We start from the raw sequence: 72,089 nt of genomic DNA, 5'->3' as shown, positions 1-72,089 counted from the left end.
ACCTTAGAATACGATTAGTGGTGGGGTAAAAGAATCAATGACAATGTCCCTTCATCAAGTCAAGAAAGTACCCGACCTAAAAAGGGAATTTCCAAGATGCTCGAGTTCGAGAGGATGCTCTAAAAAGGGAATTGATAAAAAGCCAAGATGAAAAGGTTAGATTAAGAGCCAGGGTAGAGGAGTTGGAAAAGTCTCTACATCAACATTGTAGTCGTAACTCTGTGACTGAGTTAAAAGCAAGCCTAACTAAGATTGAGGAGTTGAAGAGAAAGATTGAAGAGCTTGAGCTTGGGGTTGCACTGCAAAATTGTGAACTTCGAGTTGAGCTTCTTGAAATGAAAAATGAGCATTGGAAAGAGCAACTCCAACGCTCTTAGGGTCATATTAGGGATAGAGATCACATCATGAGCGAAGCTTTGACTCAAGTACCGAAAGTAGCCAACCATTTGCAAACTCTAGCGGTTCAAGCTGACATACTAAGCTTGAGATACGAATTAGAATCAGATTGGGGCCAAGAATTAGCTTGGCTTCTTAGGAAAGTTAAGGCTTTGAGTATTAGGGCAAGGCCATATATGTAAAATGTATCTGTTTTATGTAAAGAAACTTGTTTTCTAGTAAAGTTGTTCTAATGGAGTTGAACCAGAATCAATGCCTTTTTTTTGTATCAATTTTTCATTCATTAGCATTACATGCATTAAATTTCATAAAAAAAGACCCTTATTAATAAAAATTATGATAGTTACCCTAGAAACAATCGCTATGGTAAAGTCAAAGCCATGAATCAAAGGTTAGAGAGACTAGAACAAATTTAGAAAGACATGTAAGACCAGCTGCAAGGGCAGCTGCAGGACCAATTAGCTAATGTACAACAAGACATGAATGACCAAATAGAGGAGTCCCATAAACGCATAATAAACCAGTTGACCCAGTTACTAGCTGGAGGGATTGAAAAAGGGAAGAGTGCTATGATTAACTCTAAGGATGATAATAAATACCCTACATACCCTTCAGGCTTTACCCCAGTGCACATTCAAACTCAACTAGATACATATTCACGAAAAGTACTTGTCACTATAAGACCATAACAATACCATGCTAGCACCTCAAGACTAGCGAATTACCCAATAGGCTCAGGTTCCAACCTTGGAGATATTCCAACCAACCCTGTTGTTCCAGATTTGGACGACATGGTAGAAATAGAGAAAGCAAGAGTAGAACTTCCAAAATAGTTGGAAGATCGTTGCAAGTGGTTGGAGGAGAAATTCAAAGCTATGGAGAGCACTAACTGCCTTTGTGGAGTTAATGCCAAGGAATTGAGTTTAGTCCTTGATCTAATGCTCTCACCAAAATTTAAAACTTCAGAATTTGGCAAATACAATGGGACCAACTGCCCTGAGGCCCATATCACAATGTTCGACCAAAAAATGATGGGGTACATTAATAACGACCAATTGTTAATCCATTGTTTCTTGGATAGTTTGATCAGGTCGGCTGCCAAATGGTACAATCAATTGAGCTGTGCCAAGATTAATTCATTGAAAGATTTCGCACAGGCTTTCATGAAGCAGTACAACCATGTGGCTGATATGACACGCAATAGAATTACGCTACAAAACATGTAGAAGAAGCAAAATGAAAGCTTTAGGTAATATGCTCAAAGGTGGAGGGATGTGGCAACACAAGTTCAGCCACCTCTTCTGGAAAAAGAAATGACAATGCTTTTTGCCAACACCTTGAAATCCCCGTTCATCAACCATATGCTAGGTAGTGTTACCAGTAGCTTCTCAGATATAGTTATGTTTAGAGAAATGATTGAAAATGCAATAAGGAGTGGAAAAATAGATGTAGGGAAAAGTGCTAAAAGGTCTACCCCGACAAAGAAAGAGAACGAAGTAAATACCGCGAGTGTGTACAATAAGGGTTATTCAAAACCGGTCATAATGGCATAACCTAGGACCATGACGACCAACCATCAATGCCCTTCGACGTAAGAACTTAATTCAAGGCCAAACATAGAAAAAGTCCAATTCACGCCTATCTCAGTGATATATCGAGAATTATATCAAAATATGTTTAACACGTATGTAGTATCGTTGTTTTATTTAAAACCCGTGTAATCTCCATTCCCAAAGTGGTATGATGTGAATGCTCAGTGCGAATACCAAGCAGGGATAATGGGACACTCGATCGAGAACTGCACCGCATTCAAGAAATTGATCGAGAGATTTATCAAGATGGGTATCCGTGCGGCTATAGAACACAAGATCAAAGTGCTGGAGGTATTTGGGAATTCTGTACTAGTAATCTATCAACTCAAAGGTGAATGAGAAACGAGAGATCCAAAGCTAATTGATTATTAAAAGCCAATTCTTGAGCTAATTAAGGAGTTTGATGACATCACCTTCTGCTACCTCCCGTGAGGTGAAAATCAGATGGCTGATGCCTTGGCTACCTTAACCTCTATGATTAAAGTGAACAAACAAGAGGATGCAAAACCTATCTGGATGAGCATTTATGACGCCCCAGTTCATTGTTACAATATCGAGGAAAAAGAAAGGGATGATCACCCTTGGTACAATGACATATTGCAATATGTAAAGAACCATGAATACCCTGAGTAGGCAACCGAAAATGATAAAAGGACGCTGAGAAGGCTGGCTAATGAGTACACCCTAGATGGGGAGATCCTATATAAAAGAAGAAAGGACCAAGTGTTACTAAGGTGTGTAGATGTTGAGGCCAAGAAAATACTGGAAGAAGTCTATGAGGGTATTTGCAAAACACATGCTAATGGTTTTTCAATGGCCAGGAAAATCATGATATTCAGATATTATTGGTCCACCATGTAAGGGGATTGTATCAATTATTCTAAGAGATGTCATAAATGTCAAATTTATGGAGACAAAATTCATGTGTCTCTTTCACCTCTTCATGTTATGATTTCTACATGGCCTTTCTCTATATGGGCCATGGATGTCATTAGGTCGATCTCACCAAAAGCTTCCAATGGGCATCGATTACTTCACCAAATGGGTAGAAGCCGCTTCTTATGCACATGTCACAAAGTCGATAGTTAGCAAATTTTTGAAGAAAGAAATCATATATCGGTATGGAATGTCAGAAAGGATCATATTTAACAATGCATTAAATTTGGACAACAGCACGATAGCGAAGTTTTGTAGTCAATTCAAGATCAAACATCACAACTTGTCACCATATCACCCAAAAATGAATGGTGCAATAGAGGCAGCCAATAAGAACATTAGAAATATTGTGGGGAAAATGACAGAGACTTATAAAGATTGGCATGAGAAGTTACCATTTTCCCTCTATGCTTATCGAACGTCTATCAGAACCTCCACTGGGGCAACACCTTTCTCATTGGTTTATGGAATGGAGGCAGTCTTGCCCATTGAAGTCGAGATTCATTCTCTTTGAGTTTTATCAGAGTTGAAGTTAGATGAAGCATAATGGATCCAATCTCGATATGATCAGTTGAACTTGATCAATCAAAGAGAAGAGGTTTAAAGCTATCCGTCATAGTCAGATGTACCAAAAATAAATAATGCGAGCTTATGACAAAACAGTCCGCCCTATAGAGTTCAATGAGGGGAACCTGGTGTTGAAAATGATCCTTTTGATACGAAAGAACTTCAGAGAAAAATGGATGCCGAATTGAGAAAAACCTTATATGGTAAAGAAAGTCTTTTCTGGAGGAGCATTGATTTTGTCTGAGATGGATGGTAAAAACCTGCCCAATCCCGTGAATTCGGTTTCAGTCAAGAAATACTTCACCTAAAAAAATAAAAAAGGGAGAGGGCAAGATGAAAACTCGCAAAGGGCGTTTTGAGACCAAAGGAGTTTTAAGTTGAAAACCCGAAAAGGGTGACTCAAATTTTGGTCGAAGAATGGGTGTGTAATACTCGTTTCCCCTCAAAGGTAACAAGGAAAAACTTTACATCTTAGGGCATCAACAAAGTACTCTAGATCTCCTAAACACATATCAGGCTCAGAGTGGTCTTTAATAAGTTTGCTCAGAGAAGCTCATACTGCGATATCTGGGGCACCTAATTTCACCTTACTCATTTTGAGTTCTTGCAACGTTTACCACTTTGATTAATCTTTTCATTAAGAGCTTTGCCCTCAATAAATTTCAGTCTTGTCCATTTTTAAGACCTTTATCAAACATTTTTTACATTGAAATAATGATTAATGGACTAACAATATTAAAATAAAAGGATTTCTACATGTTGCTCTGAAAGATTTCCAAATAGTACAGGGACCTGAAACAGGATTACTAGTTAGAACTAACCAAATTTGAAGGTTGGAAAGATCTTGGAACAAATATTAAAGATTGTGATTACCTCTTCAAGTTTCTTGTTAAAGATTCCAGACCTAAACATGAGGGCATGGTAACATATTAGTGATAAACCTTGACAAACAACGAGCAATGTCAGCCTAAGCACTAAAAGGGGGACCATTCTCGAAAATGACATTTTGCATTCATATCATTCATATACATCTAGTTAAGAGCATTTGGTTTATTCCGATCATAACATCCTAATCATTTGGCATAAAATATAGGCCTATAAAATGGATTCTGCAGATCCTATTTCCCAGAGAGCGGTGTAACAGATCAGTGAAACCTCAAATCTTATACCCTTAAAGTTTTAGTGGGTTGGATTGAAGCTACAATAGTGAATCTTATCTTCCTGAAGTTGTAATGGAGCAAGATGAAGCTACAAATCCTATACCCTTAAAGTTGCAATGGAGCAAGATGAAGCTACAGGGATCTCTTTCGCAGCCCAGTTTCGTTCGGCCCAAGAGAAATAAACATACAACAAAAACAAAAATAATAAAAAGTCCATTAACAGTCCAAATTACAATCCCATGAACCAAATTGCTAACCTAAACCCTAAAGCCCAAATACACTGGCCCAATAGCCCAAAACCTAAAGAAAAAAAGAAAACCCTAGAACCCTAAAAGCTTCGGCATCACTCATTTTCACATCAGCAGGTACGTCACCCAAGGTTTGTCCCTCTGCCATCGTTTTAGAGGAAAAAATTGAAACAGAAACAAAAACTCAAGAAAAAAAGTAATAAAATATTGTAATCAATTCTGTTATAAAAGCCTAACAAACACATTATAATTTTTTACACTAGAAATCGAAAAGAAATAGAACAAAAAAAAGTTAAAAAAAGGTAATGCATCTCTTATTTGTTTTAAAATTTTTTAAAAAGAAAACATAAAACTAAGAAAAATAGTAAAGGTTTTTGCCTATTTTTGCAGTCACCACCATCGCGGTGGCCCTCGCTGATCTGAAGGGTCTTTGAATCCAGTGGGATTCGATGAGAGCCTCGTTGGAAAAGGTTAAAACCGAAGAGTTCCATCATCTTTTTTTCGAAACCAAAGGTTTCATCTTTTTTCTTTTGAAGGTCAACTTTTTTTGGGGGGGGTTTGATCTCAAATTCGGGTTCTACGCGTTGTGGGGCTAAAAGGGAAATTTTTTTGAGTACTCCGGCCACCGGAGGCGGTGATCTCCGTCAACGATGACCGGTGGTCATGGCGGAGACCCATCGGCCCATGGCCAGACCTAAGGATGGCTTGAGAGAAAAAAGAAAGAAATAAAGTTTTTTTTTTAAATAGGTTGCAAATGAATTTTTTTTAAATATTTTTTTACTTATATAGCTCACTTGAAACGACGTCATTTTGGGCTTAGTTTCAGATGTCCAAAACGATGTTGTTTTAAGAACTGACCTGATGACCCGATCCAAATCCATCTAGGATCTGAGTGTTTTCAAGGGAAAGGTCTAATTACCATTTTGGTCCTTCCACTTTTTTGCTCCTTTTTAATTTCGTCCTATTTCCTTTTTATTTTATTTTATTTTTACCTCTTTTATTTTATTCTTGTTGATCCACTATTGACCCACTAAGAGAAGGACACGTGTAATATGGGTGGGATAATACCCCTTTCGGTCCCTGTTCATTTCTACATATTATAATTTAGCCTTTTTTTGTTTTTTGCAATTCGGATTTTAACTTTTTTAATTTTAATTTAGTCCTTCACCTTTCTTAAATTCAAACCCTCTATTTACCATTATTTAATTTCCAACACGTTAATTTCATTATTTATATTTTCGCCTTTAAGTTATATATAATTTACATTTTACTCTCGAATTTCTCGATTATTTTATTTTGGTAATTTATTTTAATTATTGATACTATTAATACTATTAAGTGATTATTGTTGTTAATTAATATTTTTTGTTAAAATTTGCTCAAATATCAATATTTTATGAATGTAATTAGACTATTATCACACTTTTTTTATATTATTTCATTATTATTATCATTATTATCATATAGTGTTATTAATTGAATATGTTGTTGTTGTTGTAGTTATTATTATTATTATTATTATTATTATTATTATTATTATTATTATTATTATTATTATAGTATTCATTATAGTATTGTCATTTCATTTCATTATTTATGTGGGTATTTTGTTAATATCATATTTTCGCCATCATCGTACATGGTAAATATTGCTACATACATTCATCCATTTTTCGGCATATTTTTGCCATCATCGTACATTGTAAATATTGTCACATACATTCATCCATTTTTCGGCGAAAACACATAAGAAATAATTAAAACCAACGCAATATTCGTTATTTTTGGGATTTTAGGAGCCGTACTCCTAACTTACGGAGTATGATCTCTTATTTTAAAATGAAAGCACATAGGATTTAGGTAATAATCAAATGGCAATTATTCTTGTTTTCGGGGATTCGAGACATCGTGCCCTAACTTACGGGCATGATCTTTCCTTTTCAATTAACTCAAAATAAGGCCTTCTCCATAAAATTTAATTTAGTTAGCGATATTTCAATCAAGTCATGCAAGAAGAGGATTGTATTTTAAATTTTCCTTGAATTCTCAACTCTCGACACTAAGACATCAAGTAATCAACTAGGTACCAATTTTGGGCGTTATGAGGGTGTTAATCCTTCTTCATATGTAACCAACTCCCGAACCCATTTCTTGGATTTTGTAGATCAAAAATCATCATTTTAGTAAATCTAAAATTTTATTAAAATGATCAAGTTGAGGTGATCCGATCACACCTAATTAAAAAAGATTGGTAGTGACTCTATTTTCATTTTTTAAAATAAAAAATCAATTTTCAAAAAGGTTTTGAATATATTGATAGTTTCTAATGTTATTGTCGAAACCATTTTTTTTGAAAAAACAAAAATTTTAGGTTGTCGACTTTTAAAAACAAAAATTTGGGAGCCGCCACCAATCTTTTATTGAGGTGTGATTGGATCACCTAGAAATAGCTTTGGTCTATAAGTTTTAGAAAAAAACGGATCCGGGAATCGGATACGTACGAGGAAGGGTTAGCACCCTCATAACGCCCAAAAAATTGGTACCAAATTGATTAACTAATGTCTTGAAGTCGAGAGTTAAAAAACGCGATCCTTAATTAAATCATTTATTAGGACCTTCCCATTTTGAAAAGAAAAACATCACACCCAATGTATTAGAGCACAACATTTTACTCTCTCCACAATGAGTTGGTTAAAAAATTCGTGTAATAGCATTTAAGAAAATATCTAATTGTTTAAAATTTATAGAGAAATCGCGGCCCAATACGTTAGGGCACAATTCCTTAAAATCCCAAACATTCGATATTTCATTTATTTCTTTAAAAAATCTTTATCTCGATAAATCAACGTGTCACATCCAATACGTTAGGACACAACACATTAAATTCTCAATGATAAGTTTTATTTTATTTGATCTAAAGAGCAATCCTCGATTGTTAGATTTTTAAAAAAATCGGAACCCAATACGTTAAGGCTCAATTTTCTTAAGAAATCCTAAATACGAGTATTATCTTTATTTTGAAACGTTTTATTTCAAAATTAAATAAAAAGATAGTGTAACGCTATGTTGAATATGTGAACAAATGCCCTTTAAACAAATATCAATAATAAATACAACAATTTCATAGAAATAACATGAATAAATAAGTAAATAAATAAGATAGTGACATGCAAAATATCAAATAAATGGGCAAGATAATAATAAAAATATGCAAACATAAATTAATAAGCAAATGATTGAAATAAACAAAAAAGATATATACATGTACACATAAAAATATATAAGTTTAAAATAATTAAAATAATATCAAAATTAATTAAATAAATAAAACAAGTATATATATATATAAGTATGCGAAAAATATTAGTTTTTTTAAAAAAGGGCATAAATACAAGCTTAAAAATATATATATATATAAAATAATAATAATTACATATGAGAATTATAAAATAAAAATAAAAAAAATACAATTACTTTATCAAAAATATTGATTTTTAAAGAAAATATGAAAAAAGGACTAAATTGGATCGCTAGTAAAGATTTGGGGTAAATTCGCAAATAAATAAAGTCTAGAGGACTAAATTGAACGCTCAAATTACATAGAGGGGCTGGAAGGGCAATTTTCCCTTCTCATCTAAAACGATGCCGTTCAAAAGGATTAAATTGGAATTTAAAATAAATTAAAGGCCGAATTAAAAAAACAGATAAACTTAATTGTAAAAGTGTTAAAAGGCGAAGGGGCTAAAAGCGCAATTTTCCCCTCCGCTCGAAAACACGCGGATCCTAGGCTGGGTCGGGTCGGAGTCGGTCGGCCTCCCCAAAACGACGCCGTTTTGCGCGTTTGGAGGCCCTCCAAAATGGCACCGTTTTGGTACTGTATATAAGCCTCCCTTCCTCTAAAAAAATCATTTTAAAACATTTTTAAAAAAAAGCACAAATCCCTTTTTAAGAATGCTCTCAGCCCCTCAGTCCTCCAGCCATCGGTCGGTCATCGGCCGGTCGTCGGCCACCGCGTCGGCCATTGGTCTCCGGTGCTGGCACCACAGTGTGCGGTGGCCGAAAAAGGGGAAAATTCCCCTTTTGGCCTTCTCAACCCCCTTTTGCCCAAATCTGGGCTTAAATCCCTCAAAATATTAGTAAAAATGTTCGAAACAACTCAAAACCTTTCGATTTTCAACCACCGATCCTCGGGGGTGGTTCCCTCAAACGCCTCAGCCTGCTTCGGAGTCTAAAGAAAGGTAGTTTCCTTCTTTTTATTTTGTTTTATTTATATACAAATAAAAAAATAAAAACAACAGTAGATTAAAGTAAAAACGAATTTAAAAAAAAATAGATGTAAACCTTAGGACTGATTTGCTCTATACTGTATTCTCTCTTTTGTTGTGAATATAATCGTGCCCTCTTTATTGATTTCAAAAATCCGGATCCCTATTACAATATTACAATGGCTATTTTATAGCCATATGAAATAAATCTAAAAAGGAAACAAATATTTTTTTTTGATTTGATTTACCAATATTTTGATTCACTTTCCATTATCATTTTTCCTTGATGCACAGGTGAAGACCGAGGACGCTCGTGGCTGCGGGGCAAAGGCTTCCTCAGAAACCCTAAGGTTTCTGCAAATGATTTGGGCCACTGAGCTTTGGGCCCCTGTTGTATTTCGGGTTTTGGGCCACATAAGCCCATTTGCAATTCTGGCCCTTTAGATCCGGGCCGAAATAGGGTGTTACAGCTGCCCCTCTTTGCTCGTTATCGTGTAACAGGAACGGAGCAAAGACTTTAAAATGCCCAATTTTGCCCGGTCGTGCCGGGCTTTGGTACTCTTCTTTTTCAAGTAGCCTTGCTCCTTCCCACTGCATCTGCAAAGGTGTAAGAATTAGTGCTTCAATCTACTTTATTGCAACTTTTATAGCTTCAACTTGATTTAGTCCACTCCTGGTGCAACTTCAGGGAGATAAGACTAAATCCGATTACTCTTTGCAACTTCAGAGAGATAAAATCCAAGGTTTTAATCCACTCCACTGTAACTTTAGGAAGATAGGATTATCGGCTTTAATCTGCTCCACTGCAACTTTAGGGAGATAAGACTAAATACGATATGCTCTCTGCAACTTCAGAGAGATAAGATCCAAGGTTTTAATCCACTCCACTTACAACTTCAGGAAGATAGGATTATCGGCTTTAATCTGCTCCACTGCAACTTCAGGGAGATAAGATTTGCCATCTTCAGTCTGCCTCACTGCAACTTCAGGAGGATAAGACTAGATGCGATCTGCTCTCTGCAACTTCAGAGAGATAAGATCTAAGGTTTTAATCCGCTCACTGCAAATTCAGCGAGATAGGATTACCGGCTTTAATCTGCTCCACTGCAACTTCAGGGAGATAAGATTTGCCATCTTCAGTCTGCCTCACTGCAGCTTCAGGAGGATAAGACTAGATGCGATCTGCTCTCTGCAACTTCAGAGAGATAAGATCTAAGGTTTTAATCCGCTCACTACAACTTCAGCGAGATAGGATTACCGGCTTTAATCTGCTCCACTGCAACTTCAGGGAGATAAGATTTGCCATCTTCAGTCTGCCTCACTACAACTTCAGGAGGATAAGACTAGATGCGATCTGCTCTCTGCAACTTTAGAGAGATAAGATCTAAGGTTTTAATCTGCTCACTGCAACTTCAGCGAGATAGGATTACCGGCTTTAATCTGCTTCACTGCAACTTTAGGGAGATAAGATTTGCCATCTTCAGTCTGCCTCACTGCAACTTCAGGAGGATAAGACTTGCCTACTTAGTCTGCTCCACTGCAACTTCAGGGAGATAAGACTCGATATGTTATTTTCACTGATCTGCTCTCTGGGGAACATGACCTGTATAGTTAACCTCATTATGCCTAATAATTAGGATGGCATCAAATGCATCAAATGCTCCTAACTAGACATGTGTGAATGACATTTGAATGAATGCAGAATGTTGTTTTTCAAGAATTATCATTTCTTGAAGTTTATTAAGGTTTTGTCGCTGACGTCTTTTGCTTGGCTTATATCTTCGAAAAAACACTCAATCAAACTGCCCCCCATTGTGCACTTCAAAGCTCAACCCTCTAGGACACAGAATTTGTACTATATTTCTTCCACCGTGACTTAAGAGTAGGAAAATTTGACTCTTCTCAGTCTTCTCCTATCGTAATTCAAGGATACAGATTATGAAATTTGTTTACACCACTCTCAGGGTGTCTTATCAAATGCTTATGCCTAAATGAGGAGCTTTCTTTCCATAGGGGACTTCTTCCTACCCCATCAAGACTTCTTGCTGTCTCATTCACTATTTAGACAACCAAATCCGAAAAAGCAGTCTTAATTTAGACTTTTTCCTTCTTAGGCTCTTTATCTTTTGAACTCGAGGTGTTTTAAACAATAGTCCTGTTTTAGGTTACCAAATTATTTAGAAATTCCCAGAGTTATATACCAAACTTCTTTTGTGAAAGTTTATTAGTCCATCAATCATTATTCTAATGCGACATGCTTGCGCAAAGATCAAAAATACTGAGTAAGAGATGAATTAATTCAAAAATTTATTGATAGTAAGTGTCCTGAAAAGAAAAAGTATTCAAGAACAGCAAAGAATGAAGTATTTACAAGAACCAACAAATTTGGTACAAATAATATGAAGACTAGGTGCTTTGGATATCGCCGCTTGAACTTCTCCGTGCAAGCCAAGAACCATGCTGAATTTAACATGTGTTTAGGGGATCTACAGTACTCTGTCAATGCCCCAAGATGTCGAATCTTTTATTTGTTGTCTTAAGTGAAGCAAGATCACTATATGCCCTAATCTGTTAATGTTTGAGCTGTCCTTTCTGGGTTTTCAACTCAAACCCCCTTTCCGGGTTTTCGAGTCTCAAGGCGCCCTTTTCGGGTTTTCACCTTGGCCTCTCCTTTTTTTCTTTTTTTTTAGGAAATCAGAGCGCCCTTTGCGGTTTTTCACTTTGATTCCTCTCTTCTTTTAAGTGAAATATTTCTTGACCGAATATGAATTTACAAGATTTAGAAGATTTTTGCCATCCATTTCACTCAAAATCAAAGCGCCTCCAGAAAAAGTCTTTTTCACAACATAAGGTCCTTCCCAGTTTGGCATCCATCTCCCTCTGAAATCCTTTTATAAAGGTAGGATCTTTTTCAAAAACAAATCCCCTTCATGAAATTCTATGGGACGAACCTTCTTATTATAAGCTCGCATCATTTGCTTTTGATACATTTGACCATGACAAATGGCTTTTAATCTTTTCTCTTCAATCAGGTTCAGTTGATCATACCGAGATTGGATCCATTCGACCTCATCCAATTTTAACTCAGCTAATACCCGGAGAGAAGGAATTTCAACCTCAATGGGTAAAACTACCTCCATTCCATAAACCAACGAAAAAGGTGCTGCCCCAGTTGAAGTCCTGACAGATGTTCGGTAAGCCAAAAGAGCGAATGGTAACTTCTCATGTCAATCCTTGTAAGTTTCAGCCATTTTCGCCACAATCTTCTTAATATTTTTGTTGGCCGCCTCTACTGCACCATTCATTTTTGGACGATATGGTGACGAATTATGGTGTCTGATATTGAACTGTTCACAGACTTCTGCTATTGTGCTGTTATTCAAATTCAGCGCATTGTCAGATATGATCCTATCAGGCATTCCATATCGACATATGATCTCTTTCTTCAAAAACTTACTGACTGCTGACTTCGTGACATTAGCATATGAGGCTGCCTCTACCCACTTAGTGAAGTAGTTAATAACCACAAAAATGAAACGATGTCCATTAGAAGCCTTCGGTGATATTGGTCCAATGACGTTCATACCCCACATGGAGAAAGGCTATGGAGAAGTCATAACATGAAGAGAAGGAGGCGCGTGCATTTTATCCCCATAAATTTGACATTTATGGCATTTCTTGGCATGATTGATGCAATCTCTTTCCATGGTGGACCAGTAATACCCGAATCTCATAATCTGTCTAGCCATGGTAAATCCATTAGCGTGCGTTCCACAAACACCCTCATGGACTTCTTCTAAAATTTCCTTAGCCTCTACAGCATCCACGCACCTCAACAATACTCGATCCTTTCCCCTTTTGTATAGGATCTCCCCATCTGAGACATAGTCAATAGCTAGTCTCCTCAAATGTCCTCTTATCATTCTCCGTTGCCTGATCAGGATATTCGCGATTCTTCACATATAGCAATTATCTTGGTACCAGGGACGATTATCATTCTCCACTTCTTCAATGCTGTAATAGTGGGATGGGATCTCATAAATACTAATTTGAATGGGCTTCATGTCCTCTAACTGATTCACTTTAATCATGGAAGCTAAAGTAGCAAGAGCATCAGCCATCTGATTTTCTTCCCGTGGGAGATAACAAAAGGTAATGTTGTCAAACTCTTCAATTAATTCCAGAACCAATCTCCGATAACGGATCAACTTGGGATCTCTCGTTTCCCATTCCCCTTTTAATTGATAAATTACCAATGCTAAGTCTCCATATACTTCTAGTATCTTAATCTTCCGCTCTATAGCTGCTCGAATCCCCATGATGCAAGCTTCATACTCGGCCATATTATTAGTGCAATCAAAGTCCAACTTACTGGTGAAAGGATGATAATCTCCATTCGGAGACACCAGGACTGCCCCAATCCCATTGCCTAGTCTTCATTCAGGAAATCTTGGGGATCCTCTTCAGCATTTGCCACATACACCAAATCTTAATTCGTGAAATCAAAGTCCAGAGGCTCATAATCTTCCAGAGCTTTACTAGACAAGAAACCTGCTATCGCACTCCCCTTGATGGCCTTCTGACTTACATATACGATATCAAACTCAGAGAGCAAGATTTGCCATCTAGCCATTCTTCCATTCAATGTTGTTGACTCCATCATATACTTCAAAAGGTCTAATTTTAAAATTAGCCAAGTCGTATGATAGAGTAAGTATTGCCTCAACCTCTTGGTCGTCCAAATCAGGGCGCAAGACAATTTTTCAGTAGGCGAATATCTCATCTCACAATCAATGAATTTCTTGCTGAGATAGTAAATCGCCTTTTCCTTCTTTCCAGTCGCATCATGTTGACCCAGCACGCATCCCATGGAGTTGTTGAACACCGTTAAATACAAAATCAAGGGTCTATCTGGGTTGGGTGGTGACAGAACTGGATTATTGGATAAGTATTACTTTATCTTTTCAAAGGCTTTCTGGCATGCTTCATTCCAGACATCAGGATTATGTTTCTTTAAAAGGCGAAATATGGGATCACATTTCTCAGTCAACTGTGAAATGAACTGAGCAATGTAATTCAGTCTTCATAAGAAACCTCGAACTTCTTTTTGGGTACGTGGTGGCGATAAATCTCGTATTGCCTTGACTTTGTCTGGATCAATCTCAATTCCCTTTTCGCTGACTACGAAGCCTAACAACTTTCCTGACCTGGCTCCAAAAGTGCATTTTGTCGGATTAAGCTTGAGCTGGAACCTCCTTAATCTTAAGAAAAATTTTCTCAAGACCTGTACATGTTCATCCTCTGTTTTGGATTTGCCAATCATATCATCAACATATACTTTAATTTCTTTGTGCATCATATCATGAAACAAGGCTACCATGGCTCTCTGATATGTTGCTCCCGCATTCTTTAATCCGAATGGCATCACCTTATAGCAAAATGTCCCCCAAAAAGTAATGAACGTAGTCTTTCCCATATCTTCTGGATGCATCTTTATCTGATTATATCCTGAGAACCCATCCATAAAAGAAAACAACAAAAATCCTGCTGTATTGTCCACCAGAGTATCAATATGTGGCAATTGGAAATTGTCCGTTGGACTTGCTTTGTTCAAATCCCTGTAATCCACGCACAGTCGTACTTTTCCATCTTTTTTAAGGACTGACACGATGTTGGCTACCCATTCAGAATATTTGACCTCCTGCAAAAACCTAGCATCAAACTGTTTCCTAACCTCCTTTTTTATTTTAAGCACAATATCAGGCCTCATTCTTCTGAGCTTCTGTTGAATTGGTTTGCAATCCTCTTTTATGGGTAGGCGATGCACTACAATGTCAGCACTCAATCCGGGCATATCCTGGTATGACCATGCGAAGACATCTTTGAATTCTTGGAGTAATTCAATGAGGTCTTGTCTTGTCTTTGTAGAAATCTCAGTTCCAATTTTCACCTCTTTTCCTTCTTCCAAGCTCACAATTTCTACTGATTCTTTGTGAGGTAGGATTTGCTTTTCCTCTTGTTCTACCATCCTCAACAAGTCCTAAGATAAACCACTATCTTCGTCACCTTCAAAGTCATGCGATCCCTCTAAACACACGTTTCGTTCAAAAGGGCACTCTGAGCTCGTAGCGGCGTCATTCACGTCGTTGATACACAAGGACCTAATATGGTTACAAAAGAATGTATGAATTTATGTACAATTATTTGTGCAATGAAAGAATATATTTACTTGTATGGAAATAATGAAAGAATATTTACTCGAAACCATTGCAAAGATGTATTTTATTAAAATAATGATGTTTAAACATAAGCCTATTTCACAAAAGAGTTCTTGTTATTTCTAGGCTAAAACAAAAAGTTTGTTCTGACTATTACTCTAAGACATTTCTAAAGACTTTAGGTATTTCTTCCGCAGTCTAATTATCTGGAACATACTCGGGCTCATAAGGATGAATGTCTAGCCAGCTCCTCTCTTCATTCACTTGCTCATGAATGGCATTGATGTGCATATTTCCCCACGTCTCCTCGATGCTTTCCTCAACTGATTTCTTTCTCTCATGATGAATAACTCCTCCAGGTACGAAAGTTTTGGATATGAGGGGATTATCATTGGCTCCTACTTAGCTTCCTCCCCATTTAAACGGGCCCTTCTCCTTTCCTGCCTTTTTTCTATCTCCTTCCTTCTCTGTCCTCTATCTGGCTTGTATCCTAAGCCAAAGTGATCCTGCTTTTCTTTCAGCATTGGAACCTTAGTCATCCCTTGAAGATATCTCCCTAGCCCTCTTCCGGGTAAAGCTCATTTTCCCACCAACAATTGTAAACCCATCTCTGTAGTTTTGGATGATTTTGGCACCAAAATTTTGCTCCCTTCAGGAACAAATGCCGCATTTACAAACTCCAAAGATCAAAATGAGCATTCTATTGACTCGTCATTGGTCTCCACGTATGGTGTCTCATTGGATACAGCTGCTATTATATCCTCTTCGGCTTTTATTGTCACTAACCGACCATCTGACACTAACTTCAACATCTGATGTAATGATGACGGTACTGCCCCTGCCGAATGTATTCATGGTCTTCCTAATAAACAATTATAGAAAGGTTTGATGTCCATTACAGTAAAATCTACCTCATAAATTGTTGGGCCAATCAGTAGGGGTATCTCAATTCTTCCCATGACCTTCCTTTCTGTACCGTCAAACGCCCTCACTACATTTTGACATGTTTTCATGTACGAACTATCTATGGGTAGCCTTTTAAGTGTGAATAATGGCAATACATTCAAAGTTGATCCATTGTCAATCAGTACTCCTGGCAAAATATGCCCCTTGCATCGTGTAGTGATATGCAAAGCTTTGGTAGATCCCATGCCCCCAGGAGGTATTTCATCATCATTGAAAAATATGAAATTATCAGCACTGATATTATTGACCAACCGATCTAGTTTGCTGATAGAAATATCCTTAGACACATAAGTCTCATTTAGCATCTTCATTAGTGCATTTCGATGGACTTCTGAATTCAAGAGTAAGGCTAGTACAGATATGCGAGCTGGTTGTTTATGCAACTGCTCGACGACATTATACTCACTATGCTTTAGAAATTTGAGGAATTCCACAGCTTCTTCCTCCTTCACTGGCTCAACTATTCTCCCTTTCTGCTCCCCTATTATGGCCCCTTTCATAGGTTCTGGTTTGGCACTCACACACTGGTTCTTTGTAGTCTTTTTTCCAGGGACAGTTGTATTGCACTCGTAGCTCCATGGAACCTTCCTACTGTCTTGGTAAGAAAAGGTTGCAGGTTTCTTTATTATGATTCTTGGCATCACTGGCGTTCTCACTTCATCCTTCTTTGGTCGCGAGATGATGACCACAGGCTGCGCTACTCTTGGAACCTTCGAGGATTCGGATGTGCAAATACTCCCTTCCTCCCTAACTTCCTCATAAAATTCCATTTCTTTATTATCCATCAGGCCTTGAACCAGGGCTCTAAATTCAGTGCATTCCTGGATTTCATGTCCCTCCTCGTGATGGAACTCACATAAATTTTCCATCCTTTCGAAGCTTCTCTCTGAATTCGGAACAATCAATCCCCTTTTTACCATATTTCTCCTGACCCACCTCAAAGGAATTTTCACTTCTGCTATGTCTTCCTTGATTTTTTTACCCATGCTCCCACTTATCATGTTCATTCCGTTATGATTAGGTAACAGATTTTCTGTACTGGGCGAATCATCCAATTTAACCACACCCATGCTTATAAGTCTTTCCACTAGCTTCTTGAACGCCGTACAATGTTCTATAGAATGCCCCTTAATTCCCGCGTGATAATCGCACTGTGCATTTGCATCGTACCACTTGGGGTATGGAGGCTGCAGAGGTTTCAAGTGGAAAGGGGAAACCACGTGTGCATTGAATATATTCTGATATAGCTCCCTATATGTCATTAGAATTGGCGTAAATTGAATCTTCTCTATATTTTGTCTTGTATCAGATCTCTGCTTTGATGATCCTTGCTGGTTAACAGCCACTTTTCCCGGATGATTCATTGTAACTGTCTTCGAATATGAACTTGTGTTGTTGACCTCGTTCTCTTTCTTCTTCGAGGCCGCCCTTCTACTACTTTCTCCAGCATCTATTTTCCCGCTTCTAATAACATTTTCTATCATCTCGCCATTCATAACTATGTCGGAAAAACTTTTAGTAGCACTTCCTAACATATGTGTAATAAATGGTGCCTTCAATGTGTTGACAAAAAGCATCATCATCTCTCTTTCTAGAAGAGACGGCTGAACTTGTACGGCGACCTCTCTCCATCTCTGCGCGTATTGCCTAAAGCTTTCGCCTGGTTTCTTTTCTATATTCTGTAGAGTGATCCTATCAGGTACCATGTCAGTCACATGGCTGTACTGCTTTATGAACGCCTGTGCTAAATCTCTCCATGAATTAATCTAGGTACGGTTCAATCGATTGTACCACTTGGATGCTGTCCTTTTGAGGCTATCCTGGAAGCAATGAATCAAGAGTTGGTCATTATTGATATAACCGGTCATTCGTCTGAAGAACATGGTAATATGAGCTTCGAGGCTACTGGTTTCATTATATTTTTCAAACTCTGGCATTTTGAATTTGTAAGGGAGCACTAAATCCAGAACCAGACTCAATTCTTTAGCATCCATCCCATAGTAGCCTTCTGCACATTCCGTCGCTCTAAATTTCTCTTCCATCCATTTGTACTTTTCTTCTAGCTGTTTTGGCAATTCATTATTCATTTTCTCCTTTCCAGTCGTCTCATCGAAATCAGGAATAGCAGGATTAACAAAGTTGGCTCCGGGGTTAGAGCCTGATCTTGCTTGGAGATTCATTAGCGTTGCAGCGTCACCCAGAGGATTAATGGTAACAGAGGACCTATGCGGGTATATCTCAACTTGTTGGGGGGTAAAGTCCGGAGGATAGACAGGTCCCTCATTGTCTCCTTTTTCAACATTGAGTACAGAGCCTTTTCCTTTATCAATTCCTTTTTTGAACCATTGAGTTAACTGAGCCATCATACTCCCTTGAGATTTCATCATTTTGTCTATCATCTTTTGCTGCTCATTCATTTGCTTTTGAAGCTGCTCCTGCATTTCCTTTTGGGATTGTTCTAGTCTTTCCATCCTTTGATCCATATCCTTAGTTTACGATCGAGTACCGTAGTGGTGTTTGGTAGGTTGGTTGGTTTCCAGATTAACTGAGGAGTTAAATTAATTAGAATCCCTTGATGTATTTCTTAATGCATATGAAACAATGCAATGCATGAAATGAATGCAGAAAGGCGTCAATTTTGATTCAATTCCATATAAGAAAACCTTACTGAAATTAAATTCCTTTACATAAAGTGAATTACAAATAAAACTTTGCCCTAGTACCTAGAACTCTAATCTTTCTAAGTAACAAAGCTAATTCTTGCCCCCAATTCGATTCTAATTCATACTTCACACTCAGCGTATTAGCCTGTACTGCTAAAGTCTATATATGATCAGCTACTTCTCGAACCTGGACTACAGATTCCTCGATAAAATGATATCTGCTTCTAACTTGACTCTGAAAGTTGTGAAGCTGTTCATTATTATGACTCTCGTTTGCTTTCAAGTGCTTGATCTGGATCTCACAATTTTGTAGCTCTGTTTCTAGCTCTTCGATTCGTTTCTTCATTTCTTCAATCTTGCTCAAGCTAGCTTTCAACTCTTTTGCCAAATTTCGAATTTTGATATTGACGAAGACATCCTTCCAACACAACCACCCTATCCTTTAGCTCGCCTTTTTCCTTTTGGCTTTCTGACAAACTCTTTTCTACAACTTCCTTTCGTCTCTGCATCTCCTGAAATTTCTGTTCCCATCTATCGACTTTGTCCTTTTCTTCTCGGATTTCTGCTCGCCACTATTCTAAAGCCTTTCCCAGCCCAGCAGTTCTCATTGACAAACGTATTTTTTTATAATCCGTCTTCAGACTACCCAGCTCCTCCTCAACCTTGTTTTTCTCTTTCTTTAACTTCTCATTTTCAAGCTTCTGAACGTCTATATCCAATCTTAAGTTTGTCTTTTCTACCTCTATTTACTCTATCCTTTTCTCTAAATCCGCATTTCTTCTCTCAAAATCTTGCCTTATGATTTCCAACTCAGAAGGAATGACTCGCAAATGCTCCTCTATTGACTGGCTGTCTTCCTGATTTAGCTTAGGTGTATTATCATTAATCCTTCTAGCCCACCATTCATGATACTCAGGAGTTGTCTTGGACCCACAGCTAGCCTCTTCATTCGGCGAGTCTATTTCTACGCACTAGACATCTCTTGAATCTTCTTTCTATAACCATCATCCTTGTATGAAAATTCACAATCAGCTATCCCTTGGGTCGCAGGTATAAATTGCCTTGACCTATATTGCCTTAGTACCAATAATGGGGCATATCTAGCAGCTTCCCAAATACCCAGCAAAGGAACCCAATCAAAACTACCACACTTATACAGGATCTCATCTGGAAGTAACCAATGAGCTCTCCACTCAACGTCCTCCTCTTGAAGATTTTGAAGAATTGCCATCCACTTCTCCTTCGAAATGTCATCTCTCCTCGGCGTGGCTACTATCTCCTTTAGTGGTGAATAATTTTCAGAGAAAACCTGATACAAAACTTTATCCACCTTCTAAAAGTGACTGTGAAACCATGAGAGTAGAAGCTGTGCACATCCAATAAATCTACCTTCGCCCGTCTTCCGGCATGCACTCAATGACCTAAAAGTTTCTGCCAAAATTACTGGAATCGGTGTAACCTTCTTATCGAGCCGGTCGAATAAATCAGTGACTGCTTCATCCACATACCCCAAGGCTTTAGGGAAGACAACCAAGCCGTATATACTTAAAGCAAAAACATCTAACCTTTTCCTTACACCTGGGTGTGTAAGAATTGCATCTTTCAAGCTTCTCCAAGGAACGCACTTACTATCCCCCTTTTTCTTAATTCATGCGACAACCCACTGCTCACTCATTCCTGTTACACTCATCAGCTTCTTTGAAAAGGTTGGCACATTTACCGCTCTCGAATAGACCCTGTAAAGCCATATATTCCTCTATTGTAGGCACCAAATAAACCTTCCCAAACGTAAAGCAGCTGTAAGCAGGATTCTAAAATTGGGCGAGGGCTTGAAACAAATGCTTGTCTACCTTTACATCAAGCAAATAAGGCAAATCCCCATAATTATTATAAAATAACTGTCTAACCTCATCACTCCACTGACCCCAGATTTCCTTCAATTCTTGCAAATTGTTTTGAGTTACACTGATATGCGTAAAGTCCTATAACTCCGATACATGCCCGTCAGCCAAACTATCACCCTTTTCTTACTGCGTTGTTTCAGACCAAGTTCGGACAGCTGCATTATCCTCCACTTTATCAAGAAACCCTCTTTCCATGATAAGCCTTCTATCTAGCAACTGAATATGGACTGGCGCCTTTTATGATGAAATGAAATGCCATGTCATGCAAATAAAACACCAAAATTCAGTATCACATAGAAACATAAGATATAATCAAGAAATAGTAAAAATCCCTAATTGGATATCTACTAGGGTTTAGTATAGTTCTACCTAGGGTGGATTCCTAAGGTTCATTATATGAAGTTCGGCTTCTAGGGTAAAGTACCCGAACCAGCAGATTCCTCAATCCTTACCCATTATAGGCTCATATGGATCGAGTTCGGTTCAAGGGAATACATTTCCCTATGACTGCACGGAGATGAAAATCTCACGAAGACATAGGTACGGATGTATCCCGAAAGCGGTCCACTACCCTGCACGGAGGTAAAAACCTCACGAAGGACTAGTTTCTTGCTCTCACTTAAAGGGTAAAATTATCCAGTATATGTAATGTACAATGCAAAATAATTTAAAGTACTTAAATCAATTAAGCATGAATGCAAAAGGATTTTTAAAACGAATTTTAGTTTTTCAACTATAAGACAAAAATTTAATCAATTTTGTGGCTCGACTCTCTTATTAAAAAAAAGTCCCCAGTGGAGTCGCCAAGCTGTTGAAACCATTTTTTTTGAAAAAACAAAAAATTTAGGTTGTCGACTTTTAAAAACAAAAATTTGGGAGCCGCCACCAATCTTTTATTGAGGTGTGATTGGATCACCTAGAAATAGCTTTGGTCTACGAGTTTTAGAAAAAATGGATCCGGGAATCGGTTACGTACGAGGAAGGGTTACCACCTTCATAACGCCCAAAAAATTGGTACCAAATTGATTAACTAATGTCTTGAAGTCGAGAGTTAAAAAATGCGATCCTTAATTAAATCATTTATTAAGACCTTCCCATTTTGAAAAGAAAAACATCACACCCAATGCGTTAGGGCACAACATTTTACTCTCTCCACAATGAGTTGGTTAAAAAATTCGTGTAATAGCATTTAAGAAAATATCTAATTGTTTAAAATTTATAGAGAAATCGCGGCCCAATACGTTAGGGCACAATTCCTTAAAATCCCAAACATTCAATATTTCCTTTATTTCTTTAAAAAATCTTTATCTCGAGAAATCAACGTGTCACATCCAATACGTTAGGACACAACACATTAAATTCCTAATGATAAGTTTTATTTTATTTGATTTAAAGAGCAATCCTCAATTGTTAGATTTTTAAAAAAATCGGAACCCAATACGTTAGGGCTCAATTTTCTTAAGAAATCCTAAATACGAGTATTATCTTTATTTTGAAACGTTTTATTTCAAAATTAAATAAAAGATAGTGTAACGCTATGTTGAATATGTGAACAAATGCCCTTTAAACAAATATCAATAATAAATACAACAATTTCATAGAAATAACATGAATAAATAAGTAAATAAATAAGATAATGACATGCAAAATATCAAATAAATGGGCAAGATAATAATAAAATTTGCAAACATAAATTAATAAGCAAATGATTGAAATAAACAAAAAAGATATATACATGTACACATAAAAATATATATAAGTTTAAAATAATTAAAATAATATCAAAATTAAATAAATAAATAAAACAAGTATATATATATAAGTATGCGAAAAATATTAGTTTTTAAAAAGGGCATAAATACAAGCTTAAAAAATATATATAAAATAATAATAATTACATATGAGAATTATAAAATAAAAATAAAAAATACAATTACATTATCAAAAATATTAATTTTTAAAGAAAATATGAAAAAAGGACTAAATTGGATCGCTAGTAAAGATCCGGGGTAAATTCGCAAATAAATAAAGTCTGGAGGACTAAATTGAACGCTCGAATTACATAGAGGGGCTGGAAGGGCAATTTTCCCTTCTCCTCTAAAACGGCGCCGTTCAAAAGGATTAAATTGGAATTTAAAATAAATTAAAGGCCGAATTAAAAAAACAGATAAACTTAATTGTAAAAGTGTTAAAAGGCGGAGGGGCTAAAAGCGTAATTTTCCCCTCCGCTCGAAAACACGCGGATCCTAGGCCGGGTCGGGTCGAAGTCGGGTCAGCCTCCCCAAAACGACGCCGTTTTGCAAGTCTGAAGGCCCTCCAAAACAGCACCGTTTTGGTACCGTATATAAGCCTCCCTTCCTCCAAAAAAATCATTTTAAAACATTTTTTAAAAAAAAACACAAATCCCTTTGTAAAAATGCTCTCAGCCCCTCAGTCCTCTAGCCATCGGTCGGTCATCGGCCGGTCGTCGGCCACCGCGCCGGCCATCGGTCTCCGGTGCCGGCACCACCGTGTGCGGTGGTCGGAAAAGGGGAAATTTCCCCTTTTGGCCTTCTCGACCCCCTTTTGCCCAAATCTGGGCTTAAATCCCTCAAAATATCAGTAAAAATGTTCGGAACAACTCGAAACCTTTCAGTTTCCGACCACCGATCCTCGGGGGTGGTTCCCTCAAACGCCTCAGCGCCGCTTCGGAGTCTAAAGAAAGGTAGTTTCTTTCTTTTTATTTTGTTTTATTTATATACAAATAAAAAAATAAAAACAACAGTAGATTAAAGTAAAAACGAATTTTAAAAAAAATAGATGTAAACCTTAGGACTGATTTGCTCTATACTGTATTCTCTCTTTTGTTGTGAATATAATCGTGCCCTCTTTATTGATTTCGAAAATTCGGATCCCTATTACAATATTACAATGGCTATTTTATAGCCGTATGAAATAAATCTAAAAAGGAAACAAATCTTTTTTTTTGATTTGATTTACCAATATTTTGATTCACTTTCCATTTTCGTTTTTCCTTGATGCGCAGGTGAAGACCGAGGACGCTCATGGCTGCGGTGCAAAGGCTTCTTCAGAAACCCTAAGGTTTCTGCAAATGATTTGGGCCACTGAGCTTTGGGCCCCTGTTGTATTTCGGGTTTTGGGCCACATAAGCCCATTTGCAATTCTGGCCCTTTAGACCCGGGCCAAAATAAGGTGTTACAGTTATTTTGTTTAAAAGAGACGAGCAAACAAGCTTCCTAATATGATATCAATAATCTTGGTTGCAGGCAAAGTGAATTTCACTAGATAAATCCTTGCTATAAATTATATATGTTGGGTTTTTTTTTTTTAACCAAATATATAACATGACGTTAACTAATTGTCTAAAATATAAGATGAACTCTCAAAGAGGCAAGGTGATGAAATTTCCCTTCTTGCAGTAAGTAAAAAGCATCAATTTTTTTTAACCCCATGTGATGGCATAATGGTTAAAAATATTTATCATCCCAAGTATGGTTTGAGTTCGAGTCGCGTTGATTATTTAAACTTTATCCTATTATTATAATTTACAAAAAAAAAAAAAACAAAAGCGTCGATTACACTACGTAAGTGTTAAAATTCTGCATGACAAGAAGAATATGAGAATCAAGTTGTTCAATAGCCCAACATTTATCCTAAAATTGATTAAGGCAAACTATCAACAAAAGCCTCCGACAGAAACAATTAGTGATTGGTTTATCCAAAAACCAAATAATGGAAGCTCATTGGGTCAGTCAAAGCTTACCTGTTCCAAGCAAAGAAAAGCGGCGGGAAGTCCATCAGCTGAGACAAGAGGCAAATCCACCTCAGTCAAAAGGTTTAACACGGTTTCTCCATCGCTATATTTCCTCATCACTGGATGAAGAAAACATATAGGCCGCCACCGAATCATCAAAAGAAGAAATTCCCATTGAGTCCTGGAAAATGTTACAAAAACTCTCCAATTACGAATCCCATTTTAGAAAGCATACTTGCATCAATATTAGTGGCGCTAACTTTAACGACGTGGTGTCCAAATCGTCGACTTCGCTTTTGTGCATTCTGGGATCGTTTTAACTGTAACTTGAGAGGAGAGTAGAGATTTGAAGCGGCATTTTTGACATTTTCTGATAGTGGAAATTTGCATGACATCTCCATAAGCATGCTTACAGTGCTTGTATAGAAGAATACCGAACCTACAAATCGTACTGTATATTATTACATTACATGCCAGAGACTAGAGGATTCTGCCTTTCCGAGGAACAAACTGTCAGCATTGTAAGAATATTTGTTAATTTCTAAACATTTTCTAATGGTTTTAAAATTATATGAATAAGAATTTTAAAACTTATTATATATATTAAAACGAAATAACTTATATTTGCAAATTATTTATTATTTTTTGAGTTTATTTGAATTATTAAAATATTACTATGTCATATTTATAGTATACATCCAATTAAATATAATTGAACTTCAGTAGCCTTTAATTTCCACTTACGTAAATGTACGGTAACTCTAATATGGAAATGTATCTCCGTAGTTATATTGAATACATCATCAATAGAGGCGGCGCTAGCTGTGGTAAGAAGGCCTGCCCTCAGCCAAACTCTACCTCTATTGTTTTAGTTTTTCCCCATAATCATTTATTTGATACTTTCAATTTTACATAAAAATAATAATTTTAGCTTTTCATTTTTTATTTCTTTTAATTTTTAAACTAGTATTTTAGTCAAAACAATCTTATTAGGAATAGACCCGATTAAGTAACAAACAAGTAAAAATAGTGGAAGAAATTAAGAAATTGAACATACAAATTTAACGTAAAAAAATTCCTCCAAAGAAGATAAAAAAAATCACGGGCAAAGATAATTTTATTATAATGGTAAAAGAAAGAAGAGTACAAAAGATGGAGATAAAAGCTAAACCCTGAAAACCCGAAAACAAAAAACCCTCAAAACGTAAACACAAAAATTCTCTAAAAGTGTTGTGAGTTCTAATCTCTAATGGATGTATTTTCTAAGGTTGTAAAAGAATCATTTTATAGGCTAAATTTATAAGACAAATAATAATAAAATAATCTAAATTAATCAGAGTTTGATTGAAACAAATAAACATAGTTTAACTAGAAGATTATTTCTCAAATTTGACTAAAATAGGAGTCATACTTAACAAATCCAAAATGGATGGAAAAGTTAACAGACGTTACCTTTGCTAATGTGGCATCCACATGACACTAGGTTTTGACAAAAAGTGTTAGTTCAAGAGCTAAAAGAGGTAAAAAAAATTAAATGAAGGGTTAAAATAACATTTCCTGTAAAGTTGGAGGGTCAAATAATTCATTATGTCTAGTTTCTTTTTTACATAACTATCCTTTTAGATTAAATTACAAAATTTTCAGTTAATTTAATGGAAAATTTGCATTGTGGGCCCTTAAATTTTAAATTTTAGTTTCTCTCCAAAAGTAGATTTTTTTTTTGGTGAATAAAACACAATTAAACTATACTAATCTAACATAAATGAATAATTTGTTACTCTAGCAATCTCAACAATAGCTGCTAGCTCCTATAGGCTCTCTTCGAACACTTGCATAGTTGAGTTCCTCTCCAATGCCATCTTGGCTAATTGATCCGCAACTTCATTTCTCTCTCTTGTAATATACTCGATTTCCCATTGCTCAATGATCTGTAAAATCATATGTATCCTTCTAACCAAGGCTGAGGTTAATTCAATCAAATGAATATCTTGAAGAGTTTTGACCATCTCTAAGTTATTTATATGGATCAAAACCTTCTTGTGCCCTCTTTGGATGAGAGTCACACCATCTAAAATTCCTCATAGTTCAGCATAAAAAACTGAGCAAAATCCCAAATACCGATTGTATCCAGTGATCCATTAATCATCTTGCTTGTATGCCACCCCCTGGCAGCAACCCCCCTGCATTCAACATAACATCTCCATCAGTATATAAATGAATTCAGTTTCCTGTCTATATAAGCCTATGAGCAAATTTAAGGTGTCCAAACAAATCCTACTTAAGTGCTCCAATATATTGTTTTTGCCTAGCTCATCGAAGACTTAGGGCTAGTTTGGATGGGCGGTGTGTTTACCTCCGGTGAGGTTAACAATAGCGGTGGCGGTGAGATTAGTTACTGTAGCAGTGAAATTGGATACTGTAGCGGTGATATTAGAAACAATGGTGGAGTGTGTGTTTGGATTCAAACGCAGCTGTAGTGGTGAGGAGAGAATAAAAAATGACTATTAAGGACATCAGATTAGAATTGATATATAATAGAAGTTTTTAAAATTATTTTACTTTTTTAAAATTATTAAAATATGTGAATTTATAAATTCATTTAATAAAATATTAAAATGTATCTTCCAATATTTTAATGAATTATATAATTAATTTAAATTATTTATTAGATAAAATGATAATTATTTTAATTTTTATAATTAAATATTTTTTATAACAATGATAAATATTATTTTCACAAATAGTAACATTATACTTGGATAAAATTTTGAAGTATCTAAACGGATGATTTTTAATAAAAAAATATAATAACATAAGACATAACAAGTTTCATTATTACTAGAAATTAGGTTATGATACAAAATGTTTTTACAAATATGGATTCATTAAACTAGTTGCAATGGTTTCCCTTAACATCGTGATTTCAAGGTCACTTTCTCTGTTAGAAGAACTCGATTCACCTCTGTCAAACTGGCTTGAAGAGACTGGCATGTCGGTATTTTCTCAAATTCTCGAAAATCCTCGTCATTTGACCAAGCATGTCTTCGAATGTAATTATGCAAAACCATTGTTGCAATAACTATTAAAACTTGCTTGTTGAATGAATAACTTGGAATATCTCTTAATATTGGCCATTTTTTTTCCACACTCCAAATGTTCGTTCAATCACAGAGCGTAACGAAGAATGGGCATGATTAAAGATTTCCTTTTTTCCAGATACTTGATGATTACCTCGACGAAAATCAGGTAAATGATATCGTTCTCCCCTATATGGACCTAGAAAACCTGCCATTTGTGGATATCCTGAATCCACAAGATAATATTTTCCTACAAAAAAGTAAAACATAATATCAAGTTTAAAAATAATTTAAAAACTTTAATATTTTTTATGTAAAAAGTAATTAAAAAGTTAAAGTTCAACTTGGTGGAGGGTGTGGAAACTTCAACTCTTGTTTTCTAAGTGCTTGCAAAAAAATTATACTATCATGTGCTGTTCCTTCCCACCCAGGAAATGCAAAAATAAAGCACATGTTGAAGTCACAAACTGCCATAATATTTTGAGTTGGTTCACCTTTCCGTTCGATATAAGGTATTTGACAAGAAGGCGAAATGCATGCTTTTATGTGTGTTCCATCTATGGCCCCAATACAATCCTTTAAAATAGATACAAGTAATAAGATAAAAGTTATAAATAATTTATATTTTAAAAATATAAAGATTGTGTAAATATTACCTTAAAGTGAGGTCAATATCTTGTATCATGTCGAATATAGTTCGGTATTTCATCGAATTGACCTTCAGTGGGTTTAATCGTGTCTATTCCCATTCGAGCAAATATATGCAACATATCAGTAAAAATTCGACTAACAGTTTCCCCAGATCGTTGAAATCACTCTGTTGCATTTGAATTTGATTCTCTATTTCCAAGAATGTACAATGATAATGCTAACTTCTCCATCGCCGATACTTTCCCATTCTTTAAGCCATAATTTGTTTGCAAATCATGCAACAAGCTGTGAAATATATTTTTTGGCATCCTAAAACTATTCATGCAACGATCATCGTGCCCATTTAATACTTCGTCCACCCACATTTGACCTGTATAATTTGAATCCATATGTGGTTGCATAGTGAAATAAGTTTCATGGTGTACCAATACACTGTTTAACACATATTCTTCCTCTTCATGATAATTGTTGTTCTCAACTTGGGTAACAATTGTGACTATTCTTCGTTGAGCTTCTTCACTTAATTCAGGGGTATCATAATTCATATCAAAACTATTATACATATTGTTAAATTCATCCATAACCTAAAAAAGTAATCAAATGAAAATAAATCCTTTAAAATCTCGTGACATTCTATACAACACGAAACTTGATTAAAAGCATAGCATAAAATACCAAACATAAAAAGTATCATACATTAGTTTTACATATAAAAAAGTAGTATAGTTATATTACAATAATAATTCTAAGGAGCTTATGGTGGAGGTGGTTGATGGTATGGTTGGAAGGGAAATGAGGATGTTGCTACCAAGGATGAAAATGATGCAATTGGATTTTGTTCAAGATACTCACGTCGAAGCCACCAAACCCTATCATCCGGATCTAAGTTCAAAACACTTCTCGTTTCAATTTATTTGGAACATTTTGGTGGCAAAATAGTACAGTTCATCTTTTTTTGGAATTTCATCTCCCAAAGCACGCAAATCATCCATTGCATTAGAAATAATATATTGAGAGTGAGGAAAAATAATTTCATTCACTGACTTCCTTGGACTAGCCATACTCTCACATAATTTCTCAATTTGAGTAGTTAATGTATTTCTTGATGATTTTCTACTTGAACTCGATTTTTTCCTTTACCGTGTACAGCCCCAAGTGTTTGTTTTCTTCGATTAGGAATTTCATGAGAAGGGTTTGATGGTACCTCATTAGGAGGAATACATTCATTCTCGTTACTATGTTCATCTGAATCACCAAATCCCTCATTAGGTGCCTCATCTCCCATAGGAACCCCACTTGGAAGAACACCAGACGAAGGTGCCCATGCGTTCTCTCCAGTGGCTACAATGCCACCAAACATTTGCCACATTAACTCATTCAATCGTGGTTCAATTCCTTTCTTCTTAAATCCTTTAAAATCTGGATTTTCCTACATAACATGTTAAATGTTATACTAAGATTTTTATAATTGTAAATTATTAATTTCAATAAACTTTATGCATTAAAATAATGATAAAGTGGACACTAACTCATATTTTTGCATTTCACCATTCTTGGTAGCATCGACCGTCTTTTAGATGGACACCATCCAATACCAGAGATTCCTTAAGCAACTCCTCCATAACCTCCGTTCCTTTTTAATGTATCCCACTTATTTTTCAATTGAGGTTTTCCATAATTTTTTGTGTTTTTGCTTGAAAAAGAGCAATGACATTTTCCCATCCTTTTGAGTTTAGATGAGTTGTCAGTCTATTACCAGCATTGACTTCATTCACGCAAAGTTCACAAAATATCAACGTCAGCTCATCATCCCAAACAGCTTTTGTTGCTAAGCTACTATCTCCCTCCACAAAATTTCGTGTCTTTACCATCTATTGCCATTGATATAATTCAGTCAATGTGCTAGCATTCACCAAGAAGCATAGAGCAAATATATAGTCTATATGTTATATTAGTTGTCAATGTTACTTTCACTATATATTAGTTTTATTAATTTTGTATTCACTATCATATTTATTATCATTTGCACTATTATATCTTTATTTCCATTGAATTATTATTGTTAAACTTTTCACTTCTATATACATATATGCACATTATATGTATGTTTGTATATGTGGAAATACAATTAAAATATAATATTATATAATAAATAAATTTAAAAGATATATACATAATGCAAGTTTGTAGTATTTGGTAATAAAATAAATTCAATGTTGAAGAAGCTGTAAGAGAGTAAAGCAATGACTAGAATTGCATTGACCATAATAAATATGCCATTGGAGTTGTCATTGTACTCTTCTCATTGTATTCATAATACATATGAAAAATTAATATGAATATTTATTTGAATGAATTTGTTTAGACATATTGATTAATTTTTAATATATATTTTAAATTTAAATTATTTTATTTTATAATTTTAAATGATTTTTAGCATTTTTATATTTTGATTTATTTTAGAAATTATTAATAATCATTAATAATTTTATTTTTAATAACTTTTATAGATTTTTGATTAAATTTTATTTTTTAATGATAATATTCAAAATGAATTTGTACATATAGTTGTTTAGTCATTAGGAAGTTAAAAGGAAAGAAGAAGCTCTAGCACGAGGTAATATTTGCCACTAAAATTTGATTACTCTTTGCAAATTTAATCTCTCTCTTCTAGGTATTTAAGCTTCTTCAAGTTCATTTTAGCAGGTTTGATGTTTTTATTCTTAAATTTGCAATGCAACTTCTTGGTTTTAAAAATACATATATAAAACAATGATTCATCGTCACAAGGTTGATTTTGTTTTGGTTGTAGCTGGAGTGCTTCTGGATGTGAAAAATTGGCCACCATTTTGCCCAAACATCCACCATGACATTGCAAATGAGATACCTAATTATCTACATCGAATGTTATATGTAGCTTTCGCCACATTCTTAGGTATGTATGCAAGCTGCTTGTCAAAATGCATAGCTAAGATTTTATTATTACAAACAAGATAGAATGATGAATGTTAATTTCATGCAGGATTGATCCTATGCCTTTTCTGGAATGTCATAGTTGTTTCCACAATAAGCATCAAAGGGTCAGGTTGGATTAGAAATCCCGTTGCTACTCCTGGGTTTTCTTTCTTTTTCATTACAATCTTTAGATTCTGATGGTTGAATCTTAAAAACTATTACATTTAGGCATAAGGATATGGTTCCTGGCTGCTATCTATTGCATTATAGGCGTACCAGGAGCTTATTTACTATGGTATCGTCCACTTTATCGAGCTTGCAAGTACTAATTAACTTGTGACAACTCATAATTAACTTTATTTGTTCAAGTTAATTTTATTTTTTAGTGAGGTATTTGAGACAACTCAAGGTGGAAATTTTCCTCATTTTTTGATGGGCCATAGAAGATATTTGTTTGGAGGACACTCTAAGACAATTCGACCCGACAAGCAAATATTTCGTTCATTTAATTAGCACATTTCGTTCAAATCGAATCAAAACCAGCAAATATTACCCTTTGCATGTGTCCACTGCATGTGAGAGGCAGGACACGTTGTAACCTGTACTACCACCTCGCCCTACGTGTCTACCTCACAACTCAAATAGAATAAAATTCAGCCTATACAACTGCATGGGAGCACTTATGACTAAAAAGAAATGCATGACTCGGCCTATAGCTTGACTTTAGGCTAAGCCTTTCTCTAGAATCCTGGGAACCTTAGAACCTTGGGAGAGATTCCCTACTGCCTTAGGAAATCAAACAGCTATCCCTGCTTGAGAAACATAATGAGGTAAGGGCGTTTACAACTATGAGTTGGTTTTGGGGCCTTATCTTATCATGCATGATTTTTTTTTAACTTAACATTCATTCGCTTCTTGCTTTGAAGTGGCATACCCAAAAAAAGCCCTTATTCGGATTCAAACCGATAACTTAAGCCTCCTTCTTAAGCGCGAACTGATTGACTCGCGTGTGTTAAGCTAAGGAATTAGGAAAAAAAATGGGTAGGCCTTCTGAGCAGTCATTTAGGGGCCTTGTTAGCGACCCTTCATTCTTCCCTAAGCTGTCAGAGTCCGATCGAAGCGAGCAAGAGAAACAGGAATCATCGCTCATAGATGTGATAAATACATTTTATTATTGTGCTTCTGAATATTGTTAGTATTTGCTAGTCTCTAAATGCTTGCCCGATAGTTGTTTGATAAAATGCTTGAGAAAGGTTGCTTGCCGATTGAGTTTTTTTCTGTACATTTTATTATTGTGATGATTTGGTTAATGAAATGTTCAGTACATTTTTTTCTGTTGTAAGGTATGTTTTATTCCATTATTTATTTAATGTTTTATTGCATTATTTATTTAATGTCAAGAACCATTTACTCACCGCTTCTACTTACCAAAAAGTATGCGTTGCATGTAACATGAGTGCTTTTGTTTTTGTTGAATGTAGAATTTTGAAATGGCTTTATGGTACAATATGATATTGGTCTTAGTATTTCACTTTAGTGCAGTGGCTAGGATATGCCTGCAACCTCTTTTGTTCATTGTAGTATCTTGAGCATATCTATTTGTGTGTGCATGTCTGTCTTGTGGTTGGGTTGGTACTTGAAAGTTCCATCTTCCCTTAAGTTGCTTTTATAGTAAGAATCTGCATGTTGTTTAAATCCTTTTCCTGTATGTTTTGAATTATCTTGGACTGGAGGACTGATGTTAACTACATATTGCAGGGATGATCATCCAGAAAGTGTTTTATCAGCTATGCAAACAATCATGATTGTGGTGTTAGAAGAGAGTGAAGATGTTTGAGATGATCTTTTACTTGTTATATTGTCTGCATTAGGTCGTAATAAAAGTGTAAGAATTTCATATTTACTATTGGCTTATTGCTTACAAATTGTATGGCTGCTTATATTTATCCCCTAGGAATTATAACCTGAAAAAGTAATCAAATTAAAATAATTCTTATAATCTTTTCGAGGATGAAATGTTTGTGGTTTTGGAGAGTTTAGGTTCAGCCTTTGCGAAAATGGGGGCTTTTTCTTTTTCTTTCCTTCCTATTATGGATTTGTCATAGTTTCTAGTCTTAAGTTTGGAAAATGAGTTCAAAGATGGTTGGATTTGATTGACAGTTTCTGAGGTTTATAAATTATAAATTCTAATATATGCAGGCTGATCAATTAGACATTCGTTTGAGAGCTGTGAGATTGGTTGGATCCCTTTTTGCTCTGCCTGGTGCTAATATATGTGAAGCATTTCAGCCAATATTTTCAGAATTATTGAAGAGGTTGACTGATAAAGTTGTCGATGCTAGAATGCCTGTCCTCGAACATGTTAAGATCTGTCTGTTGTCAGATCCCTCTAGACCTGAGGCTCCTCAAATAATCTGTGAGTTCCTTTTGATTTTTCTTTTCTCAAAATATATAGTTATTTATGTTAGTTCGCTAATTTTGACATTGTTCTAAATTTTCTAGCTACCCTATGTGATCAGCTTTTAGACTATGATGAAAATGTTCGAAAGCAAGTTGTGGATGTAATTTGTGATATTGCTTGTCATTCTCTTGTTTTGATTCCCGTTCAGGCTGTAAAACTAGTTGTAGATCATTAATTCATGATTGATTTTTACTTTCCTCCATGTTTTCTATTGGACCTTGTAAAAAGTAATAGGAGTCACTCAATTAGTGCTCTATGCAAAGCAGGAAAGATAGATGAAGCTAAAAATATTTCTACCATTATCTAATAAAATCCTAATATTTCTACCTTCAGGATGTTAGTATATGTGGTCACAAGGAAGCCTTTTATAAGTTAATATTTCTACCTCACGCACAAACAAATGAACCCAGATAGTTATTATTTTCTTAGCTAAGAACAATATGAGAAGGAAAAACAGAAACTACTTTGATACAATTCAAACACATATATAGAGTGGAAAAAGAAGGGTTTTGATATACCAGATCAAAGTTGAGAACAAGATTGATAGGATGAGTCGAAAAATAGAGCTTTTTTGAGTCTGCTTGTTGTTGGTGGGGTTTTGTAAGAGTGTCAATTGAAGAGAAGGAGTTGAAGAGCAGGGTTTTCTGCAGATTGAAGAGCAAGAGTTGAAGAGCAGGGTTTTTTGCAGATTGGGAAAGAAATTAGTTCAATTTTCAAGGATAAAATGATAAAATAATAAATAAAAGTAAGAGTATTTTTGTCTGTTACAGTGCCAACAGCTCAGATTAGCCCTCCACTGCTGCTGAAATCTCCAACTGAAAATCAGCTGACCAGCATGGTGGAGAGAAAATCAGCTGACCAGCATGGTGGAGAAGCCAAAATCACTGCACTGACACCCTAAACCAAATAGCACAGCAGTGAGTTTGGCACCATATTTTCCTTAAAAACGCACCTCACTGGCTGTAAACCTCAATCCAAAGGAAGCCTTAATAGTCTCAGCAGAATTCTAAGTTATTCATTGAAAAATAAAGAGATTCATGTTTTTCATATGCACCATGTGATAAAATCAAAAGACTGGACTGAAAAACCCCACATTCGACAATCATATTGAAAAACACAAACTAGTCTCCATCTACTCGAAAAGATTACCGAAAATTTTATATTTTAATCCCTCAAAAAATTATAAAATCATGTTAATATATATTACAATTTGCATCTCAATATTTTATATTTGACAGAACACATTAAGTAAAAATAAATAAATATCATCTAATAATAAACAATATTAATTTTATTTTTAAGAAAAGTATTTTGTGCATAACTAGCCCGTGTTTAGAACATTAATCCAAGGAAGTCATCGGATTCTGCTTTTCACCCGAATCTTCTTTTTGTTGTTTTATTTTAATAAGAAGTGAAATTTAAATATCCTGTTTCCGCCCCTTTACCTCCTATTTAAACGCCTTCTTCTTCGTCCATTTCCTCCCATCCCCAAAGCATTCTCTTTTACTGGAGAAACAAAGAATGAATCCCTTTTCATCCTTTCTTTCTCTTTTACTGCCACTTCTGGTCACCCTTTTTCTTCTTATTCTTTTATTAGAACAGATTTGGTATTTGCGAAGGAAGCGAAATGTCCCTGGTCCCAACATCCTTTTTCCTTTCCTCGGCAACGTAATTCCTTTGATCACAAATCCCACCAAGTTCTGGCAACTTCAAGCTCAGCTGTCTGCTTCCGTTGGATTTTCGGTTAATTACGTTGCCGGTTGCTTCATCGTCTTTATCCGAAATACTGAACTTTCTCACCTTATCTTAGCCAACGTCAAACCCGATGCTTTCTTACTTGTGGGACACCCATATGGTAAAAAACTCTTCGGCCAACATAACATGGTCTATATGTTCGGACAAGATCACAAAAATCTCCGCCGTCATATTGCTTCTAACTTCACTCCAAAAGCATTATCAACCTACGCCCAGTTGCAGCAGCTCATTATTCTTAAGCATTTTAAATCATGGGAGCGACTTTGGTCAACTGTTTCGCCCGCGGAGCCGATTCCGCTCCGTCTTTTAGTTCGCGACATGAATCTCCAGACTTCTCAAACGGTTTTCCTTGGCAAGTATCTATCAAGTGAAGCTCGGGAGAGATTCAGAGTAGATTATGATCTTTTCAATGCGGGTTTAATGAAGCTACCCTTTGATTTCCCTGGTTTCGCTTTCCGAAAGGCCAAGCTGGGTGCTGCGCGGATTCTCAAAACGCTTACTCATTGCGCTGCTGAAAGTAAAAAGAGAATGCTCCAAGGAGAAGACCCTTCTTGTCTAATCGATTTTTGGGTGCAGGAAATGGTTCGAGTAACCGCGGAGTCCAAAACACCGCCGCCACACTCCACCGACGAAGAAATCGGCAGCTACCTATTTGATTTCCTCTTTGCCGCCCAAGATGCCTCCACGTCGTCGCTCCTCTGGGTGGTGACACTCCTCGATTCTCATCCTGATGTTCTCCGAAAAGTTCGGGAGGAAGTTTCGAGGATATGGTCGCCGGAATCGGATGCTCTAATGACCGCAGAGCAATTAAGGGAAATGAAGTACATACAAGCAGTGGCGCTTGAGGTGGTGAGATATCGGCCGCCGGCGACATTAGTGCCGCACATTGCACTGGAGGATTTCCCGTTGACCGAGTGGTACATAATTCCCAAAGGATCGATAGTGTTTCCATCGGTTTACGAGTCGTCCTTCCAAGGGTTCAGGGAAGCCGACCGTTTCGAACCGGAGCGGTTCTCTGAGGAGAGGCAGGAAGACGTGATCTTCAAACGGAACTACCTAGCTTTAGGGGCCGGTCCACACCAGTGTGTGGGCCAAAGATACGCCCTGAACCATCTGGTTCTGTTCATCGCCATGTTCGTCACGTTACTGGATTTCAAGAGGCACCGAACCGACGGCTGCGATGAAATTATATACACTCCGACAATCAGCCCTAAAGACGGATGCATGGTTTTCCTCTCATGGCGTTGCCCACGTTACCCAAATTTCACTCTTAATTGATCAAACTTTGTTTGTTCTGTCTTTGTTTTCTTACAATATCTGCTAAACTTAATGGTTAAAGATGCCATTGTCGTCTTCTCACAACTGAAGGACCAGTTCAACATGGTTATTGCTTATGATTCTACCACGTGGGGGGATATTATATCATATATGCATACTATATAAACAAACAAAGTTTGGGTGAAAAATGGGATATTGGTGTTTAAAGTTTAGGCGAATGGGAAAAAATAAATATGTAAAAAAAAAATGGTATATTCATTTCTTTAGTGCCAATAGTGTTTATTAGAGGTGATCATGGGCCGGGACGGGCCCAGAAAAAATTTCGGCCTGCGTCCTAGGCCCGACCCTAGCCCGGCCCGAAATATGGGCCTGAAATTTTGTCCAGGCCCAGCCCGGGAAAAAATTCCTAAGTCCAAGTCCGGCCCATTTTTTTAATAAAAACCAAAAATTTATTTTAAAAATAAAAAAATTATTTTAAAAATATTTTAAAATTAAAAACTAAAAAAATAAATATTTATTATATTTCGGGCCGGGGCCCGAAAGTGGTGCTCGAGGCCCGACCCATTTTCTAAACGGGCCTCGTTTTTTGCCCAAACCCATATTTCGGGCCTATATTTTTACCTGAACCCTCCCATATTTCGGGCGGGCCGTCGGCCCGGCCCATGATCACCTCTAGTGTTTATGTTTCCGTTATATATTTAAAAAGAAATATATAATGGATTTTTGGCCAAAAAAGTTAATTTAATTAATTAATTAATTTTTTTTGTCTCTTTTATCTTTTAAATTTGCATTGTTTGTTAAATTACCTAAAATAGTTAAACAGTGGCATACACTTGAATTGCCACGTGAATGATTTTATTTGTCTATCCAAATTCGAATTTCATTTTGAAAAAGGAAAAATTCGCTTTTTATCTTGTTGCTAGAGATTTAGTCATTAGTAATATCGAATAATAATAATTATCCACATAATTTGTTTTTCCACAATTCTTGTTTTTGTCATAAAGTCAAAGCCCATTACGCGAGCTTTGACTTTGATTCTGATAAACTAACTAACTACCTTTTCACTACAAATATAAAAAATTTCACTTAAGACTCTACTTGATTGAATTTTGATTCAAAGGACAAAAAATCGTGGAGCTAAACCAACTCACTCAGAACACCTTTTAAAGGATTACGTGGTACGATTGGATCGAATAAAACCTTATGGAATAAATATTCTGTCGTCTATGCGTTAGCATTTAATTAATTTTTTAAAATTAAAAATCATTAAAATTATATTTTTTTTAAATTTTAAAAAATAATTAAATGTTGACATGTCATCCACGAGTGTGTCTGTAAACTGGAAATTATATAGGATTTTTCTATTACCACATTTTTACTTATTTATTATGTTTATCTCGAGTAATTATTATTGAAATAAGTGAATTTTACTTAAATTGTAATTTTGGACATGAATTTAGAAAGTATGTGAAATTAAGCTTAATTACATTATTTTCATGCATATTTTATATTAATTCATGTTAATTTACTAATGTATGTATCTTTCACTATGTAGGCAGGTTATTAGAGATATAGTTTAAATAAGTAAAAGATGGTCATGCACAAATTATCCATGTGGACGGCAAGACCATGCAATTTTGGACATGGGGTTGACTATTTGACCCAATAAAGAATGTGATAAAATATGGATATATCTACTAAGTTAGTGGACTGAGAAAAAAGTCCAACAAAGGCAATTAAAAACCCAATTTCAGCAATAGAAGGTAGCTGGCCAAAATATGTTTTGGGATATTTAATGGAAGGTCCTCGCAGTTGGAAAATGATCAGAATTCAGCCCAACAACTTCTTGTTGAAACCGTCCACTCTATAGCTATTTTTAGCTAGAAATTCGAATTCAAATTGAGAATACTTGGTCATCCCTTTTCCTTGAAGCATGGCTGGCCACATGTGAGAGGGAATGAAGGAAATTTAAACTTATTTTTAGTAAAATCAAACCCTTACATTCACTTATAAATACCTTGTCATTCCTCACTTTTCCATCATCCCTCATCACTCAACATTCCTCTCTCACTCACACTAATTTTCTCTCAATTCTTTTTCCCTTTTTCCCTTGCATAGCCGTCCATCCCCTCTCCCACCTTTAGCTTCAAAAGCTTGTCAAAAGCACTCTTTAGTCGGCTACCTTCTAAACCCTTAGCAAAAGAAGCTTCAATCAGAATAGATCCAAAAGGCTGCTGAATTGAGTCTACTCTTTCCTCTTGTCATTTATTTTAAACATGTTTGCTTTGAGTTTTATGTTTTTGACATCAACTATGAAGTTTTAATTCCTATTTGCTAGAATGATTATATTAATTTAATGAGATTTATTTAATTCATGTTAACATGTTTTGTGTCTCGATCAATTATGTTTTCAGTTAATATCATGATGCATTTCATTCATACGTGATTGGGTGCACTCAGATTAGCTGAGCGATCCTAATCAGATGACAACTAGTAGACGTATAATTAAAAATTGCAATGCTTCATTGAGGTCATTAAAACTGACTAAGTTAAGGTTCATAATATCTTTAGTTAGATCTATTATCTTGCATGGTTCTTAGATTTATATGATTAAACTGTTGCAAACGTAAATGTCCATGTGACCTTGCATAAATGCTAAGAAACCCTTAGTCTAATATGATCAGCATGCATATTTAACTAAATAAAAGATCCGAGAGGACTTAATTTGGTTTCCAAACTCATAAGAGATCGAGTTGTCATGGAAGTAATTCCGAACATGTTAGCATTATGAATGTAAATTGATTTGATTAATATAATTATCCTAGCCCATTTAATGTTGATTATTTTTGTTGCTAAAGCCATTCATTCATACATTTAGGTAAATTGCATCTAGATTAGGATTGTATAGGGATCAGTCTTTGCATCTAATTAATTTTACTTAATCTAATCGTCACTATCCAAATTGACTGAGTTTATTTTTTGTGATTTATTCTTAGGTGTTTTATGAGCTTTGATCAAATCATTGATTTATTACTCGTGGACCCTGAAATCAAGCAGACTTTTAGACAAAAAACACATGAGAGATTTGCTCAAAGACAAGCTGAGATGGACCTTGGAAACGATGAACAAGGTAATAGTCTTAATCAAGTGCACAACACAATCCTTATTGCAGATGATAGGGATTTTGCCATCAGACAATACGCTGTGTCACTCTTTAATGAGTTAAATTCGAGAATTAGGTGGTTGGATATCAAGGCACCCCAATTCGATTTGAAACCAATGATGTTTCAAATACTCCAAACGGTGGGTCAATTCAATGGTATGCCCACGAAGGATCCAGACTTACACCTTCAATTATTTATGGAGGTAAGTGATTCATTCAAGATAGCTGGTGTGACAGAAGACGCACTGAAGATGAAACTATTTTCATACTCATTGCAAGATCGAACACGAGTATAGCTGAATTCATTGCCACCAAGTTCAATATCTACTTGTCAAGAATTAGTAGAAAGGTTTTTGGTAAAATATTTTCCACCAAGTAAGAACAAAAAGTTGCGTAATGAGATAACAACTTTTTAGTAATTGGATGACGAATCCTTGTACGAGGCATGGAAAATATTCAAGGAGTTACTTCGTAGGTGTCCTCATCATGAGATTCCTTGCTGTATCCAATTGAAGACATTTTATAAAGATTTCAACGCACATACAAGATTAATGGTGGATGCTTCTACGAATGGTGCGATTTTGTTTAATTCTTATAATGAGGCTTATGAGATCATTGAGAGGATCGCAAGTAACAACTACCAATGGTCGATGAATTGAGCAGTTTTTAGAAGAGAAGTAGCTAGAGTGCATGAAGTGGACGAATTGACCTCACTCTTTACTTATCTTTTATTTCCTCAATGTAAAAAATAGTTTACCACTAATTATTTGACTAATTGCAGCTCAACCACGAAGTCAGTATGAAGTAGTTTCTTGCGTATAATGTGCAGATGAACATTCTTTTGAGAATTGCCCTTTAAATTTCGAATTAGTTTGTTATGTAAGGAACTAGTATAAAAATAAAAGTGGAAAAGGACCGCAATCCAACTTCTACAATTCTTCATGGCTGAACCATCTGAACTTTTCTTGGAGTAATCAAGGAAATGGATCAAACAATAATCAAATGCAGCATAGACCCAACCAAACCCAAAGGTTTAACCAACAAGCCCCAAAAACACCTTAAAGTGAATCATCAAACAGTTTGGAGAACTTGTTGAAGACGTACATGGTGAAAAATGACGCCTTGATCCAAAGTCAAGCAACAACGTTGAAAAATCTGGAGAACCAGATGGGTCAATAGCTACTGAGCTTTTAGTAGACTACAATGAGACTTGCCGAGCGAAATGGAAAATCTAAAAATTTTGGGTAAGGAACATTGCAAAATGGTAGAGTTACGAAGTGGTAAGATTTTGGAACTTAAAAGGTTGTGGTTAAAGATGAGCCTACTGAAAAGAAGGAAAGTTCCTACAATAGAAAAATCGGATGTTGAAAAATCTAATGAGATAAACCCTAAACTAGTAAATTCTAAAATCTAACACCTTTTGTAGATTTACCTCCTCAGAAAAGTTTTCTATATCAATCTAAAGTTCCATATCCTTAAAGACTTCAACAGAACAAGCAGAAAAAATAGGTAGAATTCAAGAAGTTCTTGGATGTTTTAAAGTAATTACACATCAACATCCCATTGGTGCAGACTTTAGAACAAATGCCCAATTACGTGAAGTTTATGAAGGATATTTTGTCCAAGAAGAAATGACATAATGAGTATGAGAAGGAGTGGAGTGTGTTTTTAAAAAACAAGCTACCTCTAAAATTGAAGGATCGTAGAAGCTTTACGATACCTTGAAACATTGGTAAATCATATTGCGGTAAAGCTTTGTGTGACTTAGGAGCAAGAATAAACTTGATGCCTAAATATGTTTTCAAGCTGTTGGGAATAGGTGAAGTAAGACTCACTACTGTAACACTTCAACTTGCGGATCGATTATTAGCATATCCCGAAGGAAAGATTGAGGATGTTTTTGTAAGAGTCGATAAATTTATTTTTCTGCTGATTTTATTGTTTTGGACTTGAAAATAGATAAAAAAGTTCCGATCATGTTGGGAGACCTTTCCTAGCCACAGGAAGAACGTTGATAAATGTGCAAAAAGACAAACTCACAATACCAGTTCAAAATGATAAGGTAATGTTTAACGTTTTGAAGGTAATGAAATTTCCCGATTTAATGGAAGAATGTTCAGTAATGGAGGAATTAGAAACCTTAGTTTTTATGGGAAGCAATTCTGAAGAAGACCCATTCGAGAACGCTTTAGAGTCTGAACCATTCGAAGATGAAAAAGGTAATCAAGGTTTGGCTTTGGTGGAAGCCAATCTGAGGAGTTATATTCAACCACCGCGGTTCGAATCGCTAGAGTTGGAAGTTTGGGAATTTACACAACCTAATTTATCAATTAAGAAACCGCCTAAACTCGAATTAAAGGTACTTCCATCTCATTTAAAATATGTTTATCTCAGTGATAGTTCTACTTTGCCTATGATTATTTTAGCAGGCCTAACAAAACATCAAGAGGAGCAATTGATTGCTGTTTTTAAAGAAGTTTAAAAAGATAATTGGTTGGACGATAGCTGACATACGAGGTATAAGTCATTCCTTTTGTATGCATAAAATTATTTTAGATGAAGGTGAAAAAGGTAAGATTGATGGGCAAATGAGACTTAACCCTATCATGAAAGAAGTGGTTTGGAAGGAGGTAATTTAGTGGTTAGATGGGAGAATTATTTACCCCATCTCAAATAGTTCTTAGGTAAGTCCGGTACAATACGTACCAAAGAAAGGTGGGATCATGATTGTTGAGAACGAAAGAAACAAGTTAATCCCGACGAGAACTGTCACAGGTTGAAGAATCTATATTAACTACAGAAAACTGGAAAAAGCCACTCATAAGAATCATTTTCCTTTACCTTTTATGGATCAAATGCTAGACCGTTTGGCAGGTAGCGAATTTTATCGCTTTTTAGATGGATATTCGGGATACAACCAAATAGTTGTAGCCCTAGAAGACCAACATAAAACTATTTTTACCAGTCCGTATGGCACATTTGCTTTTAAGCGAATGCCTTTCGCCTTATGTAATGCACCTGCCAAATTTTAGCAATGTAGGATGGTAATTTTCACTAATATGGTTGAAAATTATGTTGAGGTTTTCACGGATGATTTTTTTGTTTTTGGTAACAATTATGATTTTGGTTTGAATAATTTGGCTAAGGTACTTAAAAGATGCGAGGAGAAGAATCTTGTCCTTAACTGAGAGAAATGTCACTTTATGGTTGAGGGAATTGTCTTAGGACATAAGATTTCCAAAAATGGGATTGAAGTGGATAAAGCAAAGGTGGACTTAATTGAAAGATTACCGCCTCTAGTTAGTGTGAAAGGAGTTAGAATTTTCTTTGGCCATGCCAGATTTTATTGTAGTTTTATTAAGGATTTTTTAAAATTTTCTAAACCTTTATGTATGCTTTTAGAAAAAGATACTATTTTTTATTTTAACAAAGCATGTTTAAAAGCTTTTGAAGAATTGAAAAGCCGATTAATCTCAGCCCCAATAATTGTTACACCTGATTGGAATTCGCCTTTTGAGTTAATGTGTGATGCAAGAGATTTTGCTGTTGAAGTTGTGATGGGTTAAAGAAAGAACAAAATCTTTCATCCTATCCACTATGCAAGCAGAACTTTAATAGGAGACCAGATCAATTATACGGTAACTGAAAAAGAACTCTCCACTATAGTTTTTGCTTTTGACAAGTTCCGTTCATATCTTATAGGTACCAAAGTTATAGTATTTACTGATCACACTGCCATTAAGTATTTACTCACGAAGAAAGATGTTAAAACGAGGCTAATTCAATAGATGCATTTGCTCCAAGAATTTGACCTTGAGATCCAAGACAAAAGAGGTGTTGAAAATCAAGTAGCTAATCATCTGTCAAGGTTGGAACAAAATGATGTAACTTCTTCATTTATTCCAATTAATGAGAATTTTCCTGATGAGCGTATTTTCGGGGTAAGTCAAACTATGAAACACCTTAGTTTGATGATTTTTCCAATTACTTAGCATGTGGAATAATTCCTTAAGAAATAACGTACCAACAAAGGAAGAAATTCCTTCATAATAGTTGGGTCTTATTTCTGGGAGGATCCATTTTTGTTTAAACAATGTGCAGATAACATAATCAGGAAGCACGTAGCTGGGAGTGAGATTGACGAAATTTTGTACCACTATCATTCATCTCCGAGTAGGGGACATTTTGGTGGTTCACAAACAACAACAAAGATAGGTTCTTTTGGCCTACATTATTCAAAGATGCTTATGCATATGTGAGAAACTGCAATAGATGTCAAAGAATCGGAAACATATTAAGAAGGAATGAGATGTCCTTGACAAATATTTTAGAGATAGAACTTTTCGATGTATAAGGCATTGATTTTCTAGGCCCATTTCCTTCTTCATATGGTAGTAAGTTTATTTTGGTAGTTGTGGACTATGTGTCCAAGTGGGTTGAAGCCAAGGCCTACCCAACAAATGATGCTAAGTGAAATATCCCTAAATCGAGTCTAGTAGTTTCGGGTATATTTTTCGGGTTCCGAGCGTAAATTTAGGAATTTATCAAGTTAATAGTAATTTTTAATTTAATTTAGGAGGTCAATTTCATCTAAAATCGATTAAACAATAATCCAAAAAGTAAAAAAATATTTTTGGAAAATTAATTTTAAAGCAATTAAATAATTATTAGTGAAAATAATTAATTTGGGTCGAAAAAGAATTTTAAAATAATTTTTATTGGGGGTTAATTTGAGTTAAATTTAAATATTAATTAAATTTGATTTAATTGTAAAATAAGAGAAATTTTGGAGTATCTATTTGGCAAATAAACCTTTTAATTCGAAATTTTGGAGGGAAAGGATCAACTGGTAAAATAAGGGAAATGTGAAAGTGGGCATTGGGCAAATTTCCCAATTTTTAAATTTATGGTAGGTTGTTTCAGTTTAAAACACAATGCATCTAGTATACTTTTCACACCATTTAAATCAGATTAGAGAGTTATAAAATTTGTTTTCTTTGCATGGTTTTAAAGACCTATCATCAAAGAATAGATTCAACAAATTTCTTCTCAAAATACTCTCTCTTTTCACCCGAAATTATTCACAAAAGTAGTCAAAAATATTCTAAAATTTCTCAAGATTCTTGAATTAAGATTTTCAATAAAAGGATTTAGAACGAATCAAAGGTAATTATTATTTCTAAACTTATTTTCATGATTATTAGAAGCATATTTACATGATTTGAGTGATAATTACATGATTTTTTTATCAATGTCATCTTCTTCAAAAGCTTAAGATGCTTTAATGGTGGATCTTGAATTTTGAGAGGAAATCCACAAATCAATGAATGTTCCAACTCAAAATGGATCTTTTAGAAGGCTTTTGGTCTTATTTATCAAGATTAAACATCTTTTGTAAGGTAATTTAAAGAAATTCGAATTTCTTCATCTTCATGAATCGATTTTTCAGATTTTTGTGAAATTGATTTAAATATGAAATTGATGCTTAGTATATGTTTATTTGGTCTAGTATTGATGTTTGGAAGTGGTTAGGAGGGCTGAAGTGATTGATTTTGTTAGGAATTGATTTTTCGACTGGATAATACAAACCCGGTAAGGTAAATTTGAGTGAGAATTTTGTGTAGCCTAGTTGATGAAAATTTATGTTTATTATATCTTTTGAAAGGTGGTAATATCTATTTTATCTTTGTTGAAGCTCTGAATCTTGAAGAGGATCGAGCTAAACGAAATTGAAGCTTGGATTTGCTTGGTTGATCACTTGGTTGTGGTTGAGTTAGTTGTATGGTGAGTGTTATTAAAGAGCGATTTGGTAAATTGACCCTCACATATGCTTAATTGGATGATTAATTACTGATTGTAAATATTTAATTGAGTTTTGGTTGGTTAATTTTGCAAGATTATTGATATATGTTTAAATGATGAAATTTTTATTAAGTGTTGGTAAGTGAGCATCTAGTGATTTTACGTGTTTGATTTGATTGATTATAATGGTGAACTAAGCAAGTATGCAGGGGTTATTTTGGTTCATGGTATGTTGATATTTCAATTGATAAATGAACATTGATAATAGGTAATTGGTATGCTAGATTTAATTTGATGTTAAAATGGCTACATTACATGATTCACATATGCATTTTGGCACTTTAAATTGAGCACATTATTGACTGAAATTATGTTATGATCGATTGATTGATTATATTGTCATTATAGCATGGTGGATCCATTGGATATCGTTGGCATTTCATAGGATTTGTGAGTACTCACCAAATTGATATGTTATTTGTGAGCAATGAGGCTCCAGATGGACTAATTTGGAGTAGATAAGGGAGTATTGAGCTTGTGTCTCCACTGAACGGGACTAATTTGAGGTTATATAAAAGAGCATATGGCCTTGGCCCGCTCAATCCGGGACTGATTTTCATTCTGATTGATAGTAATGAGATCCGTTAATCCAATGTATGATCACCCGATTAAGCCATGTTTGTATATGACAATATAAATATATGAAATGTTATATGCTAAAGTGATGATTATATGCCATGATTAATTATGATTTTTGATACATGATTGAGCATATGACATTGAACTATTATGGATTGATATTGTGACTGAAAATTTGTATTTGATTGGTTTCAATTTAAGTATTATTTGGGTGCTAATTTACTCGTTGTTTTATTAAAATTCACTAAGATTTTTAAGCTCACACCCTCACATTTGTGTAGTTAACCAACGAGATCGAGGAGCTCAGGAGTTGAGCAAGAGAGTTCCAAGAGATTGAGGCTTAGTAGAGATTTAGTTATACGTTTTAGAGATGTTAACTGGGCATTGTGGAGCTTTCGGGATTTAGTTTAATTTTGGTTGTAATTGGACTTGGACATTGGACATTTTTAATTTGGGATGGTTTTATAATATCCTATATGCATGTATTAGTTTGATTACTGAATAATTTACGGTGTATTGTTGTTTGATAATACAGTGATTGGTAACACGGTGTGTGAGGCATGATGTTTACACTAACCATTGTTTAAATGAAGCTTCCATGGAGTGATTTACTAGAGAATAAGGTATGCCACTTGTTTGAATTAACCGGTGGATGATATGCATGAAATTGAACGTTTAATTCTATTTATTTGAGGTTTAATTGGTATTAAATTCAATTGAAGGTGTATGAATATGTATGATATTTAATTGTAGCTAAATCAATTTAATTGGCCATTAAAATACACAAAATTGAGTTTAAAATTGAAATTTTCGCACAAAAAGAAAATATAGTGGACTATTGGGGGTTTGAATTCTGGTCTTTTAAATTGGTTCCTAATCCGCTTAAATTACAAATTACCTCTATAACTTGATAAGTCTAATTAGAGCCTTAAATGATAAGGAAATTTGATAAATTTTAGGACTAGACTTGTAATTGATACAATTTGTTAGAAACACACTCAATTTAATATTCAAGTATAGTAATCGATAGTTTGAAAATGTTACAATTTAGTCCTTAATGATAAAACTTAAATTAGACATAGAAAATAAAGTCGGATTAAGCTAAAATTTTTAGGGCTTACATAAATTGACTAAAAGTGGGTTGGTAAATTTATAGATCTAAATTTGGGTTAGTTTAATTGTAGGTGGTAAAATGATAAAAATGCCCTTAGGTTAAATTACTTATAAAAAGTTTAAAATTGGTTCACAAATTGCTTCTGCATTAATAAATAACTAATAAATGGATAAGATTGAGGTGTTATAAGGTCGGGGTGTGTCTTGGGAGCTCGTTAGCCGGAGAGTCACTTAGGCGGCTAATGTAACGCTTTGAATTCGGGTCAGTCCATCCCGGTCGGGTTTAAGGTGTCACACTAAGGTAGTCATGTGGTTCCTACATAAGTGTGTGTTTACACGATTTGGGACTTCTAGAGCTATAATTAGCGATGAAGGATCTCATTTTGTAAATAAGTGGCTTAAGTGGTTGCTTGATATGTATTATGTGAAGAATAAGATTGTTACTGCCTACTACCCACAATCGAATGGGCCAGTTGAAAGGGTGAATCGAGAAATCAAAGGTATTCTTGAAGAGTAGTGCACCCTAACAAAACATATTGGTCTCGAAGGCTCGATGATTCATTATGGACCTATCGAACTACTTTTAGGACACCATTAGGGATGACTCCCTATCGATTAGTTTTTGGAAAGGCATGGCACTTCCCGCTTGAATTGGAAAATAAAGCTCACCAGGCTTTGAAGTAATTGAATTTTGAGATTAAGCAAGCTGGTGAGAGAAGGATGTTACAACTCGATGAGTTGGAGAAGTTAAGTTTATTTTCATACGAGAATGTCTAAATGTGTAAAGAAAAATATAAGAGATGGCATGATAGTCATATTCAACCTTGTGAGTTCAAATAAGGTTAGAAAGTGTTATTGTTTAATTTGAGGCTAAGGTTATTTCCTAGAAGGCTCAAATCTCGATGGAAAGGACCTTATACCATTCACAAAGTTTATCCATATGGAGCTGTAGAATTGTACGACAACCATAGAGCTATGTTTAAAGTTAATGGTCAACATCTCAAGCACTATTGGGATGGTGAAATTGAGCAAATTAAAACCTCGTTCAAATTATTAGACCCGTAATTTTTCATGATTTTACTTTTTAAGAAAAATTTAGAAATCATTCTCTTAAATTAGTAGATTTAATTAATTCTGTCTAAGGAGATTGGAACTTAAGCGGGATTGTTGTGCCCCTCCAACCTTTTTTGGGAATTAATTTAATGTAATCTTTTAAGAAGAAAATTTCTAATGAATTTTAATCTTTTCTTAGTTTTATTTTTATTTCTCATTTTATCTTTGTCTTTAATTTTAATATTTTAATATTTAATATTTAATATTTAATATTTAATATTTAATATTAATATTAATATTATTTATTTTAATAAAAAGGGTCAAATTGGCCCAAGTACTAATTAGTTTATTTATTTCGAAACAGTCTAGTTTGTAAATACAGTTGGGCTTAAGGCCTGAACAGCAAAGAGGAGAAATTTACCCATTGTTGTCGTCCATAGGGTTCCCAAAACCCCAATTTTTGCCATCCTATTTTCCCTCAATCATACTTATCACCCAAGTAACTCAAAATTACCTAAGTTTTAGCTATAAGACTACCTTGCCGTCCAAGTCACTTAAATTAACTAAATTTTAGCAACAAAATTGCCCTAATTCATCACTATATAAAGCCCTTTCTACCTTCATAATTTTTACAACCCTTCAAGCTATTTTACATTCATTTTTTCCCTCTTAGCGGTCGGCCTAAATCCTAAAATTTCTCCCCAAAATTTCTTCTTTTTCGTAAACCCCTAGTATTATCGCTGAATGACTTTTGCCGAAGTAGCCCATTTGCTATCACAACCCATTTGCTGCCACATCCTATCGCCGTAGCAAGCTTCACACCACCACAAGCTCGTCGCTGTTGCAAATCGATTGCCACCGCAACAACTTGCTCTCATCCTTTGTCGATTTCTTTTTCAATTCTTTTGCCAAAATCTTGCTTATTTTTCGGGGAAAATGTCCACATCTTTTCAAAGAACTAGATCTTCTAAGACCTCTGTTGAAAATCCCATTGTGATTCAAGATGAAGATGTGAAAGAAAGGTTTGATTCAATCTTCAAGAATCAACCTATGATACTGGAAAAAGGTTTCAACTTGAAAAGCAATAATAAGATGGTTGTGCTCTTACCAATTCGAAAGACAATTGATGCCCTCAATTTGAATTATTTTTGTGATGCACTGTAACATCTCGTTTTTAGGGTTAATTAAAATAGTGGTTTTAGGACCACAAATATAAAGTCAAACTATTTATTTTATTATTTTATTATGGTTTAAAGAATGATATAATTATTGAGTGAAATTTTCGTAATGAAATTTTATCGTTTAAAGGCTTAATTCGGTAAAAAGGACTAAATCGCGTAAGGCGTAAAAGTTGAATTCTATAAGCTAAAAGCATTAGATAGTTGTGAAATTTCAAATTTGAGGGTTTTATTTGGTAATTAATCCATTGGAATTATGAATGGACAAATATGTGCTTTATTAATGAAAATTTCAAGGTTAATTAATAAGGTTATAATGGTAATTATGAAATAAATTAAGTTAAATAATAAAAACATGGTGTCATCTTCACCATTTAATTTCCACCACCGAAAATGCATGAAGAAAAATAGCCATGGATGAAGTTATATTCGGCCTAGCTTGTGAGCTAAATTGTAAGTTCGTTTTTGTTCCTATTTTAATGATTTTTACGTTTTTGAGATCGTTGCTTCATAATCTAGCTAGCTCGTGCCTCTGAATTCGAAACTGTTAAAGATTTAACATGTTGCCATTGTTGAATGCTTGAGTAAATTGATGATTTATGATAGATTATGAATATTTGATGTTAGATTTTCATCTTTTATAAAGTGATTTTTGAGAAAAATGTCAATTTTGGACTAAATTGTGAAATGTGGAAATTTAGTGTTTAAAATGTGAAATAAATTGAAATTATGGGCTGGTAGTAATATATGAAAAATTCGGCTAGCTTGGGTTTGCGTTTAATTTCATGAAATTGTGATTTTATGTGATAATGACTAAATTGAAAAAATGTGAAATTATGGGGGCAAAAGTGTAAATGTACTTTAAAGTAAATTTTGATTAAATTGAATAGAAGATAATTAAATAAGTTAATGTTGATATTATCTAGATTGAGAAAAGCGAAATTTGGATCTAGATCGAGGGAAAAATCAAAGCATCGGATTAGTCGACCTAATTCGTCGTTTCAACGAATGAGGTAAGTTTGTATGTTTAATATGCATTAAATTACACATGTTTAAATGCTTAATTGAAATAATTATGGTGAATGCTTAAAAATTGAATTTAATTATGATTATAATGCTTTGGAAATGTCCGACGGAGATTTGACAAAGTAAAAGTCCCGATTGAACCTTAGGATTAGATAGGATACAAATGTCATGACATTAGGGTTACCGAGATTACTTGTAAGACCATATCTGGGATATGGCATCGATATGAGACTTTGTGTAAGACCATGTCTGGGACATTGGCATCGATATGTGATTTCGTGTAAGACCATGGCTAGGCTATTGGCATCAATACAAGATTACATGTAAGGCCATATCGGGGATATGGCATTGTTACGGTACTATGTGTACGAGATCCCCGAGTATCCTTTAGTATTCCAAATGGTTCAACGGGAAAAGTGGATGAAACATGGTTATAAGTGATGGTACAACAAAAGCAAAGTATTCGTGATAGAAATCAACAAGTAAGTGAAAGTGAGAATGAAAGTACGATCGAGTTAAGCAAGATAGGTATGTACAGGACCTATGTGACAATCAAATAAAAGTGAATTGGTGAGTTCATACCGTATCATGTATAGGAAATGAGAAAGATATGTGTTTAAATATGTTTTATACCAAAATGTGCTCATTTGGCTATATGGAAGTATGAATTGAATGTTATATGAGAATTAAATTGATTAAACTTTTGAAAACTAAGGTTAGCTATGTAAGTGATTATGTGATTGAATTGTGAGATCATATGAATTGTGTTATACTTTATGTAATTACGTAAATGTGTTCAATTGCTAATATGATTTTATTAGCCATGCGAACTTACTAAGCTTTATAGCTTACTTTGTGTTATTTTTCTATGTTTATAGTGTTTCGAAGGCTCGCTCGGGTTGGAAGTCGTCGGAGATCCTATCACACTATCCAGCTATGGTTTTGATACTTAAAAGATTTGTAATTTTGGTTATGTGGCATGTATAGGCTAGTTGGTTTGTTAAAGTATAAGTGATTTTGGCTATTGGCGCTTATATGTTTGAAATGTATTAAGACATGAGATTTGGCTTGTTTATAATGTGAGGTTTGATATGTAGATGGCCTTATCATTGGTATGTGATTGTGGTTATGTGGTAAGCTTTAGTAAAGTTATTGATGCATTAGTGGAAGTGTCTAAATTGATATTCACGATTGATGAATAATGGTATTTACGTGTTTGTTTTTATTGGTATTGAGAGGTTAGGTTGTAATTGAGATGATGAAAAAGGAATAGAGTATTTTAGGTCTAAAAGACATTGATTTTCATGCCTTGTTAAATTGGTTTAAATGATGATTGTTTAGTTAAATAATAAATCATATCGATTTGGTATGTTTGTGGTTAGAAAAAAGTTTGTGTATGAATAGATGAAATGGTTGAATTGGTATGGCATGTTTGATGCAATTGTGGTTAATGTTTGATGCATGAATTCACAATGTTTAAGTTGCCTATTGTGTATAAAAATGGTATATTTTGTGCTTGTGTAGGGTTGACCCTTATGGTTGGCGAATTGGCCTTGAAAATGGCCTATATTCGTCCACATGGCTGTTCACACGGACGTGTGACGTCTGTTACTTAAAAAATTCTTAAAGTTTTAAATTTTTTTTATGTGTAACCAGTGTAGTCCCGAACCTTCTTAAAAGCATGCTTTAGATATTGTAGACCTATTTAAGGGACAATATGATTATGAATGAATGTGGTATGATGATATATAGTCAATGTATATGAAATGTTTGTATAAAGATGTGAATTGTTCGGTAATGCCTCTTAACCCTAGTTCGACGATGGATACGGGTTAGGGGTGTTATATTTATTGGTATCAGAGCTACGATTTAGTCGATTCTAGGACTAGCATAGCATATGTGAGTCTAGCTATACATTCCATATTTAACCTATGATAGTGTGATATCTCCTGATTCTGTTGAAATTTGTTTATTTAGACAGATGTGCTTTCTAACCGAGCTTGTAACACCCCAAACCCAGCCTAGACGTTGTGGTCCTATCTGGTGTGTCACATTGAAGTGGCTCTCAAGATTTAGACTTGTTGATAAAACCTGTTTCTTAAGTTTGGAAACCTCTTTAGTAATGTTTAACGGAACATTTAACCAAATGTTTGCCTTATTAATTGCTATTATTATGTTCAGTTGATTTAAAATGCGGAAGCATTTAAAAACTCTAACGTTTAAAACTCGTGTATTTGAAAACGGTAATTATTTTAAAATTCGGCATCTCCTAATCTAGCAATTTAAAATATTCAAGGAAAACCCCAATTAAAAATTTAAACCAACTTAAAGGCCTTATTACAAAAACAAAACCCAATATATAAACCAAGTTAAAATAAAAGTAAATGTAATAGCAGCAGTAGTGTGGCCACCTCTGAGTCCCTCGCAACACTGAATCGTCTATGTTTGAGGATTATCTGCACAATTAAAAAGAGAGGGTGAGCTTACGAGAGCTCAGTGTGTAATCCTGTACCAAACAGTCAGCATTCAATATGTAGTAATAGTCTATGCCTAAGCCCTATTCAGTAGCAGTACAGTGTGGGCCTTAGCCCATTTCAGTAACAGTGTGGGCCTTAGCCCAATACAGTAACAGTACAATGCAGTAATGCAACCCTTCCCAACACACCACTCCGTACCACTAACACACCAAGTGGGGATAAAATTGGCCCACCCAGCCAACACACCAATATCGTAGCAAAGTCACAAGATAGTGATGCAAAGAACGCCCAAGAATAAAGAACGCAAAGAAAGTCGCCAAGAATAAAGATATGTGGCAAAGCCACCAGTACAGTATACTTCCCTTATATTATAAACGCAACCCCGTGCAGTATGTCATGTCACAAATCATACGTGTATGCAGTATGTCACACTCAGTAACAGTCATATATATATCATAGAGCAAATCGGTCTTTCACGTACTTCAACTTCTAGGGTTATAACAATCATTTTACCCTTTGGGGTATTTCGATTATTTTACCCTTCGAGGGTATTTTGGTCGTTTTACCCTTTAGGGGTATTTTAGTCATTTTACCCTTCGAGGGTATTTTAGTCATTTTACCTTTTGAGGGTATTTCAGTCATTTTACCCTTCGAGGGTATTTCAGTCATTTTACCTTTCGAGGGTATTTCGATCATTTTACACTTTAGGGGTATTTCGGTCATTTTACCTTTTGGGGGTGTTTCAGTCATTTTACCCTTCGAGGGTATTTCGGTCATTTTACCCTTCAAGGGTATTTCGGTCATTTTATGCTTCGATGGTATTTTAGTCATTTTACCCTTCAAAGGTATTTCAGTCATTTTACCCTTCGAAGGTATTTCAGTCATTTTACCCTTCGAGGGTATATAGGTTATTTTACCATTCGGTGGCATTTCAGTCATTTTACCGTTCGAGGGTATTTCGGTCATTTTAAGCCCATTACGGCCTAAGCCCTGAAAACACTGATGAAGGCCTCTACAATTTAACACTTATTTCGTGGGCTCGATTTACCACACGAGCGTTCGCACGCCCATATGGTCTCAGCGCCGTCTTTTCCAGCTTTTCGGCTTTTGCTGATTTGTAGTTGAGAGAGGGTATGATTACACACCTATTTGTGAAAATGCACCTAGATCCACGAACATCCAAAATCTGCATTCAAATACGTCCTAAGTCAGTCCTTTAATCACTATGGAAAAACACCCTCTTGTCGACACTTAATCAAAACACCATCCTTACCTTGCTTGAAAGAGGTGACTTACTCCTCTAAGTCTGCCAACCAAAAGTGGTCACTCACTTATTGAATATCTGCACTACAAACAGTGATCTCAAAAACTAAGTTAGGCCATATAAGTGGCCAAAAGGATATTCGATATAAAAAAGAAAGGAAAAGAATAGGTTTTAAACAAAAAGTGAAGTGTATTCATACTTTACTGATAACCAGAAATACTTGCAGCACTGAGACAGCAAAAACAGCTAGGAGAAGATCGGCGCAGAGAAATAGAACAGAAGGGTGATAGTTGGCTGAACCACACTCAAAATAAATAGAGAGATCGCTCTCAGTTAAAAAGAAAATAATGGAAGATAGAAATCCCAAGCAGTAAGAGAAAAATATTCGATCAATGAAGAAGAGGAGAAGAGAGGGGAGGTTGGCTAGCAAAGAAGAGAAGAAGGGAAAGGAAAGGGAAATTCAGCCACAAGAGGAGAGGGAAGAGAAGAGTGTGTTCAACAGGGGAAACTGTAACTATTCGACCAACACACAGTAGGAATAGAGATGAGCAGAAAAAATACCCAACACACTCGAGAGATACATTAAGCCTTTGCATAAATCGGCACAAAAAAATAAAAAGGGAAGAAAGAAAAATTGACCAAAATCGAAGCAGTCAGAGTGAAAAGAAAACCCCAAACCAATTAGCTACTGTCTAAAGAACAAATTTGGCACAACAGTCCCCTTTTTTCAAATTCCTTGATTTTCTCCTAAAAACTCTCCCCTTATCCTTCCTTGATTTTCTCCACCCGATCACAATCCCACTAATCCCTCCATGATTCACTCCTCCATTCAAGTTCCACAGCATTTCAGTCAAACTCTACCACCTCATTGCACAGGTGATAAAAATAAACACTTCACAATGCAGCTTAAGACTCGAACCTCTGACCTTAAGAGTACTTCAGACGCCACTTACTACTGGACCATTAGGCTCTTTTTGTCATAAAACAATCACAAATATTAATAAATCCTATAAACCAACGTCTAGGTTCATTTAAGGGAAAAAATAAAAATTTTGCCGAGGCTAAAACTTGAACCCAAGCTCCTCAAACACTCCCAAACACACCCAAATTACTTAACCACTGAAGCAAATAACCAATTTGTGACAAAACATGTAAAAATTAAAGACTTGAATTTTGGGGCGTTACAACTCTACCACCTTAACGAAATTTCGGCCTCAAAATTTACCTGGTCAGAAAAGGTGAGGGTAATGTTGTCGCATCGCCTCTTCGGGTTCCCACGTGGCTTCTTCTGAACTGTGATTATGCCGAAGCACCTTGACTAGAGGAATAGATTTCTTCCTCAGTACCTTAACCTCACGGTCCAAAATCTGCAATAGTTCCTCATTGAAAGTCAAATCTAGCCTAACCTCGATCTCCTCAACTGGTACTATGTGTGTGGGATCAGAGTGATAACGCCTTAACATGGCAATGTGGAACAAATCGTGAATCCGGTCTAATTCAGGAGGTAACTCAAGTTGATAGGCGACCAGTCCAACACGCTTCAATATACGGTAAAGCCTAATGAACATAGGGCTAAGCTTACCCTTCCGGCCAAACGTTAGTATCTTTTTTCAAGGGGAGACCTTAAGAAAAACGTAGTCCCCCATAGAATACTCAATCTCTCGACGTTTAAGATTCGCGTAAGACTTCTGCCTATCAGATGGTTCTTTCAATCAGTCTCAAATCAATTTTACCTTCTCTTCGGTATTAGAAACCAACTCTGGCCCCAGAACTCACCGCTCGCCCAACTCAGTCCAACAGGTAGGAGTACGACACGTACAACCATATAATGCTTCGTACGGTGCCATTTGAATACTGGACTGGTAGCTATTATTATACGCAAACTCTGCTAGCAGCAAATAATCTTCCCAGTTTCCTCAGAAATCTATTACAAAACACCTTAACATAACCTCCAATATTTGAATCACCCTCTCTGACCGATCATCTGTCTGGGGATGAAACGTAGTACTAAAGTTCAGTCTAGAACCCAAAGCCTCATGTAATTTCTTCCAGAACTGAGGCGTAAAGTGAGGATCTCTGTCTGATATAATAGAAACCGGTACCCAATGTAGTCTTACAATCTCAGCCACATACAGTTTAGCCAACTTCTGCAATGGGTAATCAGTACGAACTGGTATGAAATGAGCAGATTTAGTTAAAAGATCTACAATAACCCATACCGAATCCTTCTTGGTAGGTGTTAAGGGCAGCCTACTCACAAAATCCATGGTTACTCTCTCCCATTTCCAAAGTGGAATCCTAACTGGCTGTAGTAACCCTGAAGGTAACTGATGTGCAGCCTTTACTTGCTGGCAAGTTAAACACTTACCCAAAAAATTAGTTATTTCACGTTTCAGTTCTGGCCACCAGCACAACTCACGAAGATCTCGATATATTTTATTCCCGCCAGGGTGCATAGCAAAAGGACTACTATGCGCTTCTCGCAGAATAGACTGCCACAAATCATTATCCCTCGGTACACATATTCTCCCACAGAAACACAGTACTCATTCCTTATTCAACCCAAAATCTAAAGTTTCCCCATTCTCAACTTGACGGAAACGAAGAACCAGTGACTCATCCAACAACTATTTACCATTGATCTGTTCAGTCCACGTCAGTCTACTTTGTAACTCAGCCAACAAACTACCATCATCAAGCAGGCTAAGACGAGCAAACATCGCTCTCAAATCAGATACAGCCCTATGGCTCAGTGCATCCGCTACTACGTTAGCCTTCCCAGGATGGCATTCAATCGAGCAATCATAATCCTTAAGCAGCTTTATCCATCTTCACTGCCTAAGATTCAACTCCTTCTGAGTGAGGAGATACTTAAGACTCTTGTGATCTGTGTAGATAGTACACTTCTCACCGTATAGATAAAGCCTCCAAATTTTCAGTGCGAATACCACCGCAGCTAACTCCAAATCATGAGTAGTGTAATTCACCTCGTGAGGCTTAACTGACGAGACGTATAAGCAACCACCTTACCCTCCTACATCAACACACAACCCAAACCAATATGTGATGCATCACTGTAAACAGTGAATTCCTTCCCAGACTCTGGCTGTATTAAGACAGGGCCCTCAGTCAGAACTTCCTTCAATTTCTTAAAACTTTCTTCGCTTATCACCCGCTTAAACAAGACCCTTTATGCAAGAACTTAGTCGAGGTGCAAAAGAATTAAGGAAAACCCCTCAACAAAATGTCTGTAATACCCTACCAGACCTAGAAAACTTTGAATCTCAGATACAGTCTTAGGTGGTTTCCAATCCAGTACAGTTTTAATTTTTCGAGGATCAACCCTAATCCCCTTGGCGATACCACGTGACCTAGAAATGTCACTTCTCGCAGCCAGAACTCACACTTGCTAAAGTTAACATACAGTTGTTTCTCTCTTAAAATCTGCAGAATAATTCAGAGATGTGCATCATGCTCTACCTCTGTTCTCGAATACATCAAGATATCGTCTATAAATACCACAATGAACCAATCCAAGTAGGACTGAAATACCCAGTTCATTAGGTCTATGAAGGCAACTGGTGCATTCGTCAGCCCAAACGACATTACTAGGAACTCGTAATGACCATAAGGAGTCCTAAACGCAATCTTATACACATCAGCCTCTTTAACTCTCAACTGATGGTACCCAGAACGAAGATCTATTTTGGAGAAAATCGAAGCTCCTTGCAACTGATCAAATAAATCATCTATCCTCGACAAAGGATACTTATTCTTGATAGCCAGTTTATTCAATTACTGATAGTCGATGCACAAATACATCGTCCCATCCTTTTTCTTCACGAACAACACTGGGTTACAGAGCTAATTCCGATAGTGCAGAGTGTGATACTCAAATATTTGAGTGAAAATGTGTTTATGATGAGTTGAAATTGAAGGATTAATACTGTGATCAGATAAGAGAATGAGTCAGCAAGTAAAGAGAGTACAGAGGAGATAGTGAATTGTTTTGAAGGCCATTCGGATTATGCAAAGTCATTGTTAAAGAAGAACTTGAATTTGATGAAACAAAATATTCAGGTATGATATCTAAAGAATATATTAACTGAAAGTTCTTCTGAATTGATTTCTGTTAATGATGGGATAATGAGAAATCAGTAACGTCAGAGATAGACATTGAAATAATGTTTGACTTGTAAAGATAGTTGAGTACAGCGGTTATAGTCAAATAGTTTACGACGATTTCTTTTGGGTACTCTATGTGTTTGTCTACTTTCAGAGGTATATGTGGTTGAATATCTTCAAATGAAACTCTTATCGTATGAGAACATTAGCTAAATATACTAATAGATGAAAGCATTGTTGGTCTATTTGGGTTATGTTCGACATTGCTCTATCTTTCATTGGCATTCCATTTCTTTTTGTTAAAGAAACGTTGATGATAGAATCTGTGCGATGATAGTATTCTGTTCCTACTAGTTATTAAACTGCTTAGTATACATGAAGATTATATTGCTTATGTCATAATTGACTTCAGTGTGTATGAGTGGTATTTTCTTCTGGATATTTTATTCCCTAATATCTTCAAATGAAACTCTTATCGTATGAGAACATTAGCTAAATATACTAATAGATGAAAGCATTGTTGGTCTATTTGGGTTATGTTCGACCTTGCTTTATCTTTCATTGGTATTCCATTTCTTTTTGTTAAAGAAACGTTGATGATAGAATCTGTGCGATGATAGTATTCTGTTCCTACTAGTTATTAAACTGCTTAGTATACATGAAGATTATATTGCTTATGTCATAATTGACTTCAGTGTGTATGAGTGGTATTTTCTTCTGGATATTTTATTCCCCAGGATATCAAAAAAAATTTCATCTGATATGGATTGTGTTTTTGAAAATTCTGTAAAGTTTTACTTATTAGGTTTCGATATATCGGTTTTCCTATGATTATAAATTCTAGTTTGATTATGGGAGTACAGTGGTACAGATTTAATATTTACAGAGATTGTGTTTCTGCACTGATTGTATTTGGAACTATATTTGATTTTCCTTTTTACTTCATAAGGCATTACTGATAATTGTGATATTAACTATTTGTACGTACGAGAAGTCGGTCTTATTACGGCATTATGATTTTTTTATCTATTGAAGGTGGCTTCAGTATAGTTCAATGCTTCAATGATTAATGGTTGAGATATCTTCATTATATAATCCTTTCTAGTTTTCTTGAAAGGGAATTGACATTGGCAAAAGCATAAACAATAGAAGATCAAGTTCAAATCTGTATAATAGTTATCACTTCCAAGTAAATCTTGATATATGTCAATGAGCAAAAGCGTAATGTTATGTTTGAAATATGCAGTTTTTAAAGATCTTTGATTAGAACCCTGAAGAAATTGTGACAAATTGTATGTCTGAGTTATCTTGATAACAAGAAGAGAGGTTCTATTTGAAAAGTTATTGTTTGACAGCCAAGATCGATTCAGTTGTTTAGCTTGACGAGATTATTTACTTGCAGGGTTAATTGAGTTATATGTGTTTGATTTTATCATCAGGTTTGGAAATAAATTTTGATCGTTCACAGGTAAATAGATGAATAGTCTGAATGTAGAATTCATATTCTAGAAGACATGATACAGAATTATATCCATCGGATTAGTTTTAAATCGGAAATGTGATTGTAAATGAAAGTTGTTCTATTTGTAAATTGAACAGTTGAGAGCATTGTTAACTGAAGCATCAGTTCTATCTAAATCAGTTAAAGCTGCATGAAGAGTTTTTTTTTTTTTTTACATGTGAATTAGAGATGGTTAACATTGTATTTGTGCAAAATAGTTAGTGACATAAATTGAGTGATGAGTAATGCAAACTCTTCTGACAGTTTAAGCCATGCATGATTAAATTAAATAATAAAATATAAAGTTATATTTAATAATTCATTTTTAATAATTCATTAATAAATTGGGTTTTAATTAATTAAGTAAATTGATTAATTAAAGTGGTTAAATTATATTATTTGGTCCTCTAAACTATCTACTATTTTTGGACAGGTCTGATAGTTTTCTTCTAATTGCAAAACCATCCAAATTGGGGACCAAGTCAACCAAATTTTTGGATGCACATGGATTTCATAAACCATTTTTTGGTTTAATTATACCAAGTCCTTGAAGAGTTAAAGAAATCAAATATTTTTCCAAAGATTTGCTGATGACCGAGTCTTAGTCCTGAGTTGTTGCGGCACTCAAATTGACCAAAAATCAAGGAAAAATCAGCCACCCTTCCTCAATTCATGGCCGACCACTCTTGGAGGAAATTTCAAAGTATGGACACTCCTATTTTTAGCAAACTGGCTCCCTTGCCTCGCCTATAAATAATAGCTCATTTTTCACTTTTTCAATCATCCCTCATCCCATCATCTCTCACTCATTCATTATTCTCTTAACTCTTTTAGTTATCTTTCCCCTTCATCCTCCTTGCATAAGAATTTTAGCAATTAAGTCGCTTAAAGAACCTTTGGTCGGCCACCTTGGAGAGCCATCAGCAAAGGAGCAACGCAAAGAAGCGAAGGAGCCTCGTCAGTCAGAGTCTTGGGTGACAGCCACTCTAAATGGGGTTTAATCTTTCTTTTCTTTAATTTAATTTAAAGATTTTTGCTATGTGTTCTTTGTTCTTGTTTACATCAATGATAGCTTAAATTTATTGAAGCTAGGATGATTATTTTGATTAAATAATATTTATTTGATTCATGCTTATAATGTTTGTGCCTCAATCGATCATGTTTTCAATTAAAATCAAGTCTGTATTTTGTTCATACGTGATTGAAATGCACCTAAATTAGCTGAGCAATCCTAACCAGACTACGGCTAATGGACGCATAATTGAAATGTGCATGCTCAATTTAGTTCTTAACCCGATTGAATTGTAGGTTGCATAACAACTCTAACCAAGCTCTGTTATCTGCATAGTTTTTAGATTTGTGTGATTAAATTGTTTCAAACCTAACATGTCACTGTTACCTCACACGAATGCTAAGAAACCCTTAGTAAAAATAAGGATCAGTAAAATGCGTATTACTAAGTAAAGGATTCCGAAAGGGCCTAATGTGGTTTCCAAACTCATGAAAGATCGAGTTTCCATGGAATGTTATTCTGAATGTTATTAAGCATGTTGATAATAAATTGAGTTTAATTAAAATAATTGTCCTAATTTATTTATGTTATAATTGTTGCAAATTGTGTTTAATTTTACTAAAATCTATTTCATTCGTATAGTTTGCATAATTAGGATAATTTTTATTAGGGATCATTGCATTTAGTTTAATATATTTTTATTACCACTTCTCAACTATATTTTGTTTTTATTTATCAAATTATTAATATAATTTTACGAATTAAGTGACTTAGCACAAATACAATTCCTGTGGAGAGGACAACTCGATACTTACTTATTACTTGATAATGACTGTGTACACTTGTACAAACCCTAGCGTTACAAGTTTTTGGCCCCGTTACCGAGAATTGTCAACTGTTGCCATAGTTATTTTTTTCGTGAAATTATTTATTTTCAATTTGATTTATTTCTAATATTACTAACTTATTCTTTTTAATTTTTGTGATTGTCTTCTCAGGTGTTTATGAGCATAGATCTAATTATCGATTTACTCCCTATGGACCTTGAAATTGAGTGAACTTTCAAACAAAGAAGACATGAACGAATAGCTCAAAGACAAGTCGAGATGGACCTTGGAAATTAGAATCAAGACTAAGGTAATGAAGTCGATTATGTACGAATTCCCATCCTCATTGCTGATGATAGGGATCGATGCATCAGACAAGATGTTGTGCCACTTTTTAATGGGTTAAACCCAAGAATTAGAAGGCCAAATATTGAGGCAACCCAGTTTGAATTGAAACCAGTGATGTTTCAAATGCTACAAACGGTGGGCCAATTTAGTGGTCTGCCCACGAAAGATCCACATCTACACCTTCGACTGTTTATGGAGGTGAGTGATTCATCCAAGATAGCCGGTGTGGCTGAAGACGCACTGAGTTTGAAGTTGTTTTCGTACTCGTTGCGATATCGAGCACGAGCATGGCTCAATTCATTGCCACCAAGTTCCATATCTACATGGCAAGAATTAGTAGAGAGATTTTTGGTTAAGTATTTCCCACCTAGCAAAAAAAACTAAGTTAAGGAACGAGATCACAACTTTCCAACAATTGGATGACAAGTCTTTGTACGAGGCTTGGGTGATATTCAAGGTGTTACTTCATAAGTGTCCTCATCATGGGATTCCTCATTGTATCCAGTTGGAGACATTCTATAATGATTTCAATGCATATACAAGAGTGATGGTAGATGCTGTCGCGAATGGTGCAAATTTGTCTAAGTCTTATAATGAGGCTTATGAGATCATCGAGAGGATCACGAGTAATAACTATCAATGGCTAAAAAATCGAACAGCTTCAGGAAGACGTGTAGTCGGAGTTCATGAAGTTGAATCCCTCACTTCGTTATCAGCTCAGGAATCGTCTATTTCCTCTATGTTAAAACAATTAACCGCTAATAGTACTAATAATTTTGCAGCTCAGCCACCAAGTTTGTTTGATGTAGTTTCTTGTATGTATTATGGGGAAGGTCATTCTTTTGAGAATTGTCCATCAAATCTCGAGTTAGTGTACTATGTGGGGAACCAATATCAAAATAGGAGTGGACAAAGACCCCAGTCCAACTTCTACAATCCTTCATGGCATAATCATCCTAACTTTTCTTGGAGCAACCAAGAAAATGGACCGAACAATAACTTATTGCAACAAAGACCTAACCAATCTCAAGGGTTTAATCAGCAAGCTCCAAAACCACCTCAAGCTGAGGCATCAAACAGTTTGGAGAACTTGTTGAAAGCATACATGGCAAAGAATGACGCTTTGATCCAAAGCCAATCAACAGTACTGAAAAATTTGGAAAACCAAATGGGTCAGTTGGCTACGGAGCTTTATAATAGACCGCAAGGAACCTTGCTGAGCAATACTAAGAATTCAAGGAATTTGGGTAAAGAACATATCAAGGTAGTGGCATTGCGAAGTGGTAAAACTCTTGAACCCCAATTGATTGATGTCAAAGATGAGCATGTTGAAAAGGAGGAAAGTCAACCAGATGTTGAAGTTCCTACACCAAAGGAATCAAAATCTACAAAATTTGACAAGGTAAACCCTGACTTAGTGAATTCAGATATTTTAACACCTTCTTTGGATGCAGATTTACCTACTCAGAAGAGTTGTCCGGTTCAACCGAAAGTTCCATCACCTCTATATCCGCAAAGATTGTAGCAAAACAAGTAGAAACAGGAGGTGAAATTCAAGAAGTTTTTGGATGTTCTGAAGTAGTTACACATCAATATTCCGTTGGTAGAGGCTTTAGAACAAATGCTAAATTATTTGAAGTTTATGAAATATATACTGTCCAAGAAGAAATGACTAAGTGAGTATGAGACTATTGCCTTGACAAAGGAGTGCAGTGCATTCCTGCAAAATAAACTGCCATTGAAATTGAAAGATCCAGGAAGCTTTACTATACCCTGTAACATTGGTGAATCTTACTAGGTATCAACTTGATCCCTAAGTCTATTTTAAGATGTTAGGGATACGTAAAGTATGACCTAAAACTGTGACGCTTCAGCTAACGAATAGATCTTTAGCATATCCCAAAGGAAAGATTGATGATGTTTTGGTAAGAGTCGATAAATTTATTTTTCTTGCTGATTTCATTATTTTAGATTTTGAAGCAGATAAAGAAGTGCCAATTACCCTTGGGAGACCTTTTCTAGCCACAGGGAGGACGTTAATTAATGTGTAGAAAGGCAAACTCACCATGCGAGTTCAAGACGACCAAGTAACTTTTAACATTCTTAAAGCGATGAAATTTCCCAATCCGGTAGATAAGTGTTTAGTTGTGGAAGAGATAGAAACCTTGGTTTCTATGGAAAGCAATTTTGACGAAGATCCATTGAAAAAGCCTTAAAGTTTGACCCTTTGGAGGATGAAGAAGGTGAAAAAAACATAGCTTTGATGGAAGCCAATCCGAGAAATTTTACTCAATCCACGTGGTTTGAACTGTCAGAGTTAGAAGTCAGAGAATTTGTGCAACCCAAGTTGTCAATCGACGAACCAGCTACAATCGAACTAAAGGTACTCCCTTCCCATTTGAAATATATTTATTTAGGTGACTTTACTTTTCTTGTGATTCTTTCAACAGAACTAACAAAAGATCAAGAGGAACAACTGATTGCTGTTTTAATAAAGCAATTGGTTGGACCATAGCTGACATTTGAGGTATAAGCCCTTCTTTTTGCATGCATAAAATCATTTTGGAAAAAGGTGAAAGAGCTCGAATTGATGGGAAAAAGAGGCTCAATCCTATTATGAAGGAAGTTGTGAGGAAGGAAGTTGTGAGGAAGGAAGTGATCAAATGGTTAGATGCAGGAATCATCTATCCGGTTTCAAATAGTTTGCGGGTAAGTTCGGTGCAGTGTGTCCCAAAGAAAGGTGGAATCACGATAGTTGAAAATGAGCGCAATAAGTTAATTTCAACGAGAACTGTTACCGGTTGGAGAATTTGTATTGATTATAGAAAGTTGAATAAAGCCACTCGAAAGGATCATTTTCTGTTGCCTTTTATGGATCAGATTTTAGATCGACTAGCAGGTAATGAATTCTATTATTTTTTTGATGGCTATTCGGGATATAACCAAAGAGTTGTAGCCCCTGAGGACCAACATAAAACAACTTTTACTTGTCCATATGGTACGTTTGCTTTTAGGTGAATGCCTTTTGGTTTACGCAATGCACCTGCAACTTTTCAATGATGCATGATGGCAATATTTACTGATATGGTTGAAAATTTTGTTGAGTTTTCATGGATGATTTTTCTATTTTTGGTAACACTTATGATATCTGTTTGAGTAATTTGGCTGAGGTACTAAAGAGATGCGAAGAGACGAATCTTGTCCTTAACTGGGAGAAATGCCATTTTATGGTTAAGGAAGGGATTGTCTTTGGCTATAGAATTTCAAAGAAAGGAACTGAAGTCGACAAAACAAAGGTGGACGTAATTGAAAGATTACTGACCCCAATTAATATGAATGGAGTCAGAAGTTTCTTAGGCCATGCCGGTTTTTATCGAAGGTTTATAAAAAATTTCTCGAAAATTTCTAAACCGATGTGTTTATTGTTAGAGAAAGATACAGTGTTCAATTTCAACGAAAGATGTTTGGAAGCTTTTGAAGATCTAAAGAAGCCGTTAATCTCAGCCCCCATAATCATTTCAGCTAATTGGAACTCACCTTTTGAGTTGATATGCGATGCAAGTGACTATGTTGTTGGAGCTATGATGGGTCAAAGAAAAAATAAAGTGTTCTACCCCATTTACTTGCAAGTAGAACCTTGATGGGAGCCTAACTCAATTATACGGTAACTGAAAAGAACTATTTGCTATAGTTTTTACTTTTGACAAATTCCGCTCATATCTTATAGGTACCAAAGTTACAATATTTACTGACTATGTGGCCATTATATACTTGCTCACGAAGAAAGATCTAAAATCGAGGCTAATTCATTGAATACTTTTACTGAAAGAATTTGACCTTGAGATCTAAGACAGAAAAGGTGTTGAAAATCAAGTAGCTGATCATCTGTCGAGGTTAGAGCAAGATGAGGTAACTGGACCACGTGTGCCTATCAACAAGAATTTCCCAGATGAGCACTTATTTGAGGTAAGTCGAATTCATGAAACACCTGGGTTTGCTGATTTTTCCAATTATCTTGCATGTGGAATATTTCCTCAAGAAATGACATACCAACAAAGGACGAAATTCCTTCATGATAGTCAGTATTATTTTTGAGAGGATCCGTTTTTGTTTAAACAATGTGCAGATAATATAATCCGAAAGTGTGTAGCTGAAAGTGAGATTGTTGAGATTTTATATCATTTCCATTCATCTCCAAGTGGGGGACACTTTGTGAACAAATGGCTTAAGTGGTTGCTTGACAAATATGATGTGAAGCACAAGATTTCTAATGCTTATCACCCCCAGTCCAATGGGCAAGTTGAAAGAGTGAACCTTGAAATCAAAGGTATCCTTGAAAAGTTAGTATGCCCTAGTAGAAAAGATTGGTCTTGAAGGCTCGATGATGTATTATGGGCCTATCGAACATCATTTAAGACTCAGTTAGGAATGACTTCTTATCGATTAGTCTTTGGAAAGGCATGCCATTCGCCATTAGAATTGGAGAATAAAGCTCACTGGGCTTTGAAGCAGTTAAATTTTGATCTTAAGCAAGTCGGTGAGAGAAGGATTTTACACCTGGATGAGTTGGAAGAGCTGAGGTTGTTTTCCTATGAGAATGCCAAAATGTGTAAAAAAGGATCAAAGAGATGGCATCATAGTCATATACGACCTCTCGAGTTTAAAGAAAGTCAGAAGGTGTTGTTGTTTAATTCAAGGCTGAAGTTATTTCCTAGAAAGCTAAAATCCCATGGAAATGACCTTATACCATCTACCGAGTTTATCCTTATGGAGCTATTGAATTATACGACAATTATGGAGATACAGTCTGAATTTGAGGCCCAGGACAGCAAAAAGAAGGGAAAAAACTATGCCTTGCAGTCACACCTATTACTTGCCGCCCAAGTAACTTTAATGTAGCTAAATTTTTGCTACATGTTGCCCTAATTTTTCCCTATATAAACCCCTATTCATTCTACTAACTTTCATATCCCTCAAAGCAATTTTCTTACACCCTAAAAATCCCTAAACCTCCCTTTTGTGCCGTCAACCTCAAATCTCGAAAGAAACCATAGTCCTTTTCTTTCTTTTTGCCAAAATTCCCTATTGCTGCCACAAAGAGATCGCCGCCGTACCATCTTTGCTGTCGTAAGATTTTTGCCGTAGCAAGTTATACCAACTTTGTTGATTTCTCTTTTCTCTCTTGTGCAGAAACTCTGCCGAATTTTCAAGAAAGTACCATGTCTCGCAAAAGAACTAGATCGTCAAAGACTACTCTTGAAAACTCGATTGTGGTTGATGAAGAAAGTAAAAAAGCGATTTGATTCAATTTTCAAGCATCAACCTATGATGTCGGAAAAAGGTTTTAACCTTAAAGAGCAATGATGTGATGGTTGTTCCTATGCCAATTAGAAAGATAACCAATGCTCTTAAATGGGAACGATTCTGTCATGCTCGTCCACTTTCCGATGATGAACTAGTTCGAGAATTCTATGCTAGTTAGACTACGCAATATGCTACTAAAGTCATTGTAAAAAGAAAAAGGTACATCTTACTTCTAAGTCTATTAATGATTTGCTTAATTTACTTGATGTTGAAGAAGATGAGTATTACCTTATGATGAACAATATAAATTGGGATTTTCTTCAATAAGTGCTTGATGTTGTGACAAATCCGGGATCCCAATGGATTATAAGAAAGTATGGGAGCAATTCTTGTTGAAGAGAATACTTAAAACCAGTAGCAAAAGTATGGTTTTATTTTGTTCGCTACAGTTTTATGTCTATCTCACACAGTTCCACCATCTCAATGGAACGGATGCTCTTGTTATATGCAATCTTGACAGAAAAATCTTTTAATGTTGGGAAAATTATCCTCAATGAGATTCATGACTGTTCTAAAAAGAAGGCAGGAAGTGCTTATTTCCCATCATTAATCACTTCACTTTGCTTAAGGGCCCGTGTTAAAACTCAAGCAAATCTGAAGGGCAGTAGGTTCAAGGGTGTATTACAAGTCATGATCTTGAAAAGTTGGTAGAAAGAGTGCGTGAGTTGAACCAAGGTGAGCAAGAGGAACCAACTGAGCCAGAAATCGAAGAGTCAACAAATAAAATAGAAACTAAAGCTGATTCAGTTACAGACACTGAAGAAGAAGAATTTGATAAGGAACCAAATAGTCCTTAACCAGCTAAAGGAGCTGAAAACCCTGAACCTAGGTTTCAGCCAGAAGAAGAACCAGTCAAGCTAAGTGTTGAACTTGAATATACAACTCCCATGCCGACTTTTACAAGTATTTAAAGGAAATCAAAGTTTTCAATTTTGATGGATATGTGCAAGTTCATGCACAATCAACAACAAATTTATTGAAAATATGCAAAAATTAGAGATGATTCAATTCAAAATACTTTTAAGAATATCTCTAATACTTTTGTTCATGAGTTCCCAGATGCTATCTTTGAGACATGGACGGAAGATGGAGCTAAAGAAGATAAGGGGAATAAGTCAGAAAAATAAAAGGGGGATTCTTGTCTTGTTATTTATTTAATTGTTTTTAGGTCTTTAGGAATTTATTTCTTTAGTAATTAGGATTTAATTTTTTTCAAAATAAAACATAGCAAGCATAAATAAATACTTCTTTAGAAAGAAAAAGACTAAGTGATGTGGCAATGGGAATGAACATGTCTAGGATTAGGTTATTAGGAAAGACTTGGTATTTAAGCAGTCTTAATGACTCACCTCTCTTTCTTTACAACCCTACCTGGTGTTCAGTTTTCATTCATTACTTTGTTTTTGCAATGAGGAGATTGCTTCTTTTAAAGGGGTAAGGCAAATAATTGCTCGAAATTTTTAAAAATTTTAAGTATGTTTCAAATTATTTCTTTCATACGTATGTTTTAATAAATGAATGTTTAGAGAAATTCCTTTTAATAAGATAGCTTGTATACAAGCATGAATTATGATTTTATCTGATTGATTGTATGGTATCATGAAAAATAGAATGTTTTTATGATCTTAGTCTTAGGTAATGTTTGCCATGAAAACTTAGTTTCTCTTGAGATTAGACATGCATGAAGGTTTATATCTTTAGAATTGACTTAGTAACTTTCTTGAGGCGAAATCCTAAGGGACATAAAAATCTAAAATGATATAGGCACCATTGTTCTTTGGATCGTTTGAGCCGTTTCAAGACCACCTTATGATATTAGGCCCTTGAAACTATAATTTTGAGCTTTAAGGCCAGTTCATTGTAATAAACCTACATTATAAGCCAGTTGCCATTTTTTTTAAAATTATCCTAATTTTATGCACCTATCTTAACTAAAGTTGTCTTGGGAATCAACATTTGAGGAAATTTTCATAAAGATGTATGTGCTCATGCTTATAAAAAAAACAAAAACAACAACAACAAAGACAAAGAAAAAGTGAAGAAAAATTTGCTCTGTCTCCAAAAAGAAAATGTATGACTATGAGTTCAAAATAAGTTTGGGGAGTTCCACAGGTTCACTTGAAGAAAAAGGTTGAATTTCGAGAAATCCAAGACAAATTAAAGGTTAATATTTTCAAACTGAAATGTCCCATCTCTTAAAATCCCCACCTTTAACCGAGCCCCATTACAACTTATGAAAGACCTATTGATTTGATGATTATGTCACCTACATTAGTGGAGAGGAAGTATTAAGTTCAACATATGAAGATCATAAATAAGCCTTATGATTGTTTTGCTTGATTGATGAGAAATTGTGTTGAATGAAGAATATTATCTATGGTTGTGACATACATGCAAATAGTGATTCATGTTGATATATCTTGAAATTTAGAATAAAATTTTCAAAATGTTTGTATATGAGTTACTTGTTCATAAAGAAGATCTATGAGCATGAATTTATTGATGCATGATTATGAGATGAAGATTGATGCTACTTACACTCTTAGCAAAATTTGTCTTAGTAAGACCTTGTGCTGTGCATGAACATTACTCGGGACGAGCAATTATTTAAGTTTGGGGGTGTCTAAACTGAAAAATATATAGGATTTTTCCAATATAATTCATCACTTTTTTACTTAAATTTGTTGTTAAAACCAAGTAATTGTTTAATAAATTAATGAAATATGAAAAAATATGAAATTAGGACATAGAAATTATTAAAATATGATTTTATACTTTATTATATAGTTTTCATGCATAAAATAGCTTATTTTATATTAATTTGAGCATATTATATTTTAAGCTATAAAGTGGGCCATGCATGATTAAATTAAATAATAAAATATAAATTTATATTTAATAATTAATTTTTAATAATTAATTAATAAATTGGGTTTTAATTAATTAAGTAAATTGATTAATTAAAGTGGTTAAATTATATTATTTGGTCCTCTAAACTATCTACTATTTTTGGACAGGTCTGAGAGTTTTCTTCTAATTACAAAATCGTCCAAATTGGGGACCAAGTCAACCCAATTTTCAGCTGCACATGGATGTCATAAACCATTTTTTGGTTTAATTATACAAAGTCCTTAAAGAGTTAAAGAAATCAGAGATTTTCTCGAAGATTTACTAATGACCGAGTCTTAGTCCTGAGTTGTTGTGGCACTCAAATTGACCAAAAATCAAGGAAAAATCAGCCACCTTTCCTCAATTCATGGCCGGCCACTCTTGGAGGATGTTTCAAAGGATGGACACTCCTATTTTTAGCAAACTAGCTCCCTTGCCTCACCTATAAATAAGTGTTAATTTCTCACTTTTTCAATCATCCCTCATCCCATTATCTCTCACTCATTGATCATTCTCTCAACTCTTTTAGTTATGTTTCCCATTCATCATCCTTGCATAAGGATTTTAGCAATTAATCCTCTTAAAGAACCCTTGGTCGGCCACCTTGGACAGCCATCAGTAAAGGAGCACGCAAAGAAGAGAAGGAGCCTTGTTAGTCAGAGTCTTGGTTGACAGCCACTCTGAATTGGGTTTAATCTTTCTTTTCTTTAATTTAATTCAAAGATTTTTTCTATGTGTTCTTTGTTCTTGTTTATAACAATGATAGCTTAAATTCATTTAAGCTAGGATGATTATTTTGATTAAATAATATTTATTTGATTCATGCTTATAATGTTTGTGCCTTAATTGATCATGTTTTCAATTAAAATCAAGTCTGTATTTCATTCATACGTGATTGAAATGCACCTGAATTAGCTGAGCGATCCTAACCAGACGACGGCTAATGGACGCATAATTGAAATTTGCATGCTCAATTTAGTTCCTAACCCGATTGAATTGTAGGTTGCATAACAACTTTAACCAAGCTTTGTTATCTGCATAGTTTTTAGATTTGTGTGATTAAATTGTTTCAAACCTAACACGTCCCTGTTACCTCACACGAATGCTAAGAAACCCTTAGTAAATAAGGATCAGTAAAATGCATATTACTAAGTAAAGGATTCTGAAAGGACCTAATGTGGTTTCCAAACTCATAAAAGATCAAGTTGCCATGGAATGTTTTTCCGAATGTTATTAAGCATGTTGATAATAAATTGAGTTTGATTAAAATAATTGTCCTAATTTATTTATGTTATAATTGTTGCAAATTGTGTTTAATTTTACTAAAATCTATTTCATTCATATAGTTTTCATACCTAGGATAACTTTTATTAGGGATCATTACATTGAGTTTAATGTATTTTAATCACCACTTCTCAATTATATTGTGTTTTTATTTACCAAATTGTTAATATAATTTTAC

At 35.2% G+C, this 72,089-nt stretch overlaps 1 protein-coding gene, 1 long non-coding RNA gene and 2 other non-coding genes across 4 annotated transcripts; 2 read left to right on the top strand and 2 right to left on the bottom strand.

Annotated features, from left to right (window-relative positions):
* The first annotated feature begins 31,596 nt into the window (after positions 1 to 31,596).
* Positions 31,597 to 34,010, top strand: LOC105774041 (uncharacterized). Its single transcript, XR_008196696.1, has 4 exons — positions 31,597 to 32,182; positions 33,111 to 33,237; positions 33,552 to 33,768; positions 33,855 to 34,010. It is a non-coding gene; the product is annotated as an uncharacterized LOC105774041 (long non-coding RNA).
* A 1,035-nt stretch (positions 34,011 to 35,045) lies between these two features.
* On the top strand, positions 35,046 to 37,109 carry LOC105774040 (cytochrome P450 710A1). The gene has a single exon (XM_012596355.2). The coding sequence runs from the start codon at positions 35,335 to 35,337 to the stop codon at positions 36,844 to 36,846; it is 1,512 nt and encodes a 503-aa protein (XP_012451809.1). The 5' UTR covers positions 35,046 to 35,334; the 3' UTR covers positions 36,847 to 37,109.
* A 3,286-nt stretch (positions 37,110 to 40,395) lies between these two features.
* On the bottom strand, positions 40,396 to 40,502 carry LOC128042087 (small nucleolar RNA R71). The gene has a single exon (XR_008197295.1). It is a non-coding gene; the product is annotated as a small nucleolar RNA R71 (small nucleolar RNA).
* A 22,254-nt stretch (positions 40,503 to 62,756) lies between these two features.
* On the bottom strand, positions 62,757 to 62,863 carry LOC128042161 (small nucleolar RNA R71). The gene has a single exon (XR_008197367.1). It is a non-coding gene; the product is annotated as a small nucleolar RNA R71 (small nucleolar RNA).
* Positions 62,864 to 72,089: the final 9,226 nt, after the last annotated feature.

Source organism: Gossypium raimondii, chromosome 6, assembly GCF_025698545.1.
Source record: "Gossypium raimondii isolate GPD5lz chromosome 6, ASM2569854v1, whole genome shotgun sequence".
Classification (NCBI taxonomy): domain Eukaryota; kingdom Viridiplantae; phylum Streptophyta; class Magnoliopsida; order Malvales; family Malvaceae; genus Gossypium; species Gossypium raimondii.
Note: the sequence above shows the minus strand (reverse complement) of the source record. Positions and strands in the feature narration are given on the sequence as shown.

What these genes read in the sequence shown, in the direction of transcription:
- LOC105774040 (XM_012596355.2), top strand. Translation starts at nt 35,335, where the DNA reads ATGAATCCCTTTTCATCCTTTCTTTCTCTTTTACTGCCACTTCTGGTC.